This window comes from Oryctolagus cuniculus, chromosome 6, assembly GCF_964237555.1.
Source record: "Oryctolagus cuniculus chromosome 6, mOryCun1.1, whole genome shotgun sequence".
NCBI classification, from domain to species: domain Eukaryota; kingdom Metazoa; phylum Chordata; class Mammalia; order Lagomorpha; family Leporidae; genus Oryctolagus; species Oryctolagus cuniculus.
This window is the reverse complement of record NC_091437.1, coordinates 4,478,695-4,550,268: the sequence shown is the minus strand read 5'-3', so window position 1 is coordinate 4,550,268 and position 71,574 is coordinate 4,478,695. Positions and strand designations below refer to the sequence as shown.

The 71,574-nt window shown below is 51.7% G+C and overlaps 1 non-coding gene across 2 annotated transcripts; it reads right to left on the bottom strand.

Moving 5' to 3' along the window:
* Positions 1–31,978: 31,978 nt before the first annotated feature.
* On the bottom strand, positions 31,979–56,108 carry LOC127487802 (uncharacterized). 2 transcript variants are annotated; one of them, XR_011389635.1, is made up of 3 exons: positions 55,893–56,108; positions 45,655–45,889; positions 31,979–32,665 (listed from the first exon to the last, which is right to left on the bottom strand). It is a non-coding gene; the product is annotated as an uncharacterized protein (transcript). The 2 variants fall into 2 exon arrangements; XR_011389634.1 differs by lacking the exon at positions 31,979–32,665 and adding an exon at positions 34,075–34,479 and having other exon boundaries at positions 55,893–56,107.
* Positions 56,109–71,574: the final 15,466 nt, after the last annotated feature.

Genomic DNA, 71,574 nt, shown 5'->3' with positions numbered 1-71,574 from the left:
TCCCTCAGTTCCAGGCAGGCATCCTGTCGGCCCGTTCTGTTCTGTCATACAGAACATCTCCTATTGCACCAAAATATCACACCCACGCGCCAGGAGCGCACCGTCAGCTGGTTGGGGGTGGTGAGCGCCACATGGGTCGGGCAGTGGCTTGACGGCGGTTTTTCACATCTCCTATATTCTCCCTGACTTTCTGTCATGTAGTGCATTAATTACGTTAGAGGATTAATGAAATCTACAAATGTCAATTCCACCTCTTAATTCTGTCTCCCCACTTCCTGTTGCTACCCAGTTGCTAGATGTTATAATCCTGCCTAAGTGTCTAAGTTCCTGCTGTCTTTTTGCATTATCAGAAAATATTTCTCAAGGTCTCTAGTCCTATTCTTTGTCAGAGAGTCTGTGCAGGCTGAAATTAAAGCCGGGGCCGGCGCTGTGGCACTGAGTGTAAAGCCACCATCTGCAGTGCTGTATGGGCACCGATTCAAGACCCAGCTGCTCCAGTTCTGATCCAGCTCTCTGCTGTGGCCTGGGAAAGCAGTACAAGATGGCCCAAGTCCTTGGGCCCCTGCACCCACGTGGGAGACCTGGAAGAAGCTCCTGGCTCCAGATTGGTCCAGCTCCAATCTCTGCAACTCTACCTTTCAAATAAATATTTAAAAAAGAAATGAATGCCACCACCCCAGCTATGTCACACTGCTGTTTGTGTGGCACGCCTTCCTACGTCCCTGTATTCCCAACCACTCCTGTGTCTCTGAAGCAAACGCACACCTTACAGACCACACCAACAGTCTGACAGCTCCGCCCTTCCTGCAGCAATGCCTGCAGCTGGACCAAGCTCTATCGTGTCCAGGGCCACATCCCACCTGTCCACTCCTATCTACTGCCTGCCTTCATGTTAATTGCAGATTTTCAACTGTACTATTTTCACTCGTGTTGATTTTCAAGCTTTTCTGCTATCTTTTAGCAGTTTATCTAGGAATCACTATGCATCATCAACTCATCACAATCTACTTAATACTTAATTCTGATTAAAATGGAAATTAATACAATGTAACTCAACTTCTTCTCCCACCCCTTATGCTGTTAGGATTATATATAAAACTATATATATGTATATATGTATGTATATGTATATATATGTGTGTATATATATATGACTGTGTGCAGTCCTGGAGTTCCTGGGTTTGATGACCAGGTCCTGACTCCACCCCCATGCTAATGCAGACCTTGGAGTCAACAGTGAAAATTCAAATAGGTCTCAGCTCCCAGCTTTGACCCGGCTCAGCCCAAGTTGCTGGCAGGCATTTGAGGGCTCTCTTTCTCTCTCCAGTAAAATTAATTTTAAAAATGTAAGAGGGGCCAGCACTGTGGCTCAATAGGTTAATCCTCAGCCTTGCAGTGCCAGCACACCAGGTTCTAGTCCCGGTCGGGGCACCGGATTCTGTCCCGGTTGCCCCTCTTCCAGGCCAGCTCTCTGCTATGGCCCGGGAGTGCAATGGAGGATGGCCCAAGTCCTTGGGCCCTACACCCTCAGGGGAGACCAGGAGAAGCACCTGGCTCCTGGCTTTGGATCAGCACGATGCGCTGGCTGCAGCATGCCAGCCGCAGCGTGCTGGCCTCGGCAGCCATTGGAAGGTGAACCAACAGCAAAAAGGAGGACCTTTCTGTCTCTCTCTCACTATCCACTCTGCTTGTCAAAAAAAAAAAAAAAAAAATGTAAGAGGAAAAACTTAGGAAACAAAAAGGGAAAAATACACACACAAGGGGTCTTCAAAACCCTCACACAGAATGCATCTTATGAAAAACCATGTGTGGCCGGCGCCGCGGCTCACTAGGCTAATCCTCTGCCTGCGGCACCGGCACCCCAGGTTCCAGTCCTGGTCGGGGCGCCGGATTCTGTCCCGGTTGCCCCTCTTCCAGGCCAGCTCTCTGCTGTGGCCCATGAGTGCAGTGGAGGATGGCCCAAGTGCTTGGGCCCTGCACCCCATGGGAGACCAGGAGAAGTACCTGGCTCCTGCCTTCGGATCAGCGCAGTGCGCCGACTGCAGCAGCCATTGGGGGATGAACCAATGACAAAGGAAGACCTTTCTCTCTGTCTCTCTCTCTCTCACTGTCCACTCTGCCTGTCAAAAAAAAAAATATGTGTGTGGAGTTCTTCGTCTCAGAAGCAGCCTATCCCTCAATTCCACTTCTGCGTGAACTTCCCGACATTGGTCCACTCCTCCATCGTTTTCCGCTGATCCCACGCCAGGGTTTGGCACCCAGGCCCGCCGACGGCAGGACTGCCTTCAGTGTTTCCGACGTGGCAACTGTGTACTCAGCTTTTGCTCCTCTGGTGACGTCTTTATTTCATGCTCATTTTTTAAAGATTTATTTATTTGAAAGGCAGAGTTACAGAATGATAAGGAGGGACAAAGAGAGAAAGAACTTCCATCCGCTGGTTCACTCCCCAAATGGCCACAGCAGCCAGGGCTGGGCCAGGCCAAGGCCAGGGGCCTGGGGCTTCTTCCAGGTTTGCCACGTGGGTGCAGTCTTGGGCCATCCTCCTCTGCTTTCCCAGCACATTAGCAGGGAGCTGGAGAGGAAGTGGTGCAGCCAGGACTGGAACCAGCAGCCATGTGGGACGCCGGTGCTGCAGGCAGTGGCTTAACCAGTATGCCCCAGCACCGGCCCCTCACGCTCATTTCCTGAAGAGTTTAACTGGGTACAGAATTCTCCAGACACTTGATCCTGGTGCATCCAAATCTGTCCTTGCCTTCTGGACTCCACTCTGTTCTGACGGGATCTCAGACGCTGCCCACACCGCGTTCCTCTGAAAACGAACAGTCATGTTCCTCCGGCTGCTGTCTTGTTCTTTGCCTCCTGACAGCCCCACCACCACCCAGCTGGGCGTGTGTCCCTCTGTGTTCCTATACTCAGACGTCACTGAGCTTCTCGACTCTGGGAATGACCGGTTTCCATCAAACACGCGGAGTCTGGAGCCACTGTGTCTTCAGATACTGCTCTGTGCCTTCCTCTCCCTCCTCTTCTTCTGTGGCTCCTGTCGCTCCCCCTCTTCGTGGAGGAACGACACAGGACCCTGCGCTGTTCTTTCGTCTGCTCGGCCCTCCCTGGGTTTGCTGCTGGTTCTTCCCGGGTTGGCTACTGTCCCTTCCACCTCCGTGGAAGGGCGGTTCCCCCTGCCACGTTCCCCACTTCCGCAGGGGAGCAGCACACCGCCGGCCGGCTCTCTCGGGGGCTGCACAGGTGTTCCCTTAGATGTTCCCCTTAGATGTTCCTGGTGCATGCCGTCTCTCTCCTCCTTTATAGTCCTCCTCCGCCAATCCTAACTCGGCTGCCCACACGCCGAGCACGCTGCTCTCCAATCAGGAGCAAGTCCTACAGTTTATTGGCTGAACTGGAGGCAGCTGTGTAGAAGCTGTTTTCTCCTCTCCCAGCGCCATATTGTGGGAGAGCAGATGCATAGAATAAGTCTTAATTCCAGTAACAGTATAGTCCGAGTTGCTCCCCACAGGCTCCCACCGCAGATATGTTGGGAAATTCATCCTCATATTTATACTGATGTTTGTATTCGTGTTTGTATTTTTACTTCTATTTATAGTCATGTCCCACAGGTCTCTGGGTCTCATTCTTACATCTCGTGTCCTCTCTCCACCCTTTCAAGGTCTGTATTTAGAATCACTTCTTTTTCCTACTATTTCAGATCTGCTTTTGAGACCACCTGGTCATTACATTCTGACCAGTTTTCAATGCCAGATTGTCTTTTGTTTTTATGTTTTCTTACGGTTTCTGTTTCTCTACTGAGATTTCCCATTTTCTGTCCTAGTCAGTATATCTGTAATAGCTAACATTTTCCTTTAATTTCCTGAGCTTATTTATAACAGCTGACTGGTGTTCTTTCCTTCCCCGATGTTGTTCACATTTCCTGTTGCCTTGCATAGCTCAGAATTTGGGGTTGAAAGCTGGATGTCTTAGATAATATAACAACTGTAATTGTGTTGCATTTGTCCACTTTGGTTCCCTTTCTAACATGCCTGAACTGAAATTATAAAATGTCTCTTATGTCAGGTCCCCTGACATTTTTTTAACTTTCATTTTTAAGCCTATTTCTTAGTTTTCACCAATTTGAGTATGGATTAGAATCAAACCTCTTAAGCCCACAAAGCTTCCAACCTCCGCTAATTGATGCATGAGTGAGTTGAGAACATATTTGCTGGATTTTTTTTTAAAGATTTATTTATTTATTTAAAAGGTATAGTTAGAGAGAAAGAGACAGACAGATCTTCCGTCCACTGGTTCACTCCCCAAATGGTTTCAATGGCTCGGGTTGTGCCAGGCTGAAGCCAGGAGTTTTTCTGGGTCTTCCACATGGGTGCAGGGGCCCAGGGACTTGGGTCATCTTCCACTAGTTTCTCGGGTGACTTAGCAGGGAGCTGGTTCAGAAGTGGAGCAGCTGGAATTCAAACCGTTGCCCATATGAGATGCTGGCACAGCATGCCGCAGCTTAACCCACTGCGCCACAGTACCAGCCAGCATTTGCTGTTTGAACATGATTTGAATATAATCTGCAGAACTTAAAACCCCAAAGGTATAAATTATCGCCACTAAGAATTTAACCCATCGTGGTGTTTGAGGCTGGGCCTAGTGGGAGGCCCCTGGCTCACTGGGCGCGTCCCTCTGCAATGCAGCTCTCCTGAGAGGATCTGTTACACAGACCTGAGTTAGGCCCAGCCCGTCCTCTGCTTCCTGGCTCACCCGTCATCCTCCAAGAGGCCAAACCAACATGCTGCCCAAGCTGGGACCACAACCTCCAGAATCCTGGGCCAAAATCCACCTCCCTTGGGGCAGCCGTGAGACACAGCTCGAGACACCCGAGCCCGAGCGCCTGGGTGCCTGGGTTCAAGCCCCAGCTCTGCTTCGGGGTCCAGGTCCCAGCTAATGGGCACGCTGGGAAGCAGCAGGTGCAACCTCAGTTCCTGGCTCCCTTCTACGGTATGCGAGACTGGACAGAACTCCGGGGTCCCAGCTTCAGCCTGGCCCAGGCCTGCCTGTTGTGACTTTCAAAAACATTAATTCATTCAGCCTCTTTCCTCTGTGAGTAGCTTGTCTTTCACTGTGGTGAGGAACACAGGCTGGCACCATCCTCAGGCAGCATCGGCTGAGTCTCCCTTGGGATGTGTGTCCTCCCAGCCCCCTGCATCCGTGTGGCTCTCCAGGGATGCTTCTAGGCTCTCTCTGGCTTGCCTGAGTCCTGGACTCCCCGCTGGTGGTGATCCCGCACCCCCGTGGAGAGTGTGGGAAGGCTGAGTCGAGGCAGCAGCAGCCCTGGCGTCCAACACGGGTCAGCACCAGGACAGGGCGTTGGTGCAAGGATTAACAAGAACGAAGACTTGGACTCGAGCTTCCTTGCTTTCGTTTCTTTACTGCTGAACAAGCAAATAATGCAGGCACACGTGCAAGATCGGGATTCACGGTACTGCCTCTGAACGCGGCTTCCCAATCTTCCCGTGTTCCTCGAGAAGGTCCTGAGTCAGTGTCTTCAGCAGCCAGCACGGAGCCTCCCCTGGACCTGCAGATTCCCCACCTCTGTCTCCTTCTAATCCTGAGACCCGGCACTGGAGGCGGGCAGCACCGTCAGCACAAACACTCAAGGGCATAACTCGGTACTGCTGTCAAGTCCAGGTGTAAAAGGCTCGAGTACAGGAGTACAGGGCAGTAACGTAACACGGCGGTTCCCTCTGCACAGCACTCTGCAGAGCCCGGCTGCTGCCACTTTTATTTTATTTTATTTATTTTTTGACAGGCAGAGTGGACAGTGAGAGAGAGAGACAGAGAAAAAGGTCTTCCTTTGCCATTGGTTCATCCCCCAAATGGCTGCCATGGCTGGCGCACCACGTTGATCCGAAGCCAGGAGCCAGGTGCTTCTCCTGGTCTCCCATGCAGGTGCAGGGCCCAAGCACCTGGGCCATCCTCCACTGCACTCCCTGGCCACAGCAGAGCGCTGGCCTGGAAGAGGGGCAACCGGGACAGAATCCGGCGCCCCGACCGGGACTAGGACCTGGGGTGCCGGCGCCGCAGGCAGAGGATTAGCCTAGTGAGCCATGACGCCGGCCTGTTGCCACATTTTAATCCTTGCTGTATCACTGCTTTGCCAGAAATTCCCATGGATCCAAAATCATGGCCGACCACAGAGGAAGACAGGTTTGAGCTCACCATCAGGCTTCCCCACTCATTACGTGTGCAACATGGGCCACACACACACACACACACACGCACACAAATGCAAAGCCTAATGCAAGCCTTGCAGCTGGCTGGAAAGGTTTTCTTGCTATTAAACAGCAATTTCATTGCCTAAGCGTTCCCTGTTGTGCTATTTCTAAGTGTGCATTTGGCCTTGTTTCCTGTCACACAGTGGAAAGCTCCTAAAACCCTTGGACTCTCTGCAGCAACAAGAGTGCCCTGCCTGCCGAGAGATGACTGCTGGCTGGAGGCCCCTGCATAGCCTCAGGCTGGGGGCTGCTCGCTAGAAAGACTAAAGGGGGAACAGAGGGTGAGGACGGTCAGCTGCAGCCTCCTGGGGCGGGGCGCTCAATCGTGCCCACCAGGCGAAGCTTCCATGGAACCCCAGAAGACACAGCGGGGAGGGCCCCTTCCAGGAGGCTGCAGGTAGCATTGCCCCCAGAGCACAGGAGCTTCCCGGCTCCTCCCCCACCCTCACACCCACCCCCACCCCCACCCCCGCCGTGGGCAGCGCCATCTGAGCCCTTCCTGACAAATGGGATAGCGCGGCTCCTGGGTCCTGAGAGCCACCTAGCAAACTCACCAAGTCCAAGGAGAAGCTGTGGGGACTCGGACTGCCAGCCGGGGGTCAGAGGTTCTGCAGGCCCAGGGCGGGCAGGGGTCTTGTGGGGCTCAGCCCTCGACGTGCAGAATCTGACAGGGGTCTGGATTGGCTTCGAGGACATCTTGATGACGGGATGACACACAGATGCAGTGTCTTGGACCCATTATTCAGCGGCCCACACCAGGCACCAGGCACCGCTCTGAGTAACTGACATGCACTGATGCCCTCAATTTTTAAAGCAGCCTACGAGGGCTGGGCTATTTCTATCCCAGTCCAAAGGGTGGAGAAGGTCAGATACAGAGAGGCTGAGTGACAGGCAGAGTGACACAGCCGGCACCTGGCAGAGCTGGGATTCAAGCCCACGTCACCCGCATCCAGACAGCACTCTGACCACGGGGCTCGGCTGCTGCTTCACACAGGAACGAGAGGACGCGAAAGGTGACTTCATTAAGCCGGCACGTGAAATTCACTCCCCTGACTTCTCAGAGCTAAGGCCATGCTTCACGCAGGTGTATTTTAAATGGGATACTTCATTTACATCCTCCCAATGAAAAAAGGCTTTAATTTGTTCTCCCAGATAATTACAAGAAGATGAAAAGTAGATGCACTAACTTGAAATAAAGCCCCTGGGAACAGCAGAACTTCAACAGAAATAAATTAACATTTAGTTTCCTGCTAAATGTAAGGCAGCCTAACTAATTAACACGCTTGGTGCACTGTACGTTAGGGCAGGCTTTGCAGGTTAACGTGTTCAGCGTGCTCTGTCAGGCTCACTAGTTGGCATGTTCGGGCACAAACAGGAGCTCAACTAATCTTTGCCAAGGCCATGGGCTTCTGAGTGGCAGAATCCAGACTCGAGCCTCCACTCAAACTCCAAGCCCAGTCCCTCACCCATGACTCATAGGCAGAGGAACAGACAAGCAGCCTTCCCTGGGGTGCCACATTCTACCCCTCGTGGGCCACACTGACCCAAATTGAGGGAGGGTGCCGGTGCTCACACACAAACTTCGACTCTCAAGAGCTCAAATGTTCGATGCTCCATGCGCTCCCCAAGTTCCCTGCAGCTCACAAAGGGCAAAGCCGAAACAGGAACAGCCGTCCGTCCCCAGTCCCACCAGGCCTCAACCCCCTGCACCCGCTCCGGGGGCCCAGGGAGCGCCAGCGGTGACTCAGCCTGAGCCAACAGGACATAAAAGAAACCGGAAGTGGTCGCCCTGCTCCTGAGTCTCTGGGAGAACTGAGAAACCTTTGGGATTCCCTCTGATGCCACGCCAGAACAAAGCAGCGGGAAGACCCCCAAGGGAAACAGCCGAGAGCCAGAACCCCGGCCGCCCAGGAGCACAGTGGCCGCCCGGGAACCCAGTGGCCACCCGGGAGCCCAGGTCACATCTCTGCGCTCCCAGCAGCCCTGATCTTCAGCTGCTCCACAGGGGCGGGGTGAGGTCAGACTTGTGCAAACCGGGGGCAGCCCTGTCCTGTTCTGTGAGCTGTGTTCGCAGGACCGAGCCACGCCGCTCAGCTGCATCCGTTCCCTCCGGCTCCTGCTGCACGGTAAAGGCAGAGGTGACCACCATGGCTGTGCGGAAGCCACAGGCCTGCAAGGCCTGCAACAGTCTCTGCTCCGCCCCTTCAGGAAGCGTGACCACGCCCGGCCACATCGTGCCCCAGCCCACTCCCTCGTCCTGACACCTCCAGTCACGACAAAATAGAAAGACACATTTGAACATGAGACAGCTCTGAACAGCAGGAAGAGGCATCCCCGGCACGTCGGAGCCCTCTGTAGTGTCCTTGGTAACAGCGACGTGTAAGGGGCCTGGCATGAGGCACACAGGGCAAATGGGGCCTGGGAAAAATGGGAAGCCGCGACTCATGACTCTCCCAGCAAGGTGACAATGACAGGAAAGTCCTGGCTTGGCCCAGCATGGACAGAGAGAAGGAGGTCCCTGGCAGTGGCGAGGACCCGCACAGGAGCAAGCGTATCTGTTGTCAAACTGGAGCCACGGGTGGCACTGGCCGTAGAGCAGGTGTGGCCCCAGGTGGCTGGCAAACCTGGGGAACACGGGGATTGCATGCCCAGGGGAACAGCTCCTGGTTAACATGTGTTCCACCCCAGCCTCCACAGGTGTCCCACAAAGATGGAGCAGTCACAGGGTGGGAAGCGGCTCCTAACTGCAAGAGGGGCTCAGCCCAAAGGAGAGAAGCAGGGTCCAAGCGCATCCACCAGGGCACTTCACACAGCTCACAGAAACACGATTAAAAGGGAAGTTTGTTTTGGTGCAAAAAAAAAAAAAATTGTGAAATCCATGTGTAGTTTTTCCTGAATATGCATTTTCTATGAACTTTTTGAAGACCTCATTTGTATGGATTTCCACGTTTTGCACCAAAACTTAGATTTTATTTCTATTTTCTACAAGCTGTTTGAAGCACCCTCATGCAACTCAACGCCAAAATGAAGTGTGATAAATGCAAACAGAAGTGGATCTAGAGTAAGGACCCACTTGTGGAATAAAGACAAACCAGAAACAATTTTAAAAGTCAGTGTTTCTCCCAGGAGGAAGCACCTGGCTCCTGCCTTCGGATAAGCGCAGCGTGCCGGCCACAGCGCACCAGCCATAGTGGCCATTTGGGGAGTGAACCAATGGAAAAGGAAGACCTTTCTCTCTGTCTCTGTCTCTGTCTCTGTCTCTCTCTCTCTCTCACACTGTAACTCTGCCTGTCAAAAAAAAAAAAAAAAAGTCAATGTCTCTCTCACACAGGAGACCAAGATGGAGTCCTTGGCTCATGGCTTTGGCCTGGCCCAGTCCTGGCTGCTGTGGCCAGTTGGTGGAATGAGCCAGTAGATGGAAGGTATCTTCCTCTCTCTCTGTCTCCCTCTCTCCCTCTCTCCCCCTGCCTTTCAAATAAATAAATACAACTTTCTAAAAAATCAGCCGATTTGACATTGTATTTCCTGTAACCGAGCAATCCTGCTTCTTAGTATCTACCTAAGAGAAACACTGTCACATGTGCGGAAAGATGTGCAAACTCTCGTAGCGCAGTTGAAAGAAGACATCAGAGCTGCATCAGCTCCCATCAGTAACAAAGTGTACCCACGCGCCAGGAAACAGGTTGCCATGGTGAGTGAGACGCAACCTCTCCCTGAGTCAGCCCCTGCAGGACGTCCGCCCTGGGCACTGGGACCAGGCCTGTCCTCCAGAGGCACTGAGAACGTGAGAGGGAAGCAACAGACCCATGCAGGTGCATCGTGGCGCCCGGCTCCCCCTCTTCCTGTCGGGTCGGCTGGCGAGGACCTGCCCTGGAAGGCAGATGAGGGCTGGGGCCAGTTCCAGCTGCCGTCGCAAACTTCCACAGCCTGGGAGGCCTGAGTGACAGCAGTTTCCTTCCTCACAGATCTAGCCGCTGGGAGGTCCAGGTCCAGGTCTCCCGGGGTCTGGTTGGAGGGCCCTGGTCCAGGGCTACAGAGGGCGCCTTCCTACTGTGGGATCCTGAGGGCTTTTGCAGACAGTGCATGCACGGGCCAAGAGCAAGCCTCCTGCTGCCCCTCTCCCACCAGGAGCTCCCTCACCGAGGACCTTGGCTGCACCTCACCGTCCCTAAACACTGTCAGCCTGGAAACTGAGGCTTCAATGTATCCCCTCGGAGGGGACCCAAATAAGTCAGCTTCTGACGCACAGAGAGGGAGGGCTCCCTCCCTCTGCACAGGGTCTGACCCTGCTAGGAGCCACGCCACGCAACTCCACCTGCCTCTGTCTCTGTTCCTCTCTGTGCCTGTTTCTCTCCCCGTCTCCTCCCCCACAGCAACAACCCACATCCCAGGTGGCCACAGGGCCTTCCTTATTGCGGACCTCCTGGCACTACCCTGTGGCTTCCCTGCACCCTGGACATAGGATAAACTTCATACAAAGCCCCTCAGTTGCCTCATCTAGGTGGGGCTATCTGTTTTCTGCCAGGAGACTGACAGACATGATGGACCGATATGCAAAGAGCTCTAAAGCATTGAATGCAGGGCAGAACAAAACCTTCAGACCAATGCACAGGCAACATGGAACTAAGGCAGTGTGTGTAACACTACAGGCACACACGCACACACACAGCACACAGGCAACATGGAACTAAGGCAGTGTGTGTAACACTACAGGCACGCACACACAGCACACACAGCACACAGGCAACATGGAACTAAGGCAGTAGGTGTAACACTACAGGCACGCACACACACACCGTGCAGACATAGCACACAGGCAACATGGAACTAAGGCAGTGTGTGTAACACCACAGGCACGCACACACCGCACACACACAGCACAAGGCAACATGGAACTAAGGCAGTGTGTGTAACACTACAGGCACACACGCACACACCGCGCACACACAGCACACAGGCAACATGGAACTAAGGCAGTGTGTGTAACACTACAGGCACGCACACACAGCACACACAGCACACAGGCAACATGGAACTAAGGCAGTGTGTGTAACACCACAGGCACACACGCACCACACACACAGTACACAGGCAACATGGAACTAAGGCAGTGTGTGTAACACTACAGGCACACACACACACCGCACACACACAGTACACAGGCAACATGGAACTAAGGCAGTGTGTGTAACACTACAGGCACACACACACACCGCACACACACAGCACACAGGCAACATGGAACTAAGGCAGTGTGTGTAACACTACAGGCACGCACACACTGCACACACACAGCACACAGGCAACATGGAACTAAGGCAGTGTGTGTAACACTACAGGCACGCACACACGCACACACAGCACACACAGCACACAGGCAACATGGAACTAAGGCAGTGTGTGTAACACTACAGGCACGCACACACTGCGCACACACAGCACACAGGCAACATGGAACTAAGGCAGTGTGTGTAACACTACAGGCACACACGCACACACAGCACACACACAGCACACAGGCAACATGGAACTAAGGCAGTGTGTGTAACACTACAGGCACGCACACACCGCACACACACAGCACACAGGCAACATGGAACTAAGGCAGTGTGTGTAACACTACAGGCACGCACGCACACACCGCGCAGAAACAGCAGACACGCGGGGCACACCTGACCAAGTGATCACAGCCAGGAGAGGGGGGGCCGGGAACAAGACGCCGGGGAATGACAACGGACAGCCTGAGCGGCTCCAGCCCTGAAATCTGCAACTGGCTGAGGGCCGACAACACCGCAAGTGGGAAATTCCATACCAGGAAACTTCATTTCACACACAGATGATTAGAAACAGTACACAAAATTGCCTTCAGGTTGTGTGGCTAAAGTATATACGAAACACAAATGCTTCCCAACCAGAAACTATCTCGTTATCCAAAATATTCCAGAATTCAGAAAAATCTAAACTCCAAGCCATTCAACTGTTTGACTTGTGCTCTATACTGTCAAAAGTTTAGTTTTTTTTTTTTTCCAAAGGTTTATTTATTTATTTGAAAGACAGAGTTAGAGAGAGAAGGAGAGACAGAGAAGAGAGATCTTCCATCCACTGGTTCACTCTCCAAATGGCTGCAATAGACAGGAGTGGGCAAAGCCGAAGCCAGGAGCCAGGAAATTCTTCTGGGTCTCCAGCATGGGTCCAGGGCCCAAGCACTCGGGGCGTGGCCTGCTCCTCTCCCAGGTCATTAGCAGGGAGCTGGATGGAAACAGAGCAGCGGAGACACTGCAGGCCATGGTTTAACCCACTGTGCCACAGCACTGGTCCCCAAAATTTTTGAAACTATTGTGGCTGGCGCTGTGGCATATCGAGTAAAGCCGCTGCCTACAGTGCTGGCATCCCCTATGGGCACCGGTTCGAGTCCCAGTTGCTCCATTTATGATCCAGCTCTCTGCTATGGCCTGAGAAAGCAGTGAAAGATGGCCCAAGTGCTTGGACCCTGCATCCACATGGGAGACCCAGAAGAAGCTCCTGGCTCCAGATTGGCACAGCTCCAGCCATGGCAGCCAATTGGGGAGTGAACCAATGGATGGAAGACCTCTCTCTCTCTGCCTCTCCTTCTCTCAGTGTGTAACTCTTTCAAATAAATAAATAAATCTTAAAAAAAAAAAAAAAAACTATAGGCCGGTGCCGCGGCTCACTAGGCTAATCCTCCGCCTGCGGCGCTGGCACACCGGGTTCTAGTCCCGGTCGGGGCGCCTGATTCTGTCCCAGTTGCCCCTCTTCCAGGCCAGCTCTCTGCTGTGGCCCAGGAGTGCAGTGGAGGATGGCCCAAGTGCTTGGGCCCTGCACCCCATGGGAGACCAGGAGAAGCACCTGGCTCCTGCCATCGGATCAGCGCAGGTGCGCCGGCCACAGCACGCCAGCCGCGGCGGCCATTGGAGGGTGAACCAACGGCAAAGGAAGACCTTTCTCTCTGTCTCTCTCTCTCACTGTCCACTCTGCCTGTCAAAAAAAAAAAAAACAAAAAACAAAAAAACAAACAAAAAAAAAACTATCGTGCATGTCTACATAACACGCTTACTAAAATATCTTGAATTTTAACAGGAGGGAACTAAATGCTCATACTGCATTTTCTGATTACTGGCACAAAAAGGACTTCCTATAAGTACGCGCAGCAGTTATCACTGAATGGTAATCGTCGAGGTGGTCGGAGGCTGCACTGTGCTGCTGGAGCGGACACCTGCCACTGCCAATGTCCAAGGAAGGGGATCTCATTTTCTCGCTGCTCTGGAGGCCGGGAAGGCCAAGGTCAGGCCTTCTGGATGCGTCCCCAATGGACAGAAGCCGGGAGGCAGGAGAGCTGCCCGAGCCCCTTACGCCACCTTGGCCCCTCTAGGAGGGAGGCCCTGGTGGCCTGACCAGCTTCTCTGTTTTTTTTAAAGCTTTTATTTAATGAATGCAATTTGCATAGGTACAACTTCAGGAATATAGCGGTTCCCCCGCTATACCCACCCTCCCACCCCCACTCCCATCCCACCTCCTACTCCCTCTCCCACCCCATTCTTCTTTCAGATTCATTTTTTAATTAACTTTATATGCAGAATACCAACTCTATACTAAGTAAAGATTTCAACAGTTTGCACACTTACCCACACACAATGTAAAAAGTACTGTTTGAGAACAAGTTTTGCAGTTAATTCTCATAGTATATCTCATTAAGGACAGAGGTCCTACATGGGGAGTTAGTGCACAGGGACTTCTGTTGTTAATTTAACAATTAACACTCTTATGTATGACCTCAGTGATCACCCACAGCTCTTGCCATGAGATGCCAAGGCTATGGAAGCCTTTTGTGACCACAGACTCCATCAGTATTTACGCAAGGCCGTAAGCAAAGTGGAAGTTCTCTCCCCCCTTCACAGAAAAGTACCTCCTTCTTTGATGGCCCCTTCTTTCCCCTGGGGTCTCATTCCAGAGATCCTTCATGTAGGATATTTGCCACAGTGTCTTGGCTTTCCATGCCTGCACTGCTCTCATGGGCTTTTCAGCCACATCCGAATGCCTTAAGGGTTGATTCTGAGGTCAGAGTGTTGCTTAGAGTGATTCTGACAGGCATCTCTTGAAGGTCCTGCTTTTTAATTCTAGCGCCTTGGCCACTGTCAGTGCCTGGAGGCAGGTGCTGGGTGCTCGTGTCCCATATCCGAGTGCCTGGGTTTGAGTCCCAGCTGTTCCCAATTCCAACTTCCTGCCTATGCACACCAGGGAGGTAGTAGGTGTTGGGTCCCTGCCACCCACGTGAGAGACCTGGACTGAGTTCCCAGCTCCTGGCTCTGGCCCTGACCCAGCCCTGGCCATTGCAGCCTTCTCCCTCCTCTCTGTTTCCCCTTCAAAGAAGTAACTTTCTCTACGTTTCAGTGCCTGGATTTTAGGGAGCCCACATTATAACCTTGGCATTGCAGCCCTGAGCCCCGTGAATGCAGCTCCTCCTCACACACACAGCCTTTGCTTCTCTCTCCCCTTCTCTGCCCTCAACATTTCCAAAGCAAAAATGTGCGATTTTTTATAATTGTGAGATTACTTACATCGCAAGTCGGGGAAAATTCAATCAGGATTAGCTTAGGTAACCTCCCAAACCATTTCCTGTTTGAGGTGCTGCACCTGGAGACTTCACTGACAACCAAGCCAATCACCCACATTGCAGAAAGCTACAGGGGACAGGAAGTCAGCCCCGGTGGGAGGGTCTGAGGACAATAAACAATGATGGCCAGTGTGGACCTCAGCGAGACAGGGAACAGGGTCATCTAGGGGCCGCACTATGGTGTAGTAGGCTAAACCTCCACCTGTGGCACTGGCATGCCATATAGAAGTCAGTTCACGTCCCGGCTGCTCCTCTTCCGATCCAGCTCTCTGCTGTGGCCTGGGAAAGCAGTGGAAGACAGCCCAAGTGCTTGGGCCCCTGCATCTACAGGGGAGACCCAGAGGAAGCTCCTGGCTCCTGGCTCCTGGCTCCTGGCTTTGGATTGGCCCAGCTTTGGCCATTGAGGCCATCTGGGGAGTAAATCAGCATATGGAAGACCTCTCTCCCTCCCTCCCTCCCTCCCTCCCTCCCTCCCTCCCTCTCTCTCTCCCTCCCTCCCTCCCTCCTTCCCTCTCCCCCCCCCCCCCATCTAACTCTGCCTCTCAGATAAATAAATGTCTTTTAAAACAAAGAATAGGGTCATCTTCGGAGATATGGAGATGCTCAGCTGACGTCTAGGTGGGGACTAGAGAGATGGAGACCGTGGCCTTCCCTCTACTGGAAGAGACTAGGCTACGGGCAGTGGACATCACACAGAAAGGGGACAGGGATCAACCCACCCTCCGCCGGCTCTGTCTGCTGGGACAGAGGATCAGAGTGCTCCAAGGCCCCGGTCTGCCTTGTACATCGTCTCCCCCTCAGGCCAAAAGCAAATGCCAGAGACAAGCAGGGCTGAGGGCAGCTGTCCTACCCGTGACAGACAGCCCGTGTGAAACACACTCCATTCAACAGAAATCACAGCTGTGTTCTGATGACAGACACAGCTCTGCAGGCGCCGACGCCGGCCCTGCCTTGCAGAAGGGAGTGAGCAAACCCCTGGCTGTGCGAATACAGGAAACCAGGCTAAGGAATCCTATGGCAGCTGGGTGCATAGCGACTGCACCAACAGCACTCACTTGCTTGCATGAAGACAAAGGAAGGGGCATTTCATAGCCCACGCGAGAACAGGTCTCCCCGCAGCAGTGGAGGAGTGTCACCTCATTCACTTCAGTTCTGTGCTCTTCTCGCTCACCAGTCACTAAGTGTGACCTTGAGCAGATCCCCGAGCCGCTCATTCTTCAGATGACGCACGACCCCAGTAAGCGTCGGAGCCTTCCTCGTCCCTCATTTCCTTTCCCTCTGTATTTATAGATTCACACACATACAAGACTGATTTGCAGGGCTGCTTCCACCGGCTAAAACAAATCATGCTATGGGAAGTGATTATTTACAAATTACAAAGCAGATCTATGAATCTGAATGCTACGAGGAGCATTTTTATCCCCTCCCAGGATAAAAATGACTCGATTCTCTTTTTTATCAGCAAGTACCCTGCTGAAAAGTAGAACTATGGGGCTACTGTGAGTGGCTAACAGCGTGTCTTTGAACCACATTGTAGACCACGGAGCAGGCTTTGAATGAGAAGGAAGCAGGAACGCTGGGGCTGCTGTGGTAGTGTAACTGGCAACGCCGCCACCTGCACCAGCCGCCCCACTTCAGACCCAGCTCTCTGCCGTGGCCTGGGAAAGCAGCAGACGACAGTCCAAGTGCTTGGGCCCCTGAACCCATGCAGGAGACTGCAATGAAGCTCTTGCCTTCCAGCTTGGCCCGGCCCAGCCACTGTTGTGGCCATCTGGGGAGCGAACCAGCAGATGGAAGATGTCCCTCTCTTTTTGTCTCTCCCTCTCTCTCTTTGCAACTCTGCTTTTTAATAAATTAAAAAAAATAAAAAGGATTTTGCTACTAGAAGAGGCAGAGTGGGAGCATCTTCATAATCCCAACACAACAATCCCAAATCCCTGCACTAGGGGTGAGCTTGGGGTCCCCAGAGGCAGACCCCAGCCTGCAGGGTCACATGAAATTGAGGAGCGAACGGCAAGGAGACCATGCTGGGGTCGGATCTCAAGCCTCGTCTTAGAGAAGCTACTTCTGCACAAGTGTACTGCAGCCCTGTACTGTGGCGTGGACTGCTGTGAGTCTGTGCACGTATCACCTCCCACCTGCCAAGGGCTGCCTCGGGGCTCCAAATTCCCCAGCACTCCCTGGCCAACTTCTCAAAAATGAGCACCGAACGTCCGGTGCAGCAGGACACGGACATAGCCATGTGCCTGTGATGACGGGGACACGTTCAGTCTCGCTGTCAGGTAAGCGTTGTGGAGGGCACTCACAAAAACCCAGATGGCACCACCCCTACCCTGGCTACATGGTATGCATGAGTGTGTGTGTGTGTACGGTACAGCCCTGTGCCCCTGGAGTCATGATGAATGAAACAACATGTATGTGAACCGTGAGAAAACAAACACCGTGATCAAAGACAAGATAGACGAGGCTACTGCACTGCGTTTTACAGTAACTTTCCCTGAGCAGGAGGACACTGTAACAGGGGCGGGGGCAAACTAGGTGAGACGCCTCTAGAGATGCCCATAGCCCACATCAGAGAGCCTGGGCTCGAGCCTGGCTCTGCTCCTGACTCCAGCTTCCTGCTAATGCACGGCCTGGGAGACAGCAGGCGATGGCTCAAGTGCTTGGTCCCTGTCTCCCACATGGGAGCCCCAGATTGACCTGCTGGCTCCTGGCTTCAGCCTGACCAGTCCCAGATGTTGTATGGACTTGGGGAGTGACCCAGCGATGGAAGATCTCTCTGCCTCTGTGTGTGTGTCTGTGTGTGCACATGCCTCTCTTTCAAATACAGAAATTAATCATTTTTAAAACAGAATTCCCGGAACTTGATACCTTTGTCACTGTGTTGTATTTTAAATGTGGAAAGCACTTTGAAGTCATTGAGGAAAATGATTTCAAAGCAGCACAGTCCTAACTGCCTTCAAGCAGCTCACACACAGAACAGACGCTTGCAAAATAATTGCTAGACGCAGCCAGGTGGCTGCTGCACTCATTGTTGAAGAGACTGGCTTCCTTCCCATTACTGACCTCTAACTGGATTATATTAACTAAATATATTACATTATTCTATTACAGAAGCTATTAACTTTTGGAAAAGAGGTCAGAGACACTGAAAAGATGAAATAGAAGCCCAAGGTAGATTCTACTCTGCAGAAATTGTCAAATAACTCAACCCCACTCAACGAAGAGCTACTGGTGGTGACTGGGTCCCCAGCACAGGAGGGACAAGGGTCCACGCTCCCTGCTGTGGTTCCACAACAAACGCTCACCCCCACTTGGGGAAGGTGCTGGAAACTCCTTCTCAGCCCCCAGGCCACGCTCAGTGTCCAGCCCTCCACTGACTCTTTCCAGAACCTTCACTTGGGTTCCAGCCATCTTGTGACCCCCAACACCCTCCAAGCACCGGGGGTGTGACCATGCAAGGGCTGGATCCCAGGATCCTGAATCCTGTGCTACGGATTAGTCTGAAACAGCACAAAACTCCATGGCGCCTTCCTCACATGGCTGCTCGGAGCCCATCACAGGGACTGCTGCTGTCCACTAAGCCATGCACACGCAGAGCAGGAGAACCCACCTGGCCGACAGGCTCTGGCCAGGACAGCCGTGTCTCACCCCACACCTGCACCCACACCCGCACCCGGGAGAACCCGCCTGGCAGACCAGGACGGCCCGTGTCTCAGCCCACAAGCGTCCACCTGACTCCCCAGGACGAGACCGTGAGGTGTTTCTCCTGGCATCTGCCTCCTCCTTTCTAAATCACACGATCATTCTGCCATTTACTGTCTTAAAAATATCAGCTCTTACCTACTGACTTCCAGACACGGTGATCGAGGATCGAGTTCTCTGAAATTCCTGCCACCTTCCACAAACCTCCAAGTTCAGTAAAATGACAGTTTGTTTCAGTCTGAAGTGTGTATCTGCATTAGAATTATGAAAAATATTTTCCTGCAAAGTTCAGTTTTATATTATTGCTTCACTTCCTGTTATACAAATTTTGTAAAATTTTTGAACTACAATTATATTACTATATAATATCAAAATATGCTAATTATGTTATATAACCATAATAACATTATAAATCTAATAATTTATCATCTGATAATTATAAAAATGTTAAAATATTACTCAATTTCATTTATGATAAAATGCTTACATTTTATAACTGTATTTACACATTATATGTGATGTAAATATTGTAACACTGTATTCATGACTATGAAGTTACATTGTTACACGGTTTGATTTCCTCTGGCTGTGTCTTGCTCCCCACAATCCTGCTTCCTCCCAGTTTTCCCAAGTGTCAGGTTGCACCGCAATCTGAGAGCCGCACCTGCCCAATTCCGCCTCATTGCCTTTTGATCTCTCCAAGGCGTCACCACCTCCTACCCCCACGTTCTTCCAAGTGCTTGAGGCCTGTCACCTACATGGGAGACCCAGGTGCTTGAGGCCTGTCCCCCACGTGGGAGACCCAGGTGCTTGAGAAAAGAAGGGGGGAGGGAGAGAGAGGGATGGACTTTTATTTTCCATCTGCTTGTTCATTTTCCCAAATGTCCACAATGGCAGGGTCGGGCCAGGACGAAGCCAGGAGCCTGGAGCCCATCCTGGTCTCCCACGTGGGTAGCAGGAACCCAACCACTTGGGCCATCTCCTGCTGCCCGCGCAGGCACATTGGCCTGGAGCTGGATCAGAAGCTGAGCGGCAAGCTCACCACAAATTTAAAAAAAGGAAAAAAAGTTGAACGAGCTGCTGCAGTACCTGCCAGGGGCCCCCTCCCACCAGTCCCGGGGCTCTCCGCCCAGCACCTGGAGGTGACCCAGCTTCAGAACCCAGAGTCTGCTTCCCAGCCCCTCCCCCACGACCCTCACAGTGCAGGTGCAGGGACCGAAACCCGGGGGCAAGGCATCGAAACAGCACCCGCCAAACCCCTCACCCACTTAATGTTTCAAACATGAGCACTTCCCTCCCAGATTGATACTTGCAGGTTTTAAATATCTATTTCAAAAAGAAGGCAGCTAAATAGGAGTGTTGCCCACCAGAAACCCAAAAAGTTACACCCAACCATAAAAAGAAATGTATCCTTCACATGCCACGGACTTAACAAGGAATCCAGATGGCGCCATGAAGTCAAAGAGTTGTCATAGATGATCAATAAGCATTCAAGTCTAAGAAACTGGAAACGCAGAGCCAAGGAGGAGGTGTCGGAATCCAGTTACAGAAAGCCACACTCTACCATTCTACCAATTGGGCGACAAAGAGCATTGCAGCAAACAGGTGGGGATTCAAAGTGAAGGCTATTCTTTCACTTACGTAAGGCTAAGCTTTAAACAGAACTCATTGCATCAGAAAATCGATGTGCTGTGTAACTTCTAAAGAGAAAAATGTGCAAAGAAATATTTTAGAGGCATTTTTAGCTCAGATTTCTCCATCTGAATTCATAAAGCTCCCTTCTGGTTTCCAATCTGTCATGAGAAGTATCTAATTGACTGCAATTCCAGAACTGGGGGAAAACAGAAACAGTCCAAATGCCAGTAATAGAGTATAAATGCCTTTCTTCTTTACCAAAAACTAGGTTTGCATCCAAAGATACAGGCTCTCAGAAATGCATTATTTATTTAGCAGCAAGCGTAGGGAAGTCAGGCTCCCTGAGCAGCAGTTTTCTTGCTGTCTGTCATCAAAATGACATTCTGCTGCACAACCACACTTCCTACAGAATAGGTTTGCTATTTCCATTTAAAATGTTGAGACCTTTCTCTTCAGAGGGCAAGAAAGGAGTCACACAGCACAGTTCTGAGCCCTTCAATATGGAAAGTGTCCAAATATAGTACAATTTAAAAAAATAAAACATGACCTTGAGCCAACATTGCTATTTCTGCATTTCAGTTCCAAAGATCACACATTTCCAGCATCAGCGGAGAGAAAAATGAAGCAAAGTTCACACAGCGCCAGCCTACACCCAGGCACCTTGCTGTCACCATTTGCCTGGTTGTATGCTGAAAAAGGAACACGTCAGCAGTGGCGGATGGGAGGGAACATCAGAGGCTGAGTGCTAACCACAAACTCCGGGTCCGTGATGTTGACAAACGCTTTCCAGAAGAAAACTACAGAAGACGACCTGAAACAGTTCTATTGCTCTACAGTCGTCTCTAACCCTAAGTATGTCGTATGGAGAATACGGAGATTCTAGAATTTCCCACATATCCATGCACATGGGTGGAGTTCAGTCAAAAATACAGCGGAAAGCTTTTAAGAAACCCAAGTCTGTGGGCTGGTGGTGTGTCGTACTGGGAAAAGCCACCACCTGCAGCGCTGGCGTCCCACATGGGCACTGGTTCGAGTCCTAGCTGTTCCACTTCTGATTCACCTCCATGCTAATGGCCTGGGAAAGCAGCAACAGGTAACCCAAGTGTTTGGGCCCCTGCTACCCATGTGGGAGACTTGGAAGAAGATCCTGGTTTCAGGCTGGCCCAGCACCGGTCACTGCAGCCACCTTCAGAGTGAACCAATGGATGGTTCTAACTCTTTCAGATGAATAACTGTTTTTAAAAAGATAATGTTTACTAGGTAGTTGTAGCTATTCATTAACAAATTGCTTTGGGGCCAACATTGTGACAGCAGGTTTAGCCACCATTTGGGATGCCAGCACCCCATGTCAGAGTGCAGTTTGAGCCCTGGTTGTTCTGCTTCCAATCCAGCTTCCTGCTGACGGTCAGTGCTTGGGCCCCTGCCACCCATGTAGAAGGTAACATGGGATTTCCGGCTTCAGCCTGGCCAGAGACCTGGCTGCTGCAGCCATGTGTGGAGTGGACCATGGGATGGGAGATCTCCTCTCCCCGCCGTGTGCGTGTGTGTGTGTGTGCGTGTGTGTCCCTCTCTCTGCTGCCCGGCCTTTCAAGTAAACAAATCTGTATAAAGTAAATAAACTGCATAATAAATGCTAGCATAAAACTTTCTTAGTCACTGAGTAATTTTTAACTGAATACAAACATGAACATTGTCCATAAGAATTTCTGGCTATCCTATGAAATTTGGATCTGGATCCTAAACACGTTCACCAATTTTTTCACAAAAAATGCTAGTGTTGTACCTGAAATGTCCGATTCCCACCAATTTAGACCACCAGGAGCCAAGACTGATACAAACACAAGAGTTTTATTTCAAACTCGAGTTTAGTCTTACATCTGCACCAGGCGCAGCTGGGCTGGATCGGCCGCCCCTATAGTAAGGCCTTTAGGGTTTTTATACAGTTGAACATACAAGTTCGGCTATGTAGTATCTGATAGATTCGTGTTCTAAATTCATACTTGTCCTACAATTGGCTTCTATTCAAGCGAGTAAGCAGTTTTTTATTTTTTTTCTCTTTCTCTTTGAAGTTTAGCATAGGGTCCAATCTTCCTGACAAGTACTTAGCCAGTGAGTTCAGCATAGAGTCAGAGTTCTTGGTATTATTTCACACAAGCATCCCATAGGCCTGGCACCTGGTCTTTATCTTGTTGGCTTGGCCATCTGGGCTTTTGAACCAGTTCCTGGGATTTGAAGAAAACTCAAAGGTAAGGGGAGGCGTGTTATTATAAGATGTTAATTTTCAACCTGAGTTTAAATTTAACTCCTTCACTAGTACAGTCTAGCTGTCCAACAGTCTAGGTGTCAGCTGTGGACAGTTCAGATCAGTGGAGAAAACCACTACCTATTAAATAAATGATGCTTTAACAAACTGCTAGATTTGGGGATAAAATTAAGTTAGGTCTCATCTCGTACCTATAAATACCCTCAATTACCATCCTGCCTTCTGGGTGACCCTGGCAACCATCCCAGCCCTTCCAGATAAACAGTCATTAAGATCATCTGTTGTTCTTATCTGTTGCTGGAATGTCTCTTATAAATGTTAATATTCCTGGCCGGCGCTGCGGCTCACTTGGCTTATCCTCCACCTGCGGCGCCAGCACCCTGGGTCATAGTCCCGGTTGGGGCACCGGATTCTGTCCTGGTTGCTCCTCTTCCTGTCCAGCTCTCTGCTGTGGCCAGGGAGTGCAGTGGAGGATGGCCCAAGTGCTTGGGCCCTGCACCCACATGGGAGACCAGGAGGAAGCGCCTGGCTCCTGGCTTCGGATCGGTGCAGCGCGCAGGCCGTGGCGGCCATTTGGGAGGTGAACCAACGAAGAAGGAAGACCTTTATCTTTGTCTCTCTCTCTCTAACTCTGCCTGTCAAAAAAAAGTTAATATTCCTTTTTAAATGCTTATTTATTTTCATATTAGCTAAAAGAGCGATAGAGACAAAATACAGATGGAGGGAGATCTTCCTTTCACTGGTTCACTCTGCAAATGCCTGAACAGGCAGGGCTGGGCCAGGCAGACGCCATGACCCCAGAACTCCCGTGCGGTTGCAGGGGCTCAAGTACTTGGCCATCACCTCCTACTGTCCAGGTCCACAGTGACAGGAAGCAGAGCAGCCAGGACTCGACCAGGCACTCCACTCTGGGCTGTGGGGTACAAGGCAGGAACTTTACCACCGCACCACGAGCCCACCCGACTGCTGACATCTGTCACAAAGTCCAGGTGCATTCCAGCTGGCTGTGGCCCTCCTGTATCCAGCTTTGATACAAAGTTAGATTCTCCAACTCCTGGGGCAGGGATCTTCAGGCCTCGCTGTAGCCTGACACACACTTCTGTCTGCAAGTCCTCAATAAATGACATTCTGTGTAATCCTACAGTCTCTGCTTCTCTGTGCAATCTCCCTACTCCTTCCTCTTTGGTGGCCAGTTTCCACATGCTGGGCTTTTCCAACACAGCAATGGTTACAAAACAAAACACAGGGGCCGGTGCTGTGGTGTAGCAGGAGAAACCAGCACCGCAGTGCTGGCATCCCATATTGGCACTGATTCAACTTCCAGCTGCTCCGCTTCCAATCCAGCTTCCTGCTACTGCTCCTGGGAAAGGAACAGAAGATGGCCCAAGTCCTTGGGACCCTGCACCCGTGTGGGAGACGTGCAAGCTCTCCTGGCTCCTGGCTTCGGATCTGCACAGCTGCAGACACTGACGGCGTATGGGGAGTGAACAAGCAAATGGAAGATGTATCTCCCACTCTCTCTCTCTCGACTCTGCCTTTCAAATAAATAAAGCTTTTTTAAAAAAATATGGAACAATGTAAGGACTATAATTTTTTTTAAAAACTCAGCATTCTAAATGAATAACAGTACTTCAAAACATTCATGGAAAATGAAATAAAAAGATTATTTTGGTATAAAAGCTTTTGAAATCCATGCATACAAGGCGAGTCTTGGATACCAATCACTGCACGTCACTTGATTCCTGTAGGACAGGAAGGGAGCAACCAAGGATAGATACAGGGAAGGAGCACCCTTCAGTGATGAGGACAGAGGCACTGGCCGCAGATGAGAGCAGAGGCACTGGACGCAGACGAGGACAGAGGCACTGGCCACAGAATGCACATGGCACGTTCAAAGAAATCCAGTATAGTCATAGTGAAAGCGGCAACAAAGAAAAGGGAGGAGGACGAGGCCCCGGAGTGGGGAGGAACACGCTCGTGTGGGGACCGCGTGCTGAGAGAAGCAGACTGGAGTGTGTTCCACATGACGGGAGCCTCAGAGTTGCAGCAAGGGTGCCGTGGTCCCCTCCAGGCAGAGCAACAGCGGGAGCAGGAAGGCAGCAAAAGGCACAGGTGAGGAGCCAGCGGGCAGGCTGTGAAGCCGAGCATGGGGTCCAGCAGGACCCGAGTCCCGCCTGCTGTGGACAGCGCTGCCCTTCCCCGGGGAGGACAGGAGTTCACCGTTCTAGTTCCGGCTCGGTGCATCCAAGCTGCCTGTAACATACCCCCGAAGTAACGCCCGCCAATCAGTCCCACACCTGAGCTGAGCGGCCTAGGGGAATACAAGCCTGAGAGTTCACCAGCATTTGGACGTCACCTGGAGCTGTGGGCGGCGGCGAGACCAGGCCGGACAGGAGCGCAGAGAGGAGAACCAAGGGCCCAGGGCACGGCCACCCGCGGAGGCCCAGCGGAAGACAGGACAGAAGCCAGCAATGAGAATGCAAAGAGGGGCCCAGAGGCTGGGGGCAGACGGGCTCACAGCAAAGCAGCAAGCATTTCTCCGGCCGTGGCAGAAGGCAAGCGGGCGGAGCAGAGAGTGGACAGTGGGCTCCGATGGGACGTAAATCTGGGGTGACCTTGGCGAGCGGCTAGCAGCTGCCTCCACAGACACGTCTGGATACGAGCTTCGTCCCAATGAGCTATGCAGAGAGAAGACGCCAGGTAGAGGCAGCCCTTCCAAGAGCTCCTTCTACCAAGCAGACGAGAACAGGGCAGTAGCTAGAAGGGTCCAACAGCCCCAGCGCTAACTGCTAGTGCGCGGGAATAAGGCACCTTACCTGCCATTGTGAATCGTGTCCAATAAGCTGCTAACTTTTTTTTTTTTTTTTTTTTTTTTTTGACAGGCAGAGTGGACAGTGAGAGAGAGAGACAGAGAGAAAGGTCTTCCTTTTGCCGTTGGTTCACCCTCCAATGGCCGCCGCGGCCGGCGCGCTGCGCTGATCCGATGGCAGGAGCCAGGAGCCAGGTGCTTTTCCTGGTCTCCCATGGGGTGCAGGGCCCAAGCACCTGGGTCATCCTCCACTGCACTCCCTGGCCACAGCAGAGGGCTGGCCTGGAAGAGGGGCAACCGGGACAGAATCCGGCGCCCCGACCGGGACTAGAACCCGGTGTGCCGGCGCCGCTAGGCGGAGGATTAGCCTAATGAGCTGCGGCGCCGGCCTAGCTGCTAACTAACAAGTATTCAGCACTTACGTTCTCGCAGGCACTGGCCCAATGCTTTCTCGTATCGCTTAATTGTCAAAGGCAGCCTGTCTCAGAGCAGACAACAGACGTGCCAAAGTCACTCTGTCACTAGGTTATGCAGCCAGAGCGTGAACACTGGCAACGTGATCTCTTTGCCGCTGAACTAGAGGAAGTGAGAAAAAAGCAAAGAACTACAGAAAAGTCACCTCTGGAAAGACAAAGCAGAGCAGGCTCCAGGGCCGGAACAGCAAAGCGCAGGGGAAGTCCTGGGGAGGCAGACACAGTGGCGGGAAACACTTTCTCCTCCGAGTGCATCCACAATGGCGTAAATAAAGGCAAACAACTTTCCAACACAACTAAGGCTTTTCCTGCCCTCAGCAGCTCTCAGTCCCATCAGGGAGACAGACAAGGAACCAGGCATGTGATTGGTGTGGGTGCTCGTGACGAGCCTGGAACACAGGGCTTCGTAAGGCTCACTTCTGTTGAATGCAACATCTGTGCTGCATGGAACTCAGAGGTGCACACAGAGCACAGAGGGGACCCAGCGGGGAGACGCAGGAGCTGGGAGGTCCCACGGGCTGCCAGAGGATGAGGGACTCTGAGGTGGCATGAAGTCAGTGAGATGGCAGGACAGAGTGTTGGGGGCGGGGCAGAGCTGGGGTGTGGAGAGATCCTACCACCCACTCAGCATACGGACAGACGGCAAACAGTCACGAAAGGCGCCGATACGAGGCTCACGGAGGGACAACACCAGAGAGGCCGACAGAGAGAGAGGCGGGCAGCCCGGCAGGAGGGGCCCGCGTCAGACGCACACAGCAGAGAGGCTATGTGGACAGGGGGCAGGGAGGCCGGCCACACCACCACAGAAAGAGGAGGACGCACCCAGGAGCTGTCGTAGAAGATACAGACGCAGACAGCCAGAAAGATGAGCGCGTGTAAGACACAGGGAAGTAAGTGAGAGAATGAGCGAGAAAATAAAATAAACAAACAACCATTAGCTCCTCCCCCCAAAAGCTCTACAAAGCAAAGGGGGTCACAGAGAGAAAAGAACGAGAAGAAAGAAGAGGATGGCCCAGCAGCTACGGCCAGCCCCAGAGATGCAGGGAGAAGCGGCCTCTGTTTCTTACGAGGGCTACGAGGCTTTTCCCTGAATACGGAAATACGGTCACTGGACACAGCTCATAGTCGGGGGAGCCCGCGGGGAGCTGCTCCCGGCCGAGAGCAGCTCTGAGGGCTCCAGTCCGGTCCCTGCAGATCACAAGCCACGTGCACAGCACAGGCTCAGCCCACCAGCTGGCTTCCCTGCACGGAGCAAGGCCCGGGGAGAGAGGACTGCCGGCACCGTTGATGCTCTGAGTGCCGGGGCACGGACTGAAGCCAGCCGAGCAGGCCAGGTTGAAGCAGGACCCAGGAACGGAAAGGGAGCAGACAGGTTTGCAGAGTGACGGACAGAAGTCACAGCATTTGAGGACTGAATGGATTTGCAGTGTCAGGGAGGGGCAGGGTTAACGTCGACGCCCATTCTAACCCTGGGTGGTGGGGAGCCCTTAGTGAAACTAGGAGCAGACAGAGGGCGGGCCACGTGAATTCAGTGTGAATACAGCGATCCGACAGGCTGTTGGGGCGTCAGTCACAGGCGTGGATCGGGGTGCGTGAGAGAGGTCGTCTGGGAAAGGGGTCTCCAGCCACCGTCACGTGTAGTGTGAAGTCACGCAGAGGGTGTCGGGTCAACAGCAGGAGCGGGCAGAGGAGGACGCGGCAGAGGCGACCAGACGCACCATCGGCCTGGGAGAGGACTGGGCAGGGAGGGCTGCATCCAAGGACAGGCGTTCACCAGGAACGTCGGGCGCGGCATCTGCGCTCTGATGCAGTCCCCGAGCGGATGGACGCTGCTTCGGTAACTGCACTGCACGGCCGATCACACTGCTGACGCAAAGCAGGCAGAGTGACGCATCCCACCACCGCCAGGCGGATCCGGCTAGGACGACATGACCTTCAGCTGACCTTGACGGCAGAGCGGCTTGCAGAGACCAACTCTCCTCCCCTGGAACTGCGCTGACCCCCTCACAGGCACAGCGTCTCTGTAACCTGGCCACCCCTCCTGGTCACCACACACACTCAGCGCAGGACTGTGAACACCTCTGGGGAGCAGTCGGGAGACATGAAAACACAACTGGGCAAACACATACGGCTTCTATTAAAAAGTGATACCTTCTTTCTCTCAAGCATAAATAAATGAGGGCTCTTCAAAAAGTTCTTGGAAAATATATATTATAAAAGAACTATGTGGATTTCAGAAAATTTTTTATGCACCAAAATAAACTTATCTTTTAATTCCATTTTCTTTTCAAAGATTTATTTTATCTATTTGAAAGGCAGAGTTAGAGAGGAGAGAGAGATCTTCCGTGTGCTGGCTCGCTCCCCACTGGCTGCAATGGCACACTGGCAGGGAGCGGGATGGGACATGGAGCAGCCAGGACTCGAATTTGCAGGATGCTGTGTTGCAGGCAGCAGCTTAACCCACCGCGCCACAGCGCCAGCCCCTTTTAATTCCATTTTCCTATGAACTTTTTGAGGAACCCTCATAACAAAGACTCTCCTCAAACACACCCCTTCCCCACTGCCTTCATTTCATTCCTGCGGAGCGAAGCAAAGTGGAGGAAGAAATCTTAAGGTCCCACAGGAAAAGCCGATTACGGGTCTGCCATCGCCCGGTCACTCTGGAACTCCGTCTGCCCCGAGTGTCTCGGAAGGGACGCCCCCCCCCTGCCCCGCTGTCAGTGACCTGAGAAGCTGCCCAGCTCTGCAGGCCCCCAGCGGCGTGCTGTCCTTGCCTGTGATGGGACCAGATTTACAGGAGGGGGAGTCTGTACCCCAGTCGGCATGAGAGTTAAGTTTCCTCAACTGTAGAGTACAAAGGCCAGGCCACAGGACCCCAAGGGCCCATGCACCTCCCAGAGTGATGTCCTAGCTAAAGCCATGGCGCTCAGGGACAACCGTGTGCTTTGACGCCCAGAAGTCGACCACGTCTGTGTCGGATTCCCAACAACCTCCAACGAGAGAGCGCCACGTACGCTCCCCTCCCCACACACACAGCTGCAAGGGGCTGGCTTCCAAGGCAACGATTCAGGGCCTTCTGTAAAACGCCAGGCCCCCCGGGAGGCAGCTCCCCAATGCTTCCCTGTCCCCTCCTGGACATCCCCACGGGGTGTGGGCTCTGCTCTCAAGGCTCGGGCTCCGGTGCGCAGGCACAGGCAGCCCTGTGCGTGGTTTACCGCCGTTCCCTCCCCAGGTCCCTCCAGGCGCCTGTGAGCCGCAGTATCTCCTGAAGCCGTGGTGGCTCGGCCGTGCTTTGTTCACCAGGGTGAGCCCTGCAACACTCATCCGAGTCATGGGGACGAGGGACCAACGGCACCCCGGGATCGTCTTTCTGCAACTTCCATGCTCCGCCCCGCCCAGGAAGAGCAGGAGCCCGCAGAGAAGCCAGACAGGAAGGCAGGCCAGAGGGAAACAGCCCTGCAAACACCCGCTGTGTCTTCCCCTTATCCCTAAGCAAAAACCTCGCATCCAGACCAGACATGAGGCTGCTGGCCAGATGCTACCAGTTACTGCCCGGTAAATCCCATTTTGGCCACTCAGGCAGCACAATCACTGTTACAGACGTAAGACAGACAAGGCCGTGGTGCCTACCAATTCCACAGCACCCACCAGCCTCGGAGCGTCCGTGGGAGCTGCCCCCTGGCCCGGGGCACTCACACTGTGAAGCTGTACTGGCGCATCCCAAGGAGTTAGGAACACAGTCTAAACGCCGCCGCTTCTCGGGCAGGCCCTCTGACCTGAGTCGGTAAGATACGCACCTGGGGATCTGAGAGGAGAGGAGAAGGAGCAGGGGTATGCAGCGTGGCCTCCACGAAGAGCGTGTTGGAGAAAGCCAAGGAGAATAGGACTCTTCCTTAACGGTAGAAGCCTTCCGCTGGGGCCCTCGCCGCCTCGCCAGCTGCGTGGGCAGTGCAGTCCTCCGCAGGGAAGCCACGTTTCAGGCTCCAGCTCTGCAAACCTGGTTCTGGAGTCTTAGCTCAGGCCGTGGCTCCCCCTCCCTTCTGAGCCCAGCCCCATCTGCCTCTGGCAGTTTAAGGAAGCACCACCGTCACCTAGCATGCGCTGCACACTGCAGAGTGCACACCTTAGCCAGCGGACACACAGAACGACGGGTTACCTGGGGTGACAGCAGTTCGCAGCCTCAGTGGAGCCCAGCTCTGGAGTAAGAGGAGGCGGTGGTGTGCATCCGGTGTGCTCAAATCCAGGTTTTCACGTGGCTCGCCCGGCCCCATTTGTGCACCCATAGAAACAATCACACCCTCTGCTTAGCCACTCCTTTTGAGGGCGTTTTTTGCTTTTTTGTAGCATTTTTTCCCTTCTACGTTAGGCTTGATGCTCGTCACACCCAGGCATGAACGCACGGAAGTGCTGAGAAGGAAGCAACCTTCCGTAATGCTTGTAGTGCGAGGTTCTGCGTCCCACACAGGGACCACAGCTATGTCCTGCTCCCCAAGGATCGGGCGACAAACAAAGAAGCGTGGCAGGCGCTCCAGGACCCGGAGTTGAAGGGCACTCGGCTGTGCCCGCTGTCCGGTAGCAGGCTCTGCTAACGGAACCCACCCCACCCCAGAGCCAGAGGTTAGCGCCTCCCAGAATTCCCCTGAATTCTCAGGGCTCATTTCGGCTGCTCTCTTAAACGCCCAGGTTTTCCTGATAGGGAATCAGCTCACTGGCTTGTCGAGATGAGCCACGGTGCTGACAGCACCTGTGAGCCCCACCCCGGCTCATGGTGCTCTGGCCTTCCTCCCGTCAGAGTTTTGAAGAACTGGGTGTCCAAGTCCCCAGCGTCCTCGGCAGGCAGGGAGAAAAGACCCCGAGCCTGAGGCTCCTCTCCCCAGCCTCAGCAGGGGCTGTCGGAGCTCGGCTCCAGCCGGCATCCCAGACAGCCGCCTTAGGGGAAAACACAGGAGCGGCCCTGCTTCTCCAGCAGTGCGCGTGCCCCACCCACAGGTGGGTGTGGTTGGCTAGGCCTCCACCGGGAGGCTCTCCCAAGGTGAGATCTACAGGTGCCCTGGTTTTCTGCCTCCCCCCGGGTCCCCCACACGGCAGGTGCAGGCACAGGGGCCCCTTGTGCACGGCCTCGTCCCTCTCAGCCTCCCATTCATCACAGGGTTCCGAGATCTCCGCGGGTTCCCAGGGAAGGGGTTTGCCCCCGACACCCTTGGGAATGAATCAGGGATTGCATACTCCCTGGGAAAATCTGCGTTCAAAGGAACAATAAGGGGGGACTGGAAACTCGCAGTGTAGCGCCCGTCTCCTCCATCCTCACTGCCTGGCGCCCTGGCTGCAGCAGACACTGCCCAAATGGCAACCGCCTGGCTGAGGGAGAAGGCCTGAGGCCGCCACGCTCTCCCTCCCTCCCTCCCTCGGGGCCTGGGCCCCGCCCCACCCAGGCCCATCCACTGCTGTGCTCGGACTTCCAAATGCTTAGCCCCTGAGTAAACTTACCCTGCATTCCAGAAACTAGAAATGATGCCCGGGTCACCTGTGTCATTGCTGTTCGCACTGATGACTTCACAAAGCAGCCTGGAACCTGTTCGAGAGCCACCTGCTGGGTCCCAAACTGGGAGACTTCACAGAAGCTGTCACCTTGGCTCCTAGGAAGGACGTGTGCATCCCCTCCCTCGGATTTCAGGTCAAACGACTACAGTGCCTGCAGTGGCTCTGGTCAACCAAAGCAGGTGTCTCCTAGAGCTTCCGTGCCCCCGGGGCCCCTCCCACTTCCTGTTCATTCACACTTCCGTCAGGAGCCTTAAGGTTTCACTGAACGTCAAATCTGAACGTTTATCCTGTTTCTCGGCATCCTGGTGGAACGGTCTGGCCTGTGGCTCAGTGGGCTAAGCATCCCCTCGCAGACCGCCAGGTCCAGTCCCAGCATTTCCACTCCAGCTCCCTGCTATGCACCTGGGTAAGCAGCAGAGGAGGACCCAAGTGCTTGGGCCCCTGCGCCCATGTGGAAGGCCTGGATGGAGTTCCTGGCTCCTGGCTCAGCCTGACCCAGACCTGGTTATTGCAGTCATTGGGAAGTGAACCAGCAAATGGAAGACAGAGCTCCACCTCCCCCTCTCCCTCTCTGCTCCTCTTCCCCTCTCCCCCTCTCCCTTTCCAATAAACAAATCTTCAAAAAAAGATAAAAGTTTTGTGAAAGATGGGAATTTTGACTATCGGTATTACGATACAGAAAGAACAATTCACTGCACAAAACAGGCTGAGAAGTGAGCCTGTGCGACGTCTGCTAAATGTGGCAGCGTCCAAGGTACAAAGAGGAACGCAGCAGGGTAGGCTCTCGGAGACCTTGAGTTCTGAAGAGGAAGACGTCACGTATGTGCTTGATGGCGACACAAGGAAAACACACTGGCCGCCAAAGGACAGAAGGTTGCGCTGTGAGGCCCCTCTGCGAAACGGTGGCCGTGGGACAAGTCACCCAAGAGCAGGCGACATTTGGTGGAGACGGCACCGGCGGGGCAGTTCAGGTGGAGGCCGAGGACGGAAGGCGCAGGAGACACCCAGGAGGTGTCACAGAGCCGGTGTGCTCAGGGCACAGAGCAGTGCACCTGTCACGCCGCCTTCCACGCGCACTCACTCACCCATTCAGCACATGTTGTCCAGGTGCCCACTCCTGGGGGCAAGAGTTCAGGGGATCTGGAAGAACAGTGGTGAAGTGAGGAAACGATTCTGCACCACTTCCCCGGCAGGCCCCGCGGCAGGGCTGTGCGGCAGGATCGGCCCAGATTCAGAACTGCAACAGTAGCACCACGGGTGTCCTCTTCTCAGTGCTGTGCCTGCCCTCATCCGGTGCGACCCAACAGTGTCCACTCCGTCCTAACCACACGCGGTGTAGACCTGAGCAGGGGAGTGTTTAAGAAGGAGACCCAGCCCCCAGAGGCCCGCCTCTCAGGTGGAGGCACAGAATGAGGGTGCGATACTCAAACAAGGTGCTCGACCTCCTGTGTAGCCAAGGGACAGAGCACTTGCAGAGTCCACTTCTTGAGGTCAGCGTAAGGACGCAAGCAGACGACTCACGAGAGGTCACCCGGAACCTGCCAGCACTGAGGGGCTCAGCCCTGCCTTTGCCGAGTCAGGGCCACCACAGGGCTCTCACTGCAAACGCCCAAGCTCACAGAAGACCCACGCTGTGGTTCCGCCGGCTGGACACCTGTCTAGAATCCCCTCTGGGAACTGAGAAGAGGGTGGAGACGGTGCTGCCCGGAGGCCAGAATGGGTGAGCCCCAGGCGGCTGTGACAACAGCTGTGACGAGCCACACACGCTTGCCAGGAGCTGGAGAGCTGCACTGAGGTGCACGCCTGCTGCTGAAACAGAGACCACGTGGCCCATATGAGAAAAACTGAGGGGTCGGCACTGTGGCACAGCCGGTAAAGCCGCTGCCTGCAGTGCCAGCATCCCCTGTGGGCACCAGTTCGAGACCTGGCTGCTGTACTTCTGATCCAGCTCTCTGCTGTGGCCTGGGAAAGCAGTGGAGGATGACCCAAGTCCTTGGGCCCCTGCACCTGCATGGGAGACCTGGAAGAAGCTCCTTGTTCCTGGCTTCGGATCAGTGCAGCTCCGGCCAATGTGGCCAGCTGGGGAGTGAACCAGCAGATGCAAGACCCCTCTCTCTCTCTCCCTCTCTCTGTCTATGACTTACCCCTCAAGTAAATTTTTAAAAAATTTTAAATGAGATGCTTTTGCCTCACCTACACTGATATGAACATAAACCTCTGGCTGGGACCTTTGACCTCTTTATCCAGAACTTTCCAGAACCTTTAGGGGTCATCGGCTGACAGGGCAAGGCGGAGCTGTGGAGATCTGGGACTGCTCCTCTGGAAAATTAATAAGGAGTCAGCAAAACCCATCCTGCAGGCAGGCGGGCCCGGGGGGAACCCATCGACACGGCCTCACAGCTCCCTCCAGGACGAGGGGAACGAAGGGTCCCGGGCCAGGATCCCGTGTGTTCTTCTCTGGGAGTAGAAGTGCAACGCATTTATGACCAGAGGCCTCCTGCCCACAGGCGCACGTTCTCCAAACGGTGACCTGGGTCTCGGGGAGCAGAGGAGCAAGTGGCTCCCTCCAACCCCGCCTTCTCCAGACCACAGATCTCGTGGAAACGGAGACAAAAGCCCGAATCCACCCCCCGTCAGAAACTACCTCATGTCTCAGTGGCATCACGCCACTAGCACGGCTTCAGCCAAAGCTATGGAGCCCACTAACAGAATGGGACCAAATTACACAAAATTGCCAATATTCAACCATCTCGACCTACAAAAAGGATCATTTTATGGTTCAACCTAACATAAAGCATTAAAGTTGCTTTTATGAGCCTATAAAATAAGAAACATCATAAAAACTGGCTGTACATTCTGCTAGGATTTGCATTTACAGATGAGTCCATCTGTGGTGTCCAAAGAGTAGGGGGTCCCTCGCGAGAACTGGAGACAGGACAGGAGCCCGCGTCTGGACTGAGGCTGCCTGGGAGCGGCTCGGCGGGGCCTGGCCACGTGCAAGTGCCTGTGTTTGCTACACGGTCCCCGCGGCCTCACGGGGCGCAGGCCACATCTCTGTGCCGTCCGTTCGCTGCAGCGCCTGCGCCCTGCGCTGCTCGGTGACCACCTCTCGTGGGCTCCTGTGGCTGCAGTGCTGACCCCCCGGGCAGTGAAACCTGTGGGAGAGCGAGGTTAAAGACAAGGTTTTACAGGAATTTTTATAGCTTTTTATAAATGCAAATGTGCACTCGGGTGACGCCCCACACAGTTCTTTTTCACCAAAGCAAAAGAAACTCCTGTTTCCATGGACTTACGACGCTCACGAGGCCTCGAGAAAAACATGCTCACACTCCTCCCCGCGAATCCTCTCCGTGATCCGGCTTCCTCCTCCTCCTCCTCCCCGGATAGCTCCACGTGTCTTCTCATAGGTCAATTTCCTTACTAATAACATTCCCTCTTCTTTTTTATATAAACTATGTATTCACTGTAAAAATAGTAGATTCCCTTACATCAATATTTGTTATTTTTCTTTAATTTCTATAATTTGCTTTTATAATTAGTGGATTTATCAAGACCACGGAGCTATGCATGTTCTGTGGAGAGCTGTGGAAGGAGCTCTCTCTCTTGGAGAGCTGGAGCCCTCTCTCTAATGCCAAAATGACCATCCCTATCCTTGGTTTTAAGATACTGACTAGGGGCCGGTGTTGTGGCACAGTGGGTTAAACTGTTCGAGTCCCTGCTGTCCCACTTCCTGTCCAGCTCCAGGGCTAACACATCTAGGAAAGCAGAAGATGGCCCAAGTACTCAGGCCCCTGCCACCCACATGGGAGAGCTGGATGGAGTTCCTGACTCCTGGCTCCAGCCTGGCCCAGCCCTGGCCATTTCAGTCATTTAGGGAATGAGCTGATGGATGGAATTAAAGGAATTCAGCAAGCATAGCTCTTGGAAACCGTGGGACTCTGTCGCTCCCCCTCTTCATGGAGGAACGACACTAAACCCTGCCTAGGCTTCATATCCGAGTCACGGCACCATTATGTCACTCCCCCTCTTCATGGAGGAACGACACAGGACCCTGTGCTGTTCTTTTGTCTGCTCGGCCCTCCCCGGGTTTGCTGCTGGTTCTTCCCGGGTTGGCTGCCATCCCTTCCACCTCCGTGGAAGGGCGGTTCCCCCTGCCACATTCCCCACTTCTGCGGGGGAGCGGCACACCGCTGGCCGGCTCTCTCGGGGGCTGCACAGGTGTTCCTTCAGATAGATGTTCCCCTTAGATGTTCCTGGTGCATGTTGTCTCTCTCCTCCTTTATAGTCCTCTTTACCAATCCCAACTCTGCTACCCACACGCCGAGTACGCTGCTCTCCTCCAATCAGGAGCAGGATCAGCTCCTGGAGGTCAGCACTCAAGTTGGCAAGAGGCAGCTGCGTAGAAGCTGTTTTCTCCTCTCCCAGCGCCATATTGTGGGAGAGCAGATGCATAGAATAAGTCTTAATTCCAGTAACTTAGTCTAGTCCGAGTTGCTCCCCACAGATCCCCCTTTCTTTTTATTTTTGGCGTTGATACGCGCCTGTCTTCGGTGCCCCGCGGCACACACTCTGTTCTGCTTGCTAGAGTTGCCCACAGGTGCTTACAAGCCCTATCAATCAGGCAAACCGAATCCGGGTCCTCTCTTCGCCATGTTGTGAGGAGGTTTTTAGGCGCTGATGCGTGCCTGTGTTCGGTGCCCTGCAGCGCATGCTCTGCTCTGCTAGAACTGCCTGCAGGTGCTTACAAGCCCTACCAATCAGGCAAACCGAATCCAAGCCTTCTCATTGCCGTATTGTGGGGAGACTTATTGGTGTTGATTCGTGCCTATCTTCGGTGACCTGCAGCTCATACTCTGGTCGAGCTGCCTGCTGGTGCTTATCACCTAATCAGGCAGACCGAATCCAAGCCTTCTAATTGCGGTATTGTGGGGAAGCCTTACTGATGTTAATTCGTGCCTGTCTTCGGTGACCTGCAGCGCATAAGCTGCTAGCCGCCCGCAGGTGCTTATCGTCTTACTAATCAGGCAGACCGAATCCAAGCTCTCTCATTGCCGTGTTGTGGGGAGGCCTTATTTTTCTCTATTTCTCTATCTCCGGGCATTCCTATCTCTCCTATTTTACTTCTATCTACCAGCATTCCTATTTCTCTCATTTTACTTCTAAACTTCTGTTTCTCTTATCCCCGAGGCTGCTTCTCGGCACCTAGCCCCGCGGCAGCTTCACAGCTCTGCGCGGCTTCCCGGCGCCTCGCCCCGCCGGCGCCCGCCCCGAGGCTGCTTCTCAGCGCCTCGCCGCCCCGTGGCGGCTTCCCGGCTTTGCGCCGCTTCAGCCCGCGCTTCTCTCATCTGCGCGGCTTCCCGTTGCCCGCCCTGCGGTGGGCTCCCGGCTCTGCGCGGCTCGGCTTCGCGCGCTCCGCAGTCTCCACGCCCTTCGCGCCCGCACCACGGCCTTCACGCCAGCCCCGCGTTCCCTATCTATTCACACCCCGTGCTCTCTCTGCACGCGGCGGCTTCCGCGAATCACACAGTGTAGCTTACGTTTCCGCCACCACCGGTATTCAATCTAAGTTCCCCGGGCTAACCTGGCGAATTCAACCTAGCTTATGCGTCTCCGCCTTATGGTTTGGCTTCCCGTCTTTCGCTCCCCGGGCTAATCTGACGGATTCCAACCTGGCGGCCCACGTCTCTGCCTCTGATTCCAGATTTTCGCCTTTTGCCCCCCGGGCTGACTTAAAGAATTCCAAGCTGGCTTACGTCTCCGCCTCGGCCTGCACTCGCGGCTTCATCCTCCCTAACATTTTTCTCTACCTGGTATATTTCCCTAAGTTTTCTTCCAACAATATTCCTCGCTCATTTCTCCTGGCTTCTCCCCACAGTCCGTATCCGAGTCTGTTTGTTCTAGCTTTCACTTTCGCTTTCGACCTTAGAGATTTCTCCCAGCTTCCCCCCGTAGTCCGTATCCGAGTCTATGCCTAGGCTTTCAATAGCTCCTTCCGGCACCTTTTTCGTCTGGCTTTCCCTAGGCTCTTTGCTAGTCTCTCTCTCCGGTATTTTCCCACTTCTTCCCATTTCTTCCCTCCTAAGTTCCCTATCCGAGTCACGGCACCATTATGTCGCTCCCCCTCTTCATGGAGGAACGACACTAAGTCCTGCCTAGGCTTCATATCCGAGTCACGGCACCATTATGTCGCTCCCCCTCTTCATGGAGGAACGACACAGGACCCTGTGCTGTTCTTTTGTCTGCTCGGCCCTCCCCGGGTTTGCTGCTGGTTCTTCCCGGGTTGGCTGCCATCCCTTCCACCTCCGTGGAAGGGCGGTTCCCCCTGCCACATTCCCCACTTCTGCGGGGGAGCGGCACACCGCCGGCCAGCTCTCTCGGGGGCTGCACAGGTGTTCCTTCAGATAGATGTTCCCCTTAGATGTTCCTGGTGCATGTTGTCTCTCTCCTCCTTTATAGTCCTCTTTACCAATCCCAACTCTGCTACCCACACGCCGAGTACGCTGCTCTCCTCCAATCAGGAGCAGGATCAGCTCCTGGAGGTCAGCACTCAAGTTGGCAAGAGGCAGCTGCGTAGAAGCTGTTTTCTCCTCTCCCAGCGCCATATTGTGGGAGAGCAGATGCATAGAATAAGTCTTAATTCCAGTAACTTAGTCTAGTCCGAGTTGCTCCCCACAGGACTCCTCTTAAAGAATGGAGAACCAGGAAGAGCAGGAACAGGGTCCTTGGCCCATTCACTAGCTCATGCCATGATGCAAAGACACAAGAACGTATTTAAGCACAGTGACACCAACAAAAATGACAGTTAACGGTTCTTCCATCTTAGCAATCCCCAAAATCCCAAGCAAGAAAGAGCTACTAAGTTACTTTCTTCAGTGTAACTTCGTACAACAAAGATACATAAAAACGTGTACTTACCAGGCTCGAGATACCCAGGACAATGAACAAATAATCACCAAGAGGGCTGTGTGCCAGGCACTGTCTCTGAGTCTGTAATGCACGAGCCCAGACCTGTACTACTCAGCAGAACACACAATAAACAACACAAACAATAAATATCCAGAGTGGGCGCTTGGCCACAGAGGTTAAGACTGCTTAGGATGCCCCGACTCGGATCAGAGTGCCCAGGTTCGAGCCCCACTCCACCTCTAATCCCAGCTTTCTGCTGACGCAGCTCTTCGAGGCAGCGGATGATGGCGCGAATAGTTGGGAGAGCTGGATTAAGTTCTGGCTCCCAGGCCGGCGCCGTGGCTCACTAGGCTAATCCTCCGCCTTGCGGCGCCGGCACACCAGGTTCTAGTCCCGGTCGGGGTGCCGGATTCTGTCCCTGTTGCCCCTCTTCCAGCCCAGCTCTCTGCAATGGCCCAGGAGTGCAGTGGAGGATGGCCGAAGTCCTTGGGCCCTGCACCCCATGGGAGACCAGGAGAAGTCTTGCCTTCGGATCAGTCCAATGCGCCTGCAGCAGCACGCCCGCCGCAGCGGCCATTGGAGGGTAAACCAACGGCAAAGGAAGACCTTTCTCTCTGTCTCTCTCTCACTGTCCACTCTGCCTGTCAAAAAAAAAAGTTCTGGCTCCCAGCCTTGGCCTGGTACACCCCTGGCTGCTCCAAGTATTTAAGACATGAACCATCACGGGAGATCTCTCTGTGCCTGTCTCTCTGCTTTTCGAATATAACAAACTAACTCTAGCCTTAACCTTGAAGCAGGTGAGGTACCTGACGGACCACGCAAAACAGAGTGAGGCGCGGGCAGTTGCGCCATGGGCAGGGCGAGGGTGCAGGGCGCGGAGGAAGGTGAGGGCGCCTCCCTGCACAGACCCCGCGAGCACAGGCTCCACCGGCCGCCCTCGGGGAACGCCAGGCAGCCGGCACAGGTTAGACCGGAAGTTCCCAAATGCTCCAAGCTGGCACCATGTCATCGCATCTCAGTAACCTTTTCATGACCACCCGGCCCAAGTAAGTCCCTACCGGCTTCTTTTAGTAAAACGTAGTGTTATGTCCTAAAGGATGTGGTGGCCGTCTGAAAACATGGTACACATAAACTTAAAAGTTACACTTTTTAAAAAAAGCCATGAGTACTTACAAATGTGTTCCAAAGGTGTTCAAAAAGTTCCTGAAAACGTATATGATGAAAAACACAGATTTCAAAAACGTTGTACACGAAGTAATCTCACCTTGAAGTCAGATCTCCCACTGACCTTTTGAAGTCCCTGCCGAAGTGCCACCTGCGGCCCGCATGACCCCTCCCCCATTGCGGTCAGGTGGGGCCTTGCTCTGCTGGCGCATTCCATACCCACTGTCCACAGCACCCCTCTATCCCGTCAAGCCCCAGAAAGCCTGCTGTGCGAAGTATGATGTCACTGAAAGGAAAGTCATACTATCTGACAGCAACACTGATGTCTGACAGATGCAGCTCCGTTTCCCTCCAACACTGGAAGCACCGCAGGCCAGGCCCTGGGCAGCAGCCTGGCCCACGGTTTGTGGACTGGAGAGCTAGCATTTCCCCGGGCTGGTTCCTCCACTTGGATCAGGTCGCTTCCGTTCTCCCGAGTAATCTCTCTCACTTCTGCTCTAAATTTCTCCTTTCTGTTTCCTTTGAGCATAGCCACAGACTGTCTTAATAAAGCATTAGGAGATGGAGATGACAGAGATGATGGAGACAGAGATGATGGAGATGGAGAAGTTGGAGATGGAGAAGTTGCAGATGGAGATGATGAGATGGAAATGGAGATCATGGAGATGATGGAGACAGAGATGATGGAGATCATGGATATTATGGAGATGGAGATGATGGAGACGGAGATGGAGATGATGGAGATGGAGATGATGGAGATGGAGATGATGGAGATGATGGAGATGGAGATGATGGGGATGGAGATGATGGAGATGGAGATGATGGGGATGGAGATGGAGATGATGGAGATGGAGATGATGGAGATGATGGAGATGGAGATGATGGAGATGATGGAGACGGAGATGATGGAGACGGAGATGGAGATGGAGATGATGGAGATGGAGATGATGGAGATGGAGATGATGGAGACGGAGATGATGGAGACGGAGATGGAGATGATGAGATGGAGATGGAGATCATGGAGATGATGGAGACAGAGATTATAGAGATGATGGAGATGATAGAGATGGGGAGAGAGATAGAGATGATGGAGATGGAGATAATGAGCTGGAGATGGAGATGATGGAGACAGTGATAAAGATGATGGAGATGGAGACTGCTATTTGAATGTGGCTCACAAAGTTCATATGTGTGACATAGTCTCCAAAATCATAGCAGTGGTGTTTGGAGGGGAGTCTTTGGTGGGCAGTCAACATTAGATGAGGTCATGATGGTGGGAGAGCCCTGAGTTAGTGGCTGCGAGGGAGCAGGAGAAGCCTGAGCCTGCACACCTGCTGCAGGCCCTCACCAGAGGCCGGCCCAAGTTCTTGAACTTTGCAACTTCCAGTCCATGAGGCCTCCACGCTGGGAGGCACCGCCTTCCTTCCCCATGGGGCTCTTTAAAGGACCCTGCTGGAAGTTTTAAACACCAAGCAGCTCCCAGCCATGCATCCATGAGCCAGGAAAATCGTGAGGAGGGTTCTGGGTCCCCACAAAGGGGATTCTGTTGGCCGTGAAGCCAGGAATCTCGTCTACTGGAAACTGCTCATGTACATTCCTTTAAGGTTTCACCATTCAATTCTCTCCAAAACCAGTCACAGTTTGGATCATGACAGACTCTGGTTAACTGGCAAAGGAACACTGTAGCCCGGTATGGGAACTTCCCACTTTTAAGAGAAAACCAGTGTGTGTGTCTAATGAAAATCCATCCATCATTAGCTGTCAGGGAAGGAAGGGCCAGAGCCTGTTCTCCTGGGGAGAAGGCGGTCCTGCGCCCTCATTTCTCAAGCTGCCCTCTGACTGCCGTGTGACATGAGAGCCAGCGGTGGCAGGGCTGGTGCCGGCACAGCCCGTTACCCACGCCACCCACTGCGACAGGGATCCTGCCCTTTCTCAACAGCAGGAGCAGAGGAAGGCGAACTTGCCTCCTGAGGAGATAAAGTGACACCGTAGGCCCCAATCTCACGCCCAGGATACAAAGGCGCCATTTCCTACAGAACCAAATGCGGGGCCTCCAATTACAGACCCTGTTGGCTAATCACAAAATCAGACTCAGCGCCGCTCCTGCCAGCCTTCTGCATGGTGAGGTGGCGCCATCTAGTGCTGGGAAAAGCCAAAGCACAAGGGTAAAGGGGCCTGAAACCCACGGTGAGATAAATCCAGCAGAAGCTGACTGGGTGCCTCCCGCACCAACAGCACGCGCCAGGCCTTTTTTCTCTGGAAACTGCACAAGCTTTGCCAGCGCGCACTGCCCCGACCTGGCAGGAACTAGCTCCACTGTGGTGAGAGGACAGAGTCCCCCACAGAAGTGTCACAGGTGACTTCGCCCACACCGATGGAAGCAGGGAGCGGCCGTCGGGCTGCTGCCCCTCTTCCCAGGACACCCTGGACTACTTGGCACTTACATGGCGCGTCTGCCTCCAAGCCGCTTTGCAAAGACCCTGTAATTACCCCAGGTGTGCACAGCCATCACTGCTCCCCGGGGACGCTGCTGAGGGCTGCTTCTGCGGTGCTGGGGGATCGCGTTTACCAAGGACTCAAGTCCACATGCAACAACTCCCATCTGAAGCCCTGATCCCTCCCGTCTCCACAGAGGAACAGAAAGGGCTTACAGTTCATGTAAATTAAGGACGTGTCGCTCCTTCCCGATTCAGAGATTAGAACACCAGGATGAAGAAGAGCTCTGTAGTCAGTGGGGGGTCTAACCGCTTATCTCACCTGCGCTGTCGCAGCCCAGGACCCTCCCCTAAAACGGCAGCACTGCCGTGTCCCCCAGCCGACGGTGACCAGGAGACAAACGAGGCAGGCAGACGGCCAGCAGCGGTGGCATCATGGGCAAGGACTCCAGCACAACGGCCCGGGTTGCTCATTTCCAAGGGAAGTGGCGTCAGCCCCGACTTAACCACCATCCGGACACCAGCTGTTCCTCACAACACTTGGATTTCCACGGTGCCCTTCAGACAAAAACCAGTAAAGAAGCTCTAACTTTACTGAGTAACAGTCATTTTTTTATGTATTTCAAGCTTGAGCATCTTAACTGAGATTTTCCCTTTTTTAAGACTAAAAAAATTCCGTGTAAATCAGAAAGCAGAGTTATCATGGGACCCCCAGACATTATGTGATAGAGCCGGTTTCCAAATGAAGGACCCATATTAGGAAGCTCCCTGGAGAGAGGGAAGCGAGCCAGGCAGAGGCGTGAGGATGCTGGGTCCAGGCAGAGGGGAAGGCCATGGTGGAGGTGGCCAGGGCACAGGGCACGGCCAGCGAGGGGCGCCTCCCCTCACAGACACCCCAGACCTCCCAAGGGTCACATGGGACGGGGACTTCAGTGTGCCTCTGCTGAGAATCAGCTCACGTTGGGAACAGCCATGCAACATCTCCAGCTTTACTTCTGTAAAGTGATCCTTCCATGGGACGCGGGAAGCAGCGTTAGAATTCACGCATCACACGCCAGCCCCAAAACCGCTTCTGCAGACTTCCCGGGAGGTTTCTGGTGACGTCTCAATGCCAGCGCTTTAAAAACAATCTCTTTATAGCCCCTTTATGTAAGGGGATTTATCACCATTCTGTTACCTAACCTATTTTTGTATCCTTTAGGGCTTACGGAAAGAAGATAAATAGTGTGGATGGAAACAAAAATTCTAAAGAGCATGTTCATTAGGCCAGATTATTTGAGAGCTTAGCGAAATCCCCCAACTGTTTCCTGATGTGAACTCTCACATTTTCCATTAAAAAGAGATTTCACTGGGGGTCGTTGAGGGCACAGAGGCGGGACTCTTGTCCCAAGAGCAGCGTGCATCCATCGGGGAAGAGCCGGGATCAGGTGAGCAGAGGGAGGCCGGTGCACGCGCATGGAGCCGCGGAGGCCCCTGCGGTTGTCTGAAGCCCCCCGGCCTGCGAGGTGAGGCCCACGCGCCTCACCTGCACTCAGACGTGAGCAGGAAGCGTGGCTGCCTCCTCCCGTGAGATGGACATTGCGCTGCCAGGTGCCGGAGCAGCCTGGTGACGCAGTCAGCGTTGACCCTGCCGTCTCCAATGGCGTCTCCAAGAGGTTTCAGGGCTCAGCCTGCTCAGCCGGAACCTCCCAGGGACTCGGCCCGTCCTCCAACTGCGCAGGCTTCAAGGGCTGCTCCCCGACTCCACCCTCTCCCACAGCCGCGAGGGTGGGCGGAGCGGGAAGGGGTCCCCACACCAGCTCGCGGGGTCCTTTCCCTGCCTTGCGGTGACAGCACGCGTGCTCAGGCCCCTCAAGCTCCCCCACCTGGCGTTTCTAGACTCATGGGGAAGTCAATCTGCACAACCACATGCATTGTCGGCGCTGTCACTCTCCCCTAGGCTGCTCACCGTTAGAAAAGGCACGCGGACAAAAGTAGCTGATTTGTGGAAAACAGCCCAAACTGGGGCCGTGAGGGGGGGGGAGTGGGGGTGGCAGCTGACCTCTGCCCCTTGTACCCTGACCACTGGCCCTCAGGCTGCACCTGGAAGGTGAACACCCCACCACCACCACCAGGCCGTGGGTCCCGAGGTGACAACCCTCCCGCCTCAGGCTGCTTTCCGGAGGCGGTGCCAGGTGGGGCATCTCCCAGCCCTCGAACCTGAGATCTGCCCTGGGGGCCTCGTTACATTTGGCTCAAGCCCCATGAAATTGCTTATGTCCAGGTGCTCCCAGTCGAGGGCCACAGCCGCCTGTCAGACAGCAGGGGCCCCCCAGCTCAGGGGACAGCCCTGGTCCACGTGAGTGCCAGCCTGCAGACCCACATAAGCAAGGGGAGGGGGCGTCTCTGGGGCTTTGCTGTGGAAATCTGTGGTTCAGGGCTCTGGGCTCTGTTGCAGCCTCTTACAGGAATTCACAGAGTTCTCCTTTTAGGACGAAACTTGGCTTCCAAGCCTATTGTCTTGCTGCTAAATGCTATTTTGAATTTCACAAGCTAAATATTAACACTTGCTTTTTGTTCACATGCTAACGTGAAGAATTCTAGTGTCTCTGCTCCCAGGGAGCAGTGTGTCTTGATGGGCTGCAGGGAAGGTTAAGCCCATGGAAGCTGGTTACTGGTTAGCGCTATTCCATGATGTCCACTGCCTGGTACCTGGGCGGTCTGTGTCCTCCAGGAGGCAGCCTCAACTTCCTCTCCAGCTGCTCCCTCCCACTGCCCCCACACACAGGCTTCCTGTGCCCCCCACCACGCTCCCGCTGCCCCTGCTGCCCAGGCAGCCCTTCCCCCACCGAGTCCATCCACTCGCTTGCCCCGCAGCCCTCCCCCTCTGCTGAGTCATGCCCACAATTCCCTCACGACACCTGTCGGAGCTCTTTCTCCTCCATGTTCCCACGGCCCTGCTCCTCACCCTGGCCCTTCTCCGACTCTGCCTTGTGCCAGAGAAAGGCCACAGGCTTCAGCCTCCCACAGTGGCCCGACGGGGCTGCTAGCCTCCTTACCCTGGTGTCCACTCAACACGTACGGACTTGAACTTGGACTGACGGGGTAGCAGTGTCAGCTGGAGGTGACCCAGATAAACACAGGGCAAAAGTACAGTAGCATCGACTCAAAGGATCTGTTCTCTGACCCAGGAGGACAGGTACAGGTCAAAGCCACACACAGTGCAAGTGGAGGCAGTGTTGAACTGTGCTGTAAGACACTTGGGAAACCCTCCTTTAAGACAAGGGCTGTTTGCCCGAGGCAAGGCCATCCCAAGCAGGCACTTTTGCTCCGTGAAGCTATCAGGGACCCAGGTGCCCCTCACTCTCCTGCCCAGCCCAGCCACCCTCAGAATGTGTCTGGGACCCTCAGGGCCACACTGAGGAGGCTGTAACTCCTGTTTATGAAGGAGACGATAGGATAAAGACCAAAGGGCCACAACAATACCTCTAGAACTAAAACCTGAACAAAAATCAAAAGGCAAACCAAGCCACATACTGCACACTCCTGCAAGTGTGCACATGTGCACGCAAACTCAGCATACGCCTACGGGAAGAGAAGCCGTACAAATGGCACCCTTTGCTCAGAATATGAGGTACACGGCGGGCAGCGGCAGCAGCAGAGACAGCAAAGGGCCCAAATGCTTGGCTTTGACGCTCGCAGTCCAGAGAGGAAGCAGACAGAGGAGATGGAGCCGCGGGAGTTGTCCACGCATGAAGGAGGCCCCCCGGGTGTCAGCAGGAAAGCGGAGCAGACAGCAGGAGTCAAGGACTGGGGGGAGGGAAATGTTTCTCTCCGGCTCCTCACCTTGAAAGTCCCTAGGCGTAGCTGACGGTAAGCGTGACACTGTTCTCACACAGAGGTCACGCTTCTCTTCCCCAACAATGCCACGTGCTGGTCTCGTGCACACACACTCCCGCGCAGGAACGCTAACTCAGACCCCACCCTGAAGATGGAGACATGGGATAGGAGACACATGGCAAAGTCGTTCTCTGAAGCCCGGTGAGAAGAGTGGGTGTTTCTCTCTTATCTGCCAGAGTTCCTAAAACAACAGTAACAGAATCAAAAAACAATCGAAAGGACAAAGAAAACAAGAAAGCTAACAAATGATGACCAGAACATTCCGGAAGACAGAGCAGAGGAATGAGTGGACAGAGGAATAACCTAGCTGTTACCTGTGGCTGTGTGACAAACTACCCCAAAGCTTAGCAGCTTAAAACAACTACTTTTTCTGTTCACAACCTCTGGAAGTCAAGACTTTGGACAGAAGGCAGGCAAGGCTTGTCACTCCACAGCGTTGGCGGCCTCAGCTGGGGAGACTCAAAAGCTGGGGTGATGCAACAACTTGGGACTAAAGCCATCTGGGGGCTTTGTGGCTCGTCTCTCTGGCAGTTCGTGCCAGCTGTTGAAGCCTCACTGGGCTGTCGCCGAACACCTGTGTGGCCCTTTGCCTGCTTACGTAGCAACTTGAGATGCAAAGACGAGTACTGGGAGAGACCCAGACATAAGGAGCGTCATCTCCTCTGCCGAGTCCCAGGAAGCCACTGGTCTTGTCACACAGTAACACGCTAGTCACGGAGATGCCCACGTGCAGGAAGAGACAGCACAGGTGCCCCGCCTCACGAAAGAAGCGGGGAAGTATTTGCAGCTGTGTTTCAAACCACTAATGCGTTGACTCAGCAGTGCAGGACCAGCGGGGATCACAGAGTCTGCAGAGGATGTAGGTGGGAACAAGGCCCCCTGAGCTGTGGATCGGCAGTGCCTCCCAGAAAGATGTCCCTATCCAGGCGAGGGGACAGCACAGAGGTGAGGGTGACGCTCGGGACAGGAGAACTGGGCGAACCTCTGTGGACCCCAGGCCCTCCCCCTGCTTGCACAGAGAGACCACCGGCCTGTCCTCACCCCAGCCACGGCAGGGAGGTCTGCTCTGCAGAGCAGCAGGGTGGACCAGACACTTCAGGATGTCTGCAAGGCGCTAACTGTGGCTCTGAGACCCGAGGGCACCATTTGCTCTTTCCGCCCTGGCCGGTGTGGAGAGGAGTATTCAGAGGATCCACGCTGGGAAGACAGGAGAATGCAGCTGCCTTCCATTGCCTAGGCACTAAAAAGAGTTGCAAAAAAATGGGGCCGGCACCGCAGCTCACTAGGCTAATCCTCCGCCTAGCAGCGCCGGCACACCGGGTTCCAGTTCCGGTCGGGGCACTGGATTCTGTCCCGGTTGCCCCTCTTCCAGGCCAGCTCTCTGCTGTGGCCCGGGAGTGCAGTGGAGGATGGCCCAAGTGCTTGGGTCCTGCACCCCATGGGAGACCAGGAGAAGCACCTGGCTCCTGCCTTTGGATCAGCACGGTGCGCTGGCCGCAGCACGCCGGCCACGGCGGCCATTGGAGGCTGAACCAACGGCAAAGGAAGACCTTTCTCTCTGTCTCTCTCTCACTGTCCACTCTGCCTGTCAAAAAAAAATAAAAAAAAAAATAAACAAAAATTATTTTAAAAAATGTAGAAGGCTGCTCTTTCCACTGAATTGCTTTAGAAAATATTTGGAGAGCATCAGAAGAGGGCTACTTTGGGTTGTCTGTTGTACTACAGGGCTCTGCGCATGCATTACATGAACTGAATAAAAGCATAAGGTTGTGATAAAACTGCAACATCACCATTTTGCAACCTCATGAATCAACCGATGTAGGCATTAACCATCAATGGCTGCTAACGTTACAGACAGGGAGCGCTCAGGCCCCAGGTGTTTCCTGAGGACGAGAGCAAAATCCCCTGGCAGGAGTCCAGCGCCCCCACCCCCAGCCCCAGATCAATCTCTGTTTGACTCTGATCAAGACTCTAGAGCCCATTAGCAGTTTACGGGGAGTAGGAGGGGTGCTAGGTGACACCACAGGGATGAAACCAGCAAAACCCAGGCTGCACAAAGCGGGACAGAACAAGCGACCCGGGCTCCTGGACTGAATCGAGGAAAGAGGATAAATGCAATGTAAGAAATAGTTACATATCCCTGTCCCTAGCAAGAGCCTGTTTAACTGGTCCCCCTTGCCAAATGACAGATTAAAAAGAGGGGGGTATTTCAGTGTGTGACTACCCGGGATCAAAGATAAGCTTATGTCAGTATCTCAGCCAGGACAAGGGATTAGTGTATTTTGGTTTTAATTATTCAGCAAGAGCAGCTTCTACAGGAATGTACCGCATGTGTGTACCCAAACGCTTTAACACATGGTCCCCAGAATGTTCAGACACCCTGTGGAGGCCCTCGTGGGGCCTGTCAATCATCACATGGGACAGGTGTCCTCCCTGCCAGGCCTGCAGCCAAAGGAAAACACCACCCCAGGAAAAATAGCCACCAGACAGTTGTGAATGCTAACAGAGTAAGCTGGCAGAACCAAAACGCAAGCACCGCTCTGTAAGGGTAGACTGCAATGCATCAGGCCCCTAATAGTGGAAGTGCGGCTCAGAGGCAGACTCCGACATGCACGGCATCAGCACAAATCCAGACAGGTGTGCCAGGCACACTCACTGCGCCTGTCAGCGTAGGCTGCTCCTGGCCACAGCCGCTGGCCCAGCCACGCCCCTCCGACCCTGTCGCTGCCAGAGAGTGTGAGGATGGGAGATCGGGAGCTGCTCCCAAAGGACAGAGCTGGCCTGAAAGTGGAGGCCAGGCCAAAGGGAGCAGAGCGGCAGATGCAAAGCAGCCCCGTCCCATTTACATGCCGGCGCCCTCAATTGAGCCAATGAGCATTCCATCAGCGCCTCTCGTCTATCTGCCAGTTGGGGAGAGGCCCGTGACTTTTCTTTTTACACAACTGAGAAAGTCCTGAACGGTATAAAGTCCATCAGGCAGAGGAGGTTTCACTCCAGCAAACAATGGCCTGCCAAGCTGGTGCCCCGGCCAAGCTCCCGAGGTGGGGACGGATGAACCTGAGTCACACAGCGGCCCTGTGGCAAGAAGCCAGCGCGCGTCCCCTTTGTCCCGCACGTCGGCATCAGCTCCACGGCCACAGCGGCACGGCCACAGCAGCACGAGTTCATGTGCTTGTCCTCGAGGGCTGCTGTACAAATCATCACGAAACCAGGGAAATTCACTCTTTCCGGTTCTGGAGGCCGGAGTCCATGTCGGGGTGTCAGCAGGGCCACCCTCCCGACAAAGCCCCCAGAGAAGTGCACGCTCACTGCTTCCAGCTCCTGGGCCTGCGGGCTCCTCGGTGCAGGCCACCTCTCCTGTTTTAGCCCCACTGCACCCCCTCGCACAAGGACACTGGTCACCAGATTTAGGGCCACATTTCAGGATGATCTCATCTCAGGACCCGGACTTCAATTCCACCTGGAAAAACTCTTTTTTCTTAAGATTTATTATTTTTTATTTATTTGAAAGGCAGAGGCAGAAGCAGAGAAAGGTCTTCCATTTGCTGGTTCACTCCCCAAATGGTCACAGCGGATCCAAAGCCAGGGGCCAGGAGCTTCTTCTGGGTCTCCCATGTGGGTGCAGGGGCCCAAGGACTTGGGCCATCTTCTGCTGCTTTCCCAGGCCATAGCAGAGAGCTGGATTGGAAGTGGAGCAGCTGGGACTCAAAACTGTGCCCATAAGTGATAGCAGTACTGCAAGCCGCGGCTTTACCTGCTGTGCCACAGCGCCAGCCTCACAAACTCTTTCTACATAAGGTGACGTAAGGTGTGGACATAGCCTTTGGGGTCCAGCATGTGGCTCCAGCAGGTGAGTCACGCCCTTGCAGACCTGTCACAGAGCAGGAAGCATCTTCTGGAAGAAGGGGTGGCACTTCCGAAAGTCTCACTCGCTGGAATCCCCTGGGACACCCCACACCCTCTGGGCCCCCACGCTGACCAAGGCAAGTGTCCGAGAGCGAGAAGCAGGCCTGGGCAGTGCTTGGATTCCCGGGAGATTGGGAGCCGCAGCTTTCACAGAAATTCTCTGTGTCCGGATGGCTTCACTTTCATCTCTGAGTTCAAAACGCCTGCGTTCACTGTGCGCTTACTAAAACCCTTAAACCTTTCTTCCCTGTGATGTCTCTGCTAAAACAGAGTCACTGCATAAGAACAGAGAGTGTCTTATTGGACGCGTTTTGTGGTTTGCCTTTGATCTTGCTAATGAGAACTCAGGAACTGCTCTCACCCCTGAGATCCACCCGTTCTGCAGGCCCGCCCCGGAACACACGCTGTTGCCCAAAGCACAGGTAAAATGCCCTGGATTTTAACTGCTTTCAGTGAAGGTCTGTGCCCCTGGGGCTGCACGTCGTTTTCAAAGGATTGCCCTAAAAGCAGTGATTAAAGCATTACAGGAGAGTTGATCTCATAGAAGTCGGGAGCGGAGCCGTGGCCCCCGGAGCTTCGGCTGAGGGCATGGAGCCAGCAGGGTTAGCAGGTGCAGGGGTGCAGCTAGTGAGTACAGCTCCGCCTCTTCTAGAGCACAGAGCCATAGCTACCGTTGACAATAATTAATTGCATATTTCAAAATAGCTAGCAGAGAGGATTCTGAGCATTCCCAACATAGAAAAAGAATAATAAATGAGGGGACAAATACAGCAGTTCTCAGGGTCTGATCATTACTCATTGTAGACATGGATTGAAATAACACACCACACCCCATACACACAAGGGTACCTCACAAACATTCATGGAAAAAACGAAAAGATAAGTTGGCTTTGGGTCAGGAAAACAAAATCCATGCATAGTTTCTTCATGACACACCTTTTTCTGAACCTGATGTGCAAGATCTCAAGTGTTTGGCAACCACGTAAGCTTCTCTCCTAGTGACATCTCCACTGAAGTTTTGAAAAACCCTTCTAAGTATAGCTATGTGCCGAGCACAATTTTAAATTTTTGTTTAAGAAAACATTTAAGCCTTTAAGGTCTATCGATATTAACCCAGAGAGAAAGAAGTGAAGAAATGTGATTTTAAGGGAATTCTGATACAGGTATGGAAAATAGATGCCTATATTTCAAGTGAGATGGTGCAGAATGTTCTCGGATGAGGTTGGTGACCTGAGACAGAATCTTAGGCGATTCCTTTGGACCTAGGACATCCCTTGTGAGGTAACTCCTGGAAGTTTGTGGAAAGTGGATTTAAAAGGTAGGTGTACTTCGATGCAAAAACACTTGCAATCCGTGCCTTGTTTATAATAATATGTACTTACATGCAGCTTTGAACACCCTCACCTCCACTTTCACTTCATAGAAACAGGAGTTCGGCTGAGCCACACATGAGTTAAACAACTCTCCATACAGAAATCATGCCTTATCTTGCCATTCTTAACAATTTTTAACCAAATTTGCCATGATTCGAGTCAGATATTTTAGGTAAAAATATTTCCCGGGATGTATCTCCCCTCACACTGACTCAAAGTATCCAGCTGTAGTCAGAAGTTATTGCATAAAATCCAAAGCCCCAGAACATAGTAGAACACAGCGTGCATTTACCTGGAGAAGACTTTATAGCTATTTGACATCACTGAGGGTGATCTTTTTTCCCAAAACGTAAGCTTGACACCAGTAATGAACTATTTATAAACGTATTTCATGTTGGTGCGTGTTTCACTAGGCCGGGAGGGCTTTTACATTTACTCTAATACTCACTAAGCGCTGATGGGTACTTCCCGTCCCCCAAGAGCCTGTTCATAGGCAGAGGGCGCAGGAGGCCTCACGCAGACCAGAAGCGTCAGGCACAAGCATTCACTGAGACCCTCTGTGCTGTAATGCGTCTTTGCAGTAATGAGGGGCCAGGAAGTTCAGTGGCATTCCTGAGTGAAGACCAGCACTGGGCGAGGAGAGGCGGCCAGGGAATCCGTGGGAGGACAGGGCACCGGCAGGTGCGCATCACAGAGCCGGCAGCTGGCAAGGCTCCCTTCCCTCTCTGAGAACCGCATCCCACTTTCCTCTCGTGGTCCACTCCCCTGTGATTCTCAGCCGCCACGGTTCACTCACAGATTCCCAGAGAGAACACTAAACTCCTGGAGGAGGGTTCATACCCTTGGTTACTCGTAGCAAGAGCAGCTGCCAGACTGTTCGCATTTGCTATGCCAGTTCAGAGCCCCAGTTCCAGCCTAGAGCAATGCAAAGAGGGCCAGGTGGCACCTGCACAAGCAGTGGGATGTGTGACAGGGTTCCAGGGGACATGCTGGGTCTGTCTCCCAAGGCTGTAGCTACACGAACACCCCTGCAAAGACAGAGCAAGGGAAGGGTGCTTTTGCTCACAGGATATGCAGAACGTGGAAGGCACACGGAGAATGGCCTAGAAACATGCCGATTTGCTTTCCAGACATTCTCCCCCAGAAGCACAGCGTACTGAACACACAGCTACTCCGTAAGAGCTGCTGGCTCTCTGGCTACTTGAATTGTTGCCACAATTCCCCAGTAAAAAGTCTGATCATCCCAGATGATCGTCCTGGGATGCTGCATTCAACCAAGCCCCTCAGCAAAGCGGGGAAGTCTAGCTCAGAAACGGTGTCCTAGACAACAAGCCCCACACTGTAGCTCTAGGAGAGAGATTTGGACCAAACTGTGAGAGAGCCTGCAGCCTTTTTCATAAATCATCTCTCCTTCACTGGGGTGGAAAGAGCAGTGTCTTCTGCCTTCTTATAAATCATGCGTTTCACTTGCCAGGTCACTTTCAAACCTTGTCATTTGAAAGATGAGCATGCAGCATGGAAAAAAGAACACCTGTTTCCCCGTTTCTTTTGTCTGCTAAGTAGCAAAGGGAAGCACTTGGATTGAACAAATAAATGTAACTCACAGTGTGGCAACAAACTGAGGGACCCCATTACCTTTAAGAGACAGATCATGCCACGGGTTTCCTTCCCAGACGTCAGCCAGTTCACAAGTAAGAAATGTGTCCTTGTCACTTCTGGCTCCCATAACAAAAGTGCATACACTGGGAGGTTTACGCCACAGGAATTTATTTCTCAGAGCTGTAGAGGCTGGACGTCCATGGAGAGGCCAGCAGGGAGGGTTCCTAGGGAAGGCCCTGTCCCCGGCTCCACACAGTCACCCTCTCTGGGCAGAAAACTCCCCAGATAGGCGGAGGAAGGCACTTCTAGAAAATCCGGCCCACAACTGTTCCGCTCACACACACAGGCAGCTCCTGGCTAGCAGGCCAGGGAACGCATTCCCACCGTAATTCCGTCTGGCAGTCTGTCTGAGCCCAGGCTTGGAACTGGCGTCTGAGGTCACCCAACTTTTTGAAAGCTGCAAGGCAGTGCCCATGGCTGGGGTCCTCTAGGGGACGGAAGGAGCCAGACTTCCACAGCTTTTCAGAGCTCCTGTCACCTGAGGCCTGCCCAGGCGGACATGCTGGAGTGGTGTGCTCATGCCAGTGGAGTGAGGGGCCTGGGAAACTAAGTGTCCTCTCACTCCTCTGACCTCTACACCGACCTCGCCAGCCAGGAGGGCTCCCTCTCCCTCGGCCGGCACCGTGGCACAAGTCAGTGCGTAGAATTTGCAGTGCAGAGGGAGGTCGGGGTGGGGGTTGGTGCAGAGTTAAAGCTGCTGCTTGGAGGCCCACATCCAGTTCAGAGCACCTGGGCTCAAGACCCGATTCCAGCCCCCTGCTGACATGCACCCTGGGAGGGGCAGTGGAGGCTCAAGTGGGAGAGTCCCTGCCACCCACGGGGGAGACCCACATGGCGTTCCCAGCTTTGATCTGGTCCAGCCCCAGGTGTTGTGGGCATTCAGGGGGTGAACCAGCAGACGGAAGATCTGTGGCTGTTTCTCCCTGTCTCTCTGCCTTTCACATGAAGAAAATGTTTAAAAATAAGAAGGAGAAAAAGACGACTCCGGTCAGGCCTGGCGCTGCTCATCAGCGTCTTCGGCCCCTGGAAGTCTTGGCCTTCAGCTGGTTCGCGACGGTGTCTGGCTCTCTGCCCACCTCCCAAACCCCACGACCTGGAGCAAACTCCTCAGCTGGGCTCTTAGCCAAATTTTGTGTCCTTCCTAGGGGACACCAGGAGCTCCTGGATCTAATCTGGGCATTAGCCAAAGGTGAGTGAGAAAACTTGGCCTTCTGGACCCAGAACCACAGACCCAGCAAGTTTAATGTGGTGTGGCCTCCCAGGGATCCTTTACAAATAACCCCGACCCCAGAACCAAAATGCCAGCTGGGCACAGAGCCTGCTGCCCTTGACAGTCCTCTCAGATTGGCCCAGGAAGGGGAGGTGGGGACGGTTCTTGCTCCCTCCGCACTCCCTCCTGATCACAGGATCCCTCAGACACTGGGTTTCGTGTCATCTGTTCTTGATTGGAGGGGCATCTTTTTCACCTTTATAGAGAAGCTGCGATCCAAGCCCTTCCTGTTTGATTCCAGATGTGATTAAAATTTGAGGAAATCAAGAGAAGTGTTTTTCTCAATAGTCTTGCCATCCTATTGCCAAGCAAGACGCGGTTTGAAACGGCAGAAACTGAGTGCAAATCCTTCCTTCCCTTGTGTTCCTGCTGTAACAGTGCTTTGCCGTGTCTCCCACCCCCAGCCACAGGGTCCCATCAGGCTAAGAAAAAGCAGTTTTATCAGTCATTCTCATTTAACAGCTCTGAGTGTGCACATTTTCTGATCATTGTATGCAAATCCTCCTAATCTTTTTTTTCAATTTTCCTCTATTCAATCTTGGAGACTTTTCTTATTTATGTCACATATGAGCTACTAAATTGACCTTTATTTTGGTTAACAACAGGTACATTTACATCTTTACTGTTGAGATAAAACTATAAGAAACAATTAGATTTTAAATGCTAGGAAGTAACGTCTTCACCTTTTCTTCATCGGTTAGCCATGGCTGGCTTTATGTAGCTCTTTCATTTCCGAGACACTTTTGCCATGGTTACTGTGACTCGGATGGCCTATTTTATAGTGTGCTCAGCTGGTATAGATTTTCACAGATGAGAAACTATCAACAACATCAAAAGCAAACAGCAAATGCCTGAGGCTTTAACTTTTCCCAGCGTAGCGACAAGAACACAACACACCACAAAGAAATGTTAGTGACTCCAACTAGAACTAGAAAATACACAGAAACCCCCAAATTCATAAGGAGTCCTCAACACTTACTTGTCGGCTTTATGGGTCAAAGAAAACAGCAGTGCAGAGAGAGCCACGGGTTAAGCCTGCTCTTTTCTGCTGCCCTGCCGGGCTGTCACTCAACATTAGCACCGTCTTGGCTTCTGACTTCCCTTTTCCGACCACAAACCAAAAAGAACACCACAACCATGTCCTTCCATCAGCTCTGCCTCATCTCCTCTCTAGCAGGGGGTGGGGTGGGGTAAGGTGGGGTAAGGTGGGGTGAGGCGGGGTGAGGTGGGGTGAGGCAGGGTGAGGTGGGGTGAGGTGGGGTGAGGCGGGGTGAGGTGGGGTGAGGCGGGGTGAGGCGGGGTGAGGTGGGGTGAGGTGGGGTGAGGTGGGGTGAGGTGGGGTGGGGTGAGGTGGGGTGGGGTGGGGTGGGGTGGGGTGGGGTGGGCCTGCAGGTAGGCCCACCCCAGCAGCTGCTTCCCGAGCCCTGGGAACCAAAGCCAAGGACATCCGTTAGGGTTTGGAGCGTCAGAGGGACCCGCACGTCACAGTTCAGCCGGCAGCGTGTGCATCTCACAAAGACTTTCTCATCCAAAGATTGGCTCCAAGCCCGCACTGACCGTGGGAGCTGTGTGCTACACGACTAGGCTCTGCTGAGTTGCTCTAGCAAAGCGTTGACAAGACCCATCTTTCTCCTGGGCTGGGACCCTGTTCAAGGATGAAAACTTTAACCCAAAGAAGACTCAACACTGCTCCACCCTTGAACATAACTGTTCAAGATAAAAATGCAGAGTTCTCAGATGTTCTTGCACTCCCGTTCATAACAGCATCTCTCAGAGGATTCGCACTGGCAGCCCCAGGGCCGTAAAGCAGCAGGGTCCCACGTGAGAGGGACGCAAAGCGTGGCACACTCACAGCCCAGCAGTGCTCAGCCCTCGAAGGGAACGAAGCGCTCACACATGCTGCACGGTGAGCAGACCCTGAGGCCACCACGCTACCTGAAATAAGCTGGCCACCCGACGTGTCACATTCCACTTACACAAGGTGCCGGGATACTCAGGTCCAGCGAGAAGCAGCAGCGGTGATCAGGCTGCGAGAAGAGAAAAATGGGGAGTTGTTGTTGAATGGGTACAGAGGTTCCACTCGGAATGTGGAGAAGTTCTGAAGACGGCCACACGACACCACAAAGGACTTCAAGCCGCCAAACTGGGCCCTTAAAAATGTTCAGATGGAGTGCTTGGGCCCTGCACCCCATGGGAGACCAGGAGAAGCACCTGGCTCCTGCCATCAGATCAGCGCGGTGCGCTGGCCGCAGCGTGCCAGCCGCAGCGGCCATTGGAGGGTGAACCAACAGTAAAGGAAGACCTTTCTCTCTGTCTCTCTCTCTCACTGTCCACTCTGCCTGTCAAAAAATCAAAAAATAAAAATAAAAATAAAAAACGTTCAGATGGAAAGTTTTATGTCGTCCGTATTTCACCATGAACACACGCACAGCTGTGTCCTTGGTCTGCATGTGAAAACCCCGTCAGCCATGCCCTCCCACTGCTCGCGGGCTGTGGAGGACTCGAGTGGCTTTCTAAGACCTTCCACGAGGCACACTGTCACCACTTCTAAGCCCCACTCTCTGTCCTGGCGTGACTGGGGACCCTGAGGCCCTCATCCTGGCTGCTCCAGCATCTGTCTCTGTAGGTAGCTGCTCCCCGTCCCCCACCACCACTGACCCCCAGCTGATGGCCACCTCTACGAGGTGTGCTGAACCGCTCACCCCTGAGAAAACAGCCGGAGTCCGATGGTGGCGCTGGGCTTGGCCCTGCCTCTGAAGTACCTACCGCTTAACCTCTGAACCCAGATTCCTTTTGTAGGGGTCAAACCCAGGGCAGGAAGTCTTCCCACCTGCAGCCTTTTGGCGTTTTTCCACCTGGAGCTGTGATGGGCCGTGGTGAGCTCCAGCCCTCCAGACAGTCCCACCCAGTCACGGGTCCCTCTGCTGACCTCTCATGTGGGTGACAGGCTCAGAGCCACGCCCCAGGGTGCACTTCCTGGCCTGCCCTGCTAGCTCATTGCATGCACGCACTGGCTTGGCTGTTCTTTCCTGGAATCTAGAGCGCCTTGTAAATTACCTAAAGGAATGATCAGCTGCAAACTCTTTTGCGGAATCAATGTAATAAAAGGACTTTTTGACAAGGGTAGGCCAGCTCTGGTGTCTTTGCAGAGTTCACATTTCAAGTGAGTCTACATTGTTCCAGGACTCAAAGGGACAAGTTCGCAGACCCCCTGGCACAGGGGACCCCAGAAAAGGGGCAAACAACACAGTTTGAACTGCAACAGAAAAGCATCTAGGACTGGGTCAGTTGGTCTCTGAAATGAACCACTCACTGGAAGCTCTGCCTGCACCTTCTCTGCATTCGGCAGCATTTCAGCCACACGGGGTTTGGAGCGTTGCTTAATCTCCCACTGCAACTGTGGGGAGCGCATAAAGCTAAAAATGAAGTAACCAGCACCGTGCCTGGGGCACCGGGCCTGGGGCACCGTCAATGCCTGGCTGAATTTGAAAAATGCTGATAACTTTTTGGGCTAAACCAGTTATAAAGCATGTTGTGGTCCTTGATAGAGCGTGGCCTGGGAATTTTATCTGTTGCTTCCTCTGCCTGTAGACGCCCAGATGGACATAACAACACCTAGAGGGAGGAGGGAAGGTGTGCACGGGGCTCGTACAGCAACTAGCAGGAAGTAAACTTGGGGGCACTGACTCAACTCTCTCCTAAACTCCACAAAGGGTAACGCTTCAGAAATAGGGCACGTCTAACACTGGGCAACAGACAAGAAAACTCGCATGAGACCACTCTCCCTCCTCGCCTGTGGTGAGAGATGCCAAAGAGCCATGAGGGCCCACTTGCATGACTAATTCAGGGGCAGTGCTGTGGCCATTTTCCACACCACTGGGGAGAGCAGGACTCTTGTACAGATAAAGGCTCTATTCAAAGGATTAACCCTTGAATGTTGGGGCTTCGTTTATGAGTGCAAAATGGAAAAGGCTCCCCAAGCAGATCTGGGATTCCTCCTTATTCAGAACACACTCAGCTCAATAGCATGCTTCTTGTGTTACCTGCACTGCCTCGAAGTCTTTAATTTAGCCCATTTTATTCAAAACAGGTATCAACTTCCATGTGCTTTCAGGATCATTTCTCTTTTTTTAATTTATTTTTTTTTATTCAATGAGCATAAATTTCCAAAGTACCGCTTATGGATTACAATAGCTTCCTCCCCCCCATAACTTCCCTCCCACCCACAACGCTCCCCTCTCCCACTCCCTCTCCCCTTCACATCGCGATTAATTTTCAATGATCTTTATATACAGAAGATCAATTTACCGTATGTTAAGTAAAGATTTCCACATTTTGCTCCCACACAGAAACACAAAGTGTAAAATACTATTTGAGTACTAGTTATAGCATTAATTAAACACCTAAGAGTAATTGTGTATTAATTACAGAGTTCAACCAATAGTGGTTTTTTTTTTGCTTGGTTTTTTTTTTTTTTTTTTTTTTTTTTTTTTTTTTTTTTTTTTTTTGACAGGCAGAGTGGATAGTGAGAGTGAGAGAGAGAGAGAGAAAGGTCTTCCTTTTGCCGTTGGTTCACCCTCCAATGGCCGCCACCACCGGCGCACCAAGCTGATCCGATGGCAGGAGCCAGGTGCTTCTCCTGGTCTCCCATGGGGTGCAGGGCCCAAGTACTTGGGCCATCCTCCACTGCACTCCCGGGCCACAGCAGAGAGCTGGCCTGGAAGAGGGGCAACCGGGACAGAATCCGGCATCCGGACCGGGACTAGAACCCGGTGTGCCGGCGCCGCAAGGCGGAGGATTAGCCTAGTGAGCCGCGGCGCCGGCCTCAACCAATAGCTTTAAGTAGAATATAAAATGCATCTTTTGTATTGTTGTGGCTCCCCCCCCCCCCCCGACCTCTCTCCCTCCCGTGGCCCTCCCCTCACCCACTCCCTCTCCCATCCCGCCCTTCATCACGTTTCATTTTCAATTACCTTCATATACTGAAGATCAACTTAGTATATACTAAGCAGGGATTTCAACAGGCTGCACTCACACAGCCGCACAAGGTATAGGGTATTGTTCGACTAGTAGTGTTGTTTTTAAGTTTCATAGTAAAACATATTAAGGACAGAGATCCTGCGTGGGGAGCATGAACCAGTGACTCCCGTTGTTGATTTAACAATTGGCACTCTTATTTATGACGTCAGCAATCACCCGAGACTCTTGCTATGAGCTGTCTAGGCTATGGAAGCCCCTTGAGTTCACCGACTCTGAATTTGTTTAGTCAAGGCCATATCACAGTGGAGGTTCCTTCCTCCCTTCAGAGAAAGGTGCCTCTCTCCTTGATGGCCTGTTCCTTCTGCTGGGGTGTTGTTCACCAGGATCCTTCATTTAGATTGTTTTTTTTTTTTTTTTTTTTTTTTGCCACCGTGTCATGGCTTTCCATGCCTGCGAGACTCTCATGGACCTTTTAGTCAGATCCGAATGTCCCAAGGGTTGATTCTGAGGCAGGAGTGCTGTTTCGGGCATTTGCCATTCTATGAGTCTGCTGTGTGTCCTGCTTCCCCCGCAGGATCATTCTCTCCCTTTTGATTCTATCTTTCATTATTTGCTTACACTGGTCTTATTTGTGAAATCTCTTCAACACTTACCCTATCTTTTCAGGATCATTTCTCTTAATCTTGCTTTATAAAAACTATTTTCCTGAATTTTCCTCCACCCTTGAACCCATTTTTTTTAAAGATTATTTATTTGAAAGGCAGAGTTGCAGAGAGCCAGAGGCGGCGGGGTGGAGGGGTGGTCTTCTGTCCACTGGTTCACTCCCTAAATGGCCAAAATGGCCAGAGCTGGGCCGATCTGTAGCCAGGAACCAGGAGTCTCCTCTTGGTCTCCCATGCAGATGCAGAGGCCCAAGGACTTGGCCATCATCTACTGCTTCCCCAGGCCGTAGCAGAGAGTTGGATTGGAGGCAGAGCAGCTAGGACTCAAACTGGCACCCATATGGGATGTCGGCACTACAGGCTGTGGCTTTATCGGCTAAGCCACTGTGGTCCCCTACCCCAAATCCATTTTTATGCTTTAAAACCAATTAGGTGGTTTATGTTACTTGCAGAGGAAATATGGCTGCAGCCAGTGACAAAGAAAGAAAAGCAGAACCCTTCCCCCAACACAAACCTTGAAAAGTGGCTGCTTGTAGTTAACTAGTGAAACAACTGCCACTGTTATCCTGGCTAGGGAGGGCAGACGTCCTAAGTTCGGCTGCTGTAACTCCAGTCATCAACCTGTCCTAATAAATCTTCCCCAGTTATCCCTTTTACAAACATGCCGGACCCACCGACCTTTGGAAGTGTGGTCCTAAGTCACGAGGCTGCAATCTAACCCACCAATGCTCTTACAGCCAAGGTATGATGCTGATGAACGTACAGATATTGTAACAAACTGGGGATTGCTGCTCAGCTCTCAGGAAATGATTCCAGCTAAGCCCACTGGCCTGACAAACTGCTTCGACCCTCCACTGTCTCCGTGCCTGTTTGAACGAAGTGGGTTTTCCCACCCCAGGTTTCTGTAACACACTTACTTGCTTTTCTTGTCTGGTTTTATGCTTAGTGAAAATAGAGGCTCACACTAAGGTATGCCCTAGGATAAACCTGTATCCCTCTCCACATTGCTTCCGACGCCGCTATAACCCCTAGAGAATGTGCAAGCAGAGCAGAGGGAAGCTGTAGTAAAGCCATCACAGCAGGATCTGCACAGAAGAGAGGTGTCCGAGGGTGCTCGGCCTTTGTCTCCTGCTCACCGACAGGACACTCATTTTCTGGACACGGACATCTTTTTCACCCTACAGTTGTGTTCAGCCCTTCTGAGACAACTTCAAGGGAAGATTGGGGGTCCAGGCAGGAGGCTGTAGGTGTGTGTTGGGGCATGCCCTCTGCACCCAGGAGCTTCAGCGCTGCCTGCGCCTTCACTTCCTGCGTGTACAAGGAGGCCTCAGGAGAGCCAGCAGTGGAAGATGGACGCCCTCTCTGGTCTTTCCTGGGTTTCCACAGGTACAAAGTATTTTAGACTCCAAGGAATAGGCCAGAGCTCCTCAAAGCCCCCACGCACATCTGGATGCCCGGATTTTCCTTGCCAGGGGTGTTTTCCCCAGCTGAGATCACAGCCCCAGACAGCTGAGTCCTTCAACAATCCCCACTGACTGTTCTCGACAAACGCCTTGGAGACAGAGCTTTCTCTTTTTCTCCAACAGCTTTTAGAGTTTTCTCTCCTCTTAGTTGTCCCTGCATTTTATTAATCTATGTATGAGTGTCGCTCCCCCTCTTCATGGAGGAACGACACTAAACCCTGCCTAGGTTTCCTATCCGAGTCACGGTACCATTATGTCGCTCCCCCTCTTTGTGGAGGAACGACACTAAACCCTGCGCTGTTCTTTTGTCTGCTCAGCCCTCCCCGGGTTTGCTGCTGGTTCTTCCTGGGCTGGCTACCGACCCTTCCACCTCCGTGGAAGGGCGGTTCCCCCTGCCACTTTCCCCACTTCCGCGGGGGAGCGGCACACCGCCGGCCGGCTCTCTCGGGGGCTGCACAGGTGTTCCTTCAGATAGATGTTCCTGGTGCATGTTGTCTCTCTCCTCCTTTATAGTCCTCTTCCACCAATCCCAACTCTGCTACCCACACGCCGAGTACGCTGCTCTCCTCCAATCAGGAGCAGGTCCTGCTGCTTATTGGTTGAACTGGAGGCAGCTGTGTAGAAGCTGTTTCCTCCTCTCCCAGCGCCATATTGTGGGAGAGCAGATGCATAGAATAAGTCTTAATTCCAGTAACAGTCTAGTCCGAGTTGCTCCCCACATATGAGTTTCTTCTTATCTTCTTTGTTTGAAATCTATTGATTTCTTGTATTTCCTCTCATTTGAGAAGATTCTCCACTATTTCTTAAAATATTTGCTGTTCTCTGCTAGTTCAAGTCTTGGCTGCTCCACTTCCTATCCAGCTCCCTGCTATTGCTCGTGATAAAGCAGTGGAAGATGGCCCAAGCCCTTGGGCCCCTGCACCCACGTGGGAGACCCGGAAGAAGCTCCTGGCTCCTGGCTTCGGATCAGCTCAGCTCTGGCCATTGCATCCATCTGGGGAGTGAACCAGCAGATGGAAGACCTCTCTCTCTCTCTCTCTCTCTCTCACTGCCTCTATCTATAAGTCTTTCAAATAAATAAAATAAATCTTTAAAAAAATTTGCTCTTTTCTACCTATTTCTTCTCATTCTTTGGAGCCTCTATAGTTGTTGATTCTATTTATATTGTCTGCCCTTTGAACTCTTCCTAATCTGTAAAGTTCTTCAAGCTCATCATTAAAACTGACTAAAGTCCACTCCTTGTCCTATTCTGAGATGCCTTTTAATTATTTGTAATCATTTTATTATGAAACCTAAGAAATGAAAAGGAATGTCTAAAATATGAGTATCTAGCTGAACAAATTACTACAAAATGACTCTCATGATCAGCATCAGGGCCAGCTTCATGGGCATGCACACTGTGCAGTCACACAGGGCCCCACACTTAGCAGGGCCTCATGCTGAAGCGAGCATTAGGCCTAGCAATTAAAACTGGCTAAGGCACTGCATCCTATACTGGAGTACTTGAGACAGCACCCAGCTCCTGACCCCAGCTTCTTGCTAATGAGGACTCTGGGAGGCAGCAGAGATGACCCAAGTAATGGGGTTCCTGCCATGCATGCTGCCTCTTGGGGAAAGAGCCACGGGCAGGAGATCTCTTGATCTCTCTCCCTCAAATAAATATTGTCCTCTCTGTCTCTGTCATTATTTTTTTAAGAAAAATTTATTTACTTATTTGAAAGGAAGAGTTACAGGGAGGAAGAGAGAAAGGGAAAGAGGGAGAAAGAGAAAGAGAGAGAGAGAGAGAGAGATCTTCCATCTGCTGGTTCACTCCCCAAATGGCTGCAATGGCCGGAGCTGAGCTGATCTACAGCCAGGAGCCAGGAGCCAGGAGCTCCCACATGGTCGCAGGGGCCAAGCACTTGGGCCATGCTCTGCTGCTTTCCTAAGCACATTAGCAGGGAGCTGGATTGAGAGCAGAGTAACCCATACACGATGCCAGTGCTGCAGGCGGTAGCTTGACCCACTGCGCCACAGCGCCAGCCCCAGTGATCACTGTTTAAGAGAAGGACATGCTCAAGGGGTGGAAGGCATTTAAAGTGCTCATATGTCATCCAAGGTCAAGTCACATCCCCAGCTTCTCTGTTATTCTAATAGCAAGGCCCTTATCCAAACACGCATTTTTTATTGTTTGTTTCTCTCGTCATGACACATCAAATTCTCTTAGCATCAATTATTAAGTTAATAATTATCATCAAGTTAAAGTATGTTAAAAGTGTCCAAAGGATATGTAGAGTTGGTTCACAACTATAGATCCAGTGGAATTTCTGAATTCATTGCCAATGATTTAGGATATTTGTATGTGCTCAGGGACCATTATTTGAACCAAAAAATAAAATTTCTAATTATTTCCAACCATAAAGTGTCCACCCAAATGTTATGCTACGGAACAATGTGACAGATGTCACGAGCAGGCCACAACCGAGGCAGGACAAAATCCTTCACTGCAGAAGCTACTTTTTTGGCATTATCTTATTTCATTAACTATGAGCCCTTATCATTAAATAAGAAATAAGAGTATATAATCGGTTTACCTTCTCTTCTTCAGATTCTAAACCAGGTGCTTTCTGGGATACCTTGTTTAATCCTCACAACTTTATGAGGTGTGTGTTATCTGCATTTTACAAAGGTAAAATCAGAGCATATTCTTAAAATACACACCATGTCACAAAATAAATAAACAGCAAATGCACAACTTAATCCACTAGGTTTGAACTGCAGGATCTCTATGCATAGTAAGAGCAAAGAAAGCGGGTAATCTGTGTACCACCGCTGACAAAGGCTTCCCAAGACTTTCACTGCTGGTCAACTCTGGATCCTTTAAGGATACAGAAAACAGACAAGGCCCCAATTTTTTTTCACTGGTTCCTCTTCTTATTTAGTATAAAAATGCTTTCAGGCTGCAGAAAACTAATACCATGAAGCTATAACATCAGAGAAATGATAGTGGAACAGGGCTGGTGTGAATTATGCCGGCGAGCAAATGACTTCAGGATCTCCCCCCTCTCCTTGCTCTGTGTCCAGACTGCGACCACGTGTTTACCCCCTCATGGCACAATAGCATGAAGCAGAATCTCGTTTTAACAATTACTTTCTTTTTTGCCTATTTTATCATCAAAATGATTTGCTTGAGAATCTCTACTACAACCTCCATTTCCCACTCCTACAGTTCGGGGTATTTTTTTAAACGTTGGGCCTTTCCATCAAAGCCAGGAATCCCCTATTACATAAATTTGAGTGACACGAGATACTGAATATAGATTTGAATACAACGAGCCCTCAGAGAGTTAAATCAGGTAGGGAGGTCTCAGAGCACATCTTGCCATCCCCAGGAATATCAGCCGGAGACTCACAGGACCTTCAAGGTCAGTCTTCTTTTTGAGCTACACCTGTCGTCATCTTTCTCATCTGTTTTCACTTCATCCTGTGTGATTTTTTCAAATACATCTCATGTCATAATCCCTGCTTTCAGCTGTTTCAAACTGAATTTTTTGTGCTGCTACAAATGCGCCTTCCATTCATTTGTTCTTGAGTTTCTTGCATTAGCTCGATCTGACGAGCACCATTTAGTTGTTTTATATCTTCAAATGTATTCTTTTTCCCCCAGTTATTTTATAATGGAGAAAATTTAAACATACAAACAATTCGAAATAACAGTATAATAAACATCAATATCCACTACCTAGATCCAAAAATTACTAACATTTTGCCATTATTCGTTTCACCTGTGTGGATTTGTGAATTATCTGGAAATAAGATGCAGACATCATAATACTTCATCCCTAAAAATCTTACCAGGTAACTTTCAAGAGTCAGGACATTGTCTTCCATAACTACAACACCACCCCCAGACCTTAAGAAAACAATAATTTCTTATGATTCTTTAAGTTCTATTTATATTCACTTTCCTGCAATCTATTTTACCCTATTTTTCTCAAACCAGACTCTACTGAAGTCATACAACGCATTTGTTAGGTTTCCTCCAGCTCTTGTCTGGAATGGCTTCTCACTTTTCCCCGATGCACTGGCTTTGAGGAAGCCTGGCTTGTTTTCTTATAGACACTCCACTTTCTTTGTGGTGTCATCTAACTTATTCTGCCATGCCTTTCTTTCCTAATATTGAATCATCCTGGACTTTCTGGATAAACTCCATTTGGACATTTTTTTTTTAAGATTGACTTTATTTATGATTTGAAAGGCAAAGTTCCAGAGAGAGAAGGAGAGAGAGAGAGATCCTTCATCTCTGGTTCAATCCCCAAATGGCACAGTGGCGGCAGCTGCGTCAGGCAGAAGTCAGGAGCCTGAAACTCCACCCAGGTCTCCCACGTGGGTGCAGGGGTCCAAGCTCTTCAGCCACCTTCTGCTACTTTTCCAGATGCATTAGCAGGGAGTTGGAACAATTGAGACTTGAACCAGCACCCAAATAGAATGCTGGTGTTTGCAGACAGCAACTTAACCTAAAATTAACCAGCTGTTCCACAATGCCAACCCCTACAATATTATGTTTTAATGTCCCATAGTGATTTCATTTTCTAATATTTTATTTAGATCAATCTTGATCCCTTAGTCTCTGATCTATCTTTTTGATGTAAGGATGTGCAGGGAGCCAGAAAACAGCCAAAAAGCAGCCTTGAAATAATTTATTTCCAGGGATGGCGCTGTGGCATAGCGAGTAAGGCCACTGCCTGCAGTGTTGGCATTCCATATGGTTGTCGGTTCAAGACCCGGCTACTCTACTTCTGATCCAACTTTCTGCTATGGTCTGGGAAAGCAGTGGAAGTTGGCCCAGTGCCTGGGCCCCTGCACCCACATGAGAGACCACAAAGAAGCTCCTGGCTCGTGGCTTTGGATTGGCCCAGTAAGCAGCAGATGGAAGACCTCTCTCTCTGCCTTTGTCTTTCTATAACTCTGCCTTTCAAATAAATAAATTTTTTTAAAAAAAGAAATAATTTATTTCCCTACAAGACTGACCGATTCTCTGTCATGTGAGCACCCTGGTTTTGTGAGGGTCAGGTAGGACACTAGAAATTCTGGGTTATAGGAGCCTGGGACTAGGAAACAAACAGTAATGGCTGGGGAACACATGTCTCCTCCACATTATCTCCCTTGCCACCCTCTGGAATAGAGGCACACCCCCGTAGATTCTCCCTGTTTAACATCACGTTAGAGATTACTGTAGGGCTCTTTTCAGCCCACTGATCTGCATTTTGAACTCTGCCTCTTTCCCAACATCAGCTCTGAACATCCTTCTTTAGTTTGGTCCAGATGACATTGTTTCTAGGAGATACCCCCCCCCTTTTTTTTTTTTTTTTTTTTGACAGGCAGAGTGGACAGTGAGAGAGAGAGACAGAGAGAAAGGTCTTCCTTTTCCGTTGGTTCAACCCGCAATGGCCACCGTGGCTGGTGCACTGCGGCCGGCGCACCGCGCTGATCCGAAGCCAGGAGCCAGGTGCTTCTCCTGGTCTCCCATGGGGTGCAGGGCCCAAGGACTTGGGCCATCCTCCACTGCACTCCCGGGCCACAGCAGAGAGCTGGACAGGAAAAGGAGCGACCGGGACAGATTCCCACACCCTGACCAGGACTAGAACCTGGTGTGCCGGAGTCGCAGGCGGAGGATTAGCCTATTGAGCCACGGTGCAGGCCGAGATACCCCTTATCTACAATGTGTATTTAGCTGTTTGCTAGTTTCACTGTAGGTAACACAATTTTCTTTCTTTTTTTTTTTTTTTTTTTTTTTTGTTGTTTTTGTTCATTTCTATAGGTTTCAGGGAGCAAAATAAGGAAAAACTACTCTCATTCTATCTTTCCAGAAACTTTTCTAATTTAAACATTTAAATTACTGGCTTGATACTTACCTAAATATTGGTTAAATATTAGGTACATACATAGGTAGAACTATATAGCTTTAAATGTCAAAAACAAAATACCAGAAATGCAAGCATGAACAATCTCTTCTGACAGTCCTGGCAAGAACGTTTTCCTAAGCTTTGATCAAAATGTGAACATTTGACACAGATTTGAGAAACCCTGTCACTCACCCTCTTCTCATTCCTTGTCAGGATAAGAACCTTGGCTTTCTCTACACCAGGCAACAGAGAAGGAAACTTTAAACTGCAGATCCTAAAGCAAGTAGCAACTAGCCAGCTGTGCTGCACAGGTGGGTAAATTAGTCTGAACTGTTGAGAGGAACAACAAATGATTAGTCTGCACACCATGGAGTAGAGAGTAGCAGCAGTATCTTTTCAGAGTGTGAGTTCCAAGGCGAGGTGCTACTTATCAACTGAACCCGGACCATAGGACAAACCAGCACCAATGATTTGGCCTTGGTCCCAGAACTCTTGCCACAGTGGACCACTTACTCTTTTTTTTTTTTCTTTTTTTTTTTTCTTTTTTTTTTTTGACAGGCAGAGTGGACAATGAGAGAGAGAGACAGAGACAGAGAGAAAGGTCTTCCTTTGCCGTTGGTTCACCCTCCAATGGCCGCCGCGGCCGGCGCGCTGCAGCCGATATGATGGCAGGAGCCAGGTACTTCTCCTGGTCTCCCATGGGGTGCAGGGCCCAAGGACTTGGGCCATCCTCCACTGCACTCCCTGGCCACAGCAGAGAGCTGGCCTGGATTAGGGGCAACCGGGACAGAATCCGGTGCCCCAACTGGGACTAGAACCCCGTGTGCCAGCGCCGCAAGGCGGAGGATTAGCCTAGTGAGCCGCGGCGCCGGCCTGACCATTCACTCTTATAAATGTCCCAGGGAAGTGCCTTTCCTCACGGGAGTCCCTCTACTGTCTCTCAACTTTTCCCATCCTTCAAGGTCTGATTCAAACGTTTTCTCCCTCAACAGCCTTTACCACTGTTTTCTCCATTTAAAATCAACCTTCCCAGGTGGGCACTTGGTGGAGCTGTTAAAATATCCGGTATGGGACTGCCTGAATTCACTTCTGGATCTGCTTCCAATTCCAATCTCCTGCAAATGTGCACCCTGGGAGGCAGCCGGTGATGCTCAGCACTTGGGTACCTGCCATCCATCTGGATTAAGTTCCCAGCTCCTAGCCTGGTCATGGCACAGCCCTGGCTATTACACGCATGTGGGGAATGAACCAGTGGATGGAAGATTCTCATTCTCTCTCTCTCATAAAGTATGAATAAATAGCATTTTATAAATGAACGTTACCTATTCTGTGTCTCAGTTTTATCTTCTAACCTGTATCCTCATTTATTCAATAATTATTGTCCAACACCTGCTATACGTCAAGCACTTAAAAATAATGGAAACAGCATGGCCCAGGTGATTGGGCCCCTGCACCTGCATGGGAGACTAGGAGGAAGCACCTGACTCCTGGCTTCGGGACGGTGTGCCACCGGCCGAAGCGGCCATTTGGGGGGGTAAACCAAAGGAAGGAAGACCTTTCTCTCTGTCTCTCTCTAACTCTGCCTGTCAAAAAAAAAAAAAAAAAAAAAGTGCAATTCCTGCTCTGTGGAGCTCATCCTCAAATGGATGACATAAAGTTACAAACAAAAATAATTTAATTTTAAATGAAATGTGGCAACATGAAGAAAAGCAAAGCAAGTAAAAGGACAAGACAGTTAGTGATTGTGTAAGAGGTCGGGAAGTGCATTTGAGCAGAGATCCAAATGTACTGTGGGAGTGAACATTATGATGTGAGGGGGAGAAGAACACATGGCCAGGCTGCTGCTGGAGGCCACCAGAGCCAGAGACAGGGACAGGGCACCCTGTAGGACAGAGAGCAAACCACTGCATCCTGTTTCTGTGGGCGTTCTGGGCATAAGCCATGGAGCCAAAAGGTTGCAGGTTGCAGGTGGGTTTCCATGCACACGACCGTCTGACTGGAGACTCAGTGCTCTCTGCACACGAGGGATGGACCTGAGAGAGGGCTCAGAGACACTACAGAGTGAGCCACTGCTCTGAGTGGTGCACATGCATAGGTAGAGTGCACTGGCACCATGAGCTCACTGTAAACCGTGAATCAGCTAGCTCACCCAGCACGGGGAGAAGCCGGGACTGTGAACACACTAGAATCAGCTAGCTCACCCAGCATGGGGAGAAGCCGGGACTCTGAACACACTAGCTGGTTCCAACCTCCCTTCCTTCACACTGACTGTAGCCACAGGCCCTCCACCACACCCCTTTTTGGTGTCACTTAGGACTCTTGCCTCGTCAACAAATGACAGTCAATGCAGCACACACTCCTGGAGATCAAGGGTAAGTCTTAGCATTCTACCGCGTCCTGTAAGACACTCAATAAAAAAAAATAATAAAAAAAGAATTGTCCTCTTCCAGAAGAGATAGAAATAAGAGACCCTCAAGATGCACAAAACTCAATGTAGAAACACAAAACATGAACAGGCAGGCAATGTGACTCCTCAGAAAGAACAGAACACATTGATATTGGGCTGTGAGGAAGGGGAGACTGGTGCAGTGCCTAAAAATGAATTCAAATTCTTTTGAAATCCTGAAAAGATTGTAAGCTTACTCATAATTACAGAGGAACAGTTAAACAAAACTAGGAAATCAATATATGACATGAATGAGAAATTCAGCAAAGAGATAAAGATATTAGTAGGGGAACAAACTGAAATATTAGAAATAAAGTATTCAGTAAGTCATATAAAAAATAAGTGGAAAGCCTTAACAACAGACTTGGTGAGACAGAAGAAATATCTGATCATTCGAAATATCTCTGTCAAAGAAAAAAAAGAAGAAAAAGTTAGAAAGAACGAAAACAGTGTTTGGAATCTATGGGATACTATCAAACAACCAAATATATGAGCCTGAGGAGTTCCTGTAGGTGTGGAAAGAAAAAGAACTTAGAAAACCTATTCAGTGAAATAACAGCAGAAAACTTCCCCAATTTGGAGAACAATATGGACATCCAAATACAGGAAGCATGTAGAACCCCAAATAGGCATGATCAGAAATATTCTCAACACGACACATTATAGTCACACCTTCAAAAGTGAAGCAAAGAGAATATCCTAAAATATGCAAGACAGAAACACCAGATCATCTTTAAAGAACTCCCATAAGATTGACAGAAGATTTCTTAACAGAAACCCTAAACACAGGAAAGAATGCAGAAATAAAGTTCCACTTCAAAAAGAAAACAAAAAATGCCAACCCAGAATATTATACCCAGCAAACTTCTCATTCATAAATGAAGGTGAAATAAAGATCTCTCAAGATAAGCAAAAATTGAAAGAATTTGTTACCACCAACTGAATCTTACAAATAAATGATACTTAAGGATATACTATACATAGAAACAGAGAAAGGCAACCACGATCATGAAAGAATATGAAGGCAGAAAATCTCTGTAGAAGAACAAAAGAGATTCAAAACAGACAATAGGAATATTCATGGGAAAATGGCAGAACCAAGTCATCACTTAACAATAATAACCTTGAATGTAAATGTACTAAATTCTCCAAGTGAAATATAGACTGAATGGATTAAAAAAAAAAAAAAGACCCACCTATATGCTACCTACAAGAAATACATTCCACCAATAAAAATACAGACTGAAAGAGAAGGGTTAAAAAAAAGATGTCCCCAGGCCTGCGCTGTGGTATAGCAGGTAGAGGCACCGCCTGCAGTGCTGGCATCCCATATCAGCGCCACTTTGAGTCCCGGTTGTTCCACTTCCAATCCAGCTCTCTTCTGTGGCCTGGGAAAGCAGTAGAAGATGGCCCAAGTCCTTGGGCCCCTGTACCCATGTGGGAGACCTGGAAGAAGCTCCTGGCTCCTAGCTTCAGATGGGTGCAGCTCCGGCCATTGCAGTCAACTGGGGAGTGAGCCAGTGGATGGAAGACCTCTCTCTCTCTCTCTGCCTCTCCTCTCTCTGTGTAATTCTGATTTTCAAATAAATAAATATCTTTAAAAATATATATATACAATGCTAATGGAAGGTAAAAACAAGCAGAAGTAGCCATCCTAATATCAGACAACATAGACTCTAAGATAAAAACTTTTAAAAGAGACAAATAGAGTCGTGATGCAACAATTAAAGGATCAATTCAACAAGATGTATCTTGTGTTAGTACACCAGTTTATAAAACAAATGTTAACAGATCTAAAGGGAGACATACAACAATAAAGGGTAACTTCTACACCCCCACTTTCATCAATGGACAGATCAACCAGACAAATATCAACAACAATAACAGAAAAGTTAACCTACACTACAGGCCAAATGGACCCAACAAATATCTACAGAACACTGCATCCCATAGCTGCAGTGCATGGAAAATTCTCAAGGACAGAGCATGTTCTGTGTCATAAAACAAGTCTCAACACATTCAAAAAACTGAAATCAAATCTTTTCTGACTACCATGAAGTGAAGCTGGAAATTAGTAACAAAAGAAACTTTAGAAAATATGCAAACACTTGGAGACTGAATAACAGGCTTCTGAATGAACAGTGGGTCATGGAAGAAATCAAAAGGGAAATCAAAAATTTCCATGAAATGAACGGAAATGAAAACACAACCTATCAAGATCT